Genomic DNA, 72,089 nt, shown 5'->3' with positions numbered 1-72,089 from the left:
TAAGAAATGACACTCTCATAGTCTTAATACCTTTGACTTGAGGTTATATAAATGCAACAAATAATTTCATCCCCACTTAAATCATTATATGGGAATGGGATTAAATAAGCCATATAGGCCTATAGCATCTTCAAATGGTTAAATCTTCTTATCATGGGATTGTTTTTTTGCTTTAATATTAAATATTTTATAGAGTAATTAGATGATTTTTTTCTATGGAATAATTAAATAATTACGAATTTACGATGTGCACAAGTTACAATGATAGAAATAGTGTACTCTCATGTCTTACTCTTGTTCCATCTAGGTAGAGCGTAGACCTATTAAGAGATATATCAAGCGACACATGTGAGTTCGCTATCAAATGAAAAGGATGCAGTAATTGAGAGATATACTTTCCCAACTAAAAAGTAAAAACATGTATGATAATTAAGTCTTAATCCCATCAAATAGAGAATGTATCTTCTGCACACACGTCTCAAGCGACACATGTGAGTTCGCTATCAAATGAAAAGGATGCAGTAATTGAGAGATATACTTTCCCAACTAAAAAGTAAAAACATATATGATAATTAAGTCTTAATCCCATCAAATAGAGAATGTATCTTCTGCACACACGTCTCAAGCGACACATGTGAGTTCGCTATCAAATGAAAAGGATGCAGTAATTGAGAGATATAGAGAGCCGGTTTGGTATGTGTGTTTAAACAACCGTTTTTAGTTTTTTTGAAAATACGTGTAGATAAAAAAGTGTATAAAAATATGTGTAATATTGTTTAAAAATTGAAAACATATATTTAAACACATATACCAAATGGACTCATACTTTCCCAACTAAAAAGTAAAAACCTGTATGAGAGGGGATTTGAATTTGTTATTGGAAAAGTTATTAATTCTCATATATTTCTTAATGTAAAACATGTACACAGTTTTTTTTTAGAAGAACATGTACACAGTTTTAAATTTATATACCGTGTGTAAAAATTATAGATATTATGCGTACAGAGTGTACAACCATGAACCATTATAACCATAACCATGAAGGGAGCAATGTAATTTCTATCTCTATCAAAAACCCAGTCAAACTCGACCTGCTCTTCAGAATGATTCCTAATCACATATCTAATATCTTCTACTGTTTGCCTTAATTCCCAGCTGGCCAGCTTACATTTTTGGTAGGATCCACTGGTTCTTCCATCACTTCTTCTACATCCCCTTCAATTATAACATGTGAGAATCTTTTTTTCAAGGCCATCTTCCATGCCATATAGGCTTAGAGCAAGGCTTCTTCAAGCAAAGTGCAGCCGAAGAAGATGAGTTATTCTTCACCCAAAAAGGCTGTAAAATTGTAGGGACAAAAAGTACAAATGATATAAAGTAAAGGGCCAACTTTTGTCACACAAAAGCTGGTTTCCATTCCCCCATTAATATTATTATTATTATTATTACTATTATTTCTGTTAGACGAGTATCATATTGTCAAAGAAAAAATAATAACATTTCTATTATTTCTCTTTCTTTAAAATGGGTCAAATTTGTGCATTGCAAGGAGTTTGCTTTCTTAATGTTAACAATGAAATAGCTTTTGTTTAATGGCATTTTTTTCAATGAATATGTTTCATGAAATGATTAAGTGTTCTACTACAATAAGTATTTGAAATGAGTAAGAAAATTACCTTTTTTTGGCGTAAAAAAGGATTTTTACATAAAAATACAAAGAATACATCACAAATAATAGAGTTCTACTCCTACCACTATCAGGGTACATTCGGAAATTCATAGCATTTACCAATGTTGTTCTATCATAGTACATTCCAAAAGCATCTAAAGCTGACAAAACAATACATTATTGGGGAAGTCTGCTTGTTTGTTGATGAGTCCCTCCCCATGCTAAGACGTTATCATAACAATTCGCTAAGTTTTGTTCTTTTTAAAATTATGATCGATTTAATTAATGTTTTGAGTCATGAATGTGTAATATTAAATTTGAATTCCTTTTTTCTTTTTGTCAATTTCAAGTTTCATAATGAATAGCGAATGTGGATTTCTTGAGTTTTTCTTGCTATTATCATGAATACTTTTGTTATTAAAGGAGTGATGGTGGTAGATTGTTAATATTGGCCATTGTAACTTACTAGACCAGTTCTAAAATCAAGCGAAGCAGATGCCATATGGCCTATATCCTTTCCTACTCCATAATTTAGCTAGCCTTCAAGCCTAAAGTAAGAGATGTACTGTAGATCAGTTGTAGACTAGGATTTACTTATAGTAATTCATTTTTATATTTCTTGTAATTGTTTTCTATATAAATTACACCAATCTTTTTTGAGAAACAAATTACACCAATCTCTGTGTTCATAAAAAATAAAAATAAAAAATTTACACCAAACTCTATTGATTGGTTCACAAAATGACACCTCCTCCCAAATATTTCAAGAAATGTCACCTTCAGAGTCTCAATACCCTTGAGTTGAGGTTTTATAAAGGCAACAAATATTTCATCCCCTCATAAATCATTACTCTCCTAACTTATGGAATATTCCATTAGATGAGAGTGTTGATGTGAGAGTTAAGATTGGCTATGTTGAGAATATAATAATATCTTGGGAAGACTCCAAGTGAATAGTTAACCTAATATAGGGACATTACTTAACTCAAAAGCTAAAGTCTACGAGTTTTAGTTAAATTATGTTTTTTTAACTACTCACTTTTCTCATTATAATTCAACATAGTACTTCACTCTCACTTGTATACCCAATAGGTTGTAGAGGGTGTAGGGGTGATCGGGAAATGAGAGGTTGAGATTGGGCTATAGGGGATAGTGGCGTAGCTATTAAAGGACTAAGCCCCCCGCCCCTCCCCACCCCACAAAATTTGATTTTTTTTTTTGGAAATATCTTAAATAATTTGAAATTTTTTTTAAATAATCTTATCATTTTAGCCCTCCATACCTAATAATAAACATTGTCTACCCTTCAAAAAAGATTTTTGATCACCCTAAGTTTTTTTTTATGCCCAATAAAATCAAATTTTGGTCCATAATTTGGTCATCTTAACAATATATTAGGGCCTTTCAAACAAAAAGAAAAAGCCCCCAAAAATTTGCACATTACTATTATACAAATAAAAATTTATATATGACCTCCCTAAAGATAAATTCCTGACTCCACCACTGATAGGAGATGTAGTGGATGACCAATTTACCATAGCAAAAAGGGAGAAGATGGAAAGGTTTGGTGACAAGGAAGATACTGAAAACTGCACGGAAAAAAAAAATGGAAGATAGTTTGGTGGTGATAGGTTGGAGCCTAGGCCATGTGGAGATCTTTAACTAGTAAGGTAAGGAAAAAGAATGTGATCCAAGCCAAAGCAACATTACGTCCATATATTTGGCTAAGAAAGGAAAGTAAATGTGCTCGAATTCTAGAAAACCAGAGCCAGAAGATCTAAAGCTATGAGCAAGAAAGATTTGGACAACCAAAGTGGATACAGTTTGGCCAGAGGTGCAGTGCTAGCCGATTATGCAACGCAACCAGCAGAGATGATTAGTGGTGACCAAACATAATGTTTCAACTTTCAATTGCACATGTACTATTCGTGTCTTTGTGTCTCTTATCTTTTTAGTAATGGAAGGATGTAAAACGTGGTTGTAAACGACCCTCTATGATTTATATTGATGAAAGACCTTATCTTTTAAAGGATTCTAACTACAAAAAAGAAAAAGAAAAAGAAAAAAAAAAAATATATATATATATATATATATTTACATACACATGATATGTAAAATTGTTCTTAAAAAAACCACATTTTAATTGTCCTTTTTTTCTTAAATATAATACCTAATAATTTATACTTGTCTTAATTGTGTTAATAGTTTGGTTGAGCCCGGATTGAGAGTCAATCTGTCATCCAGGCCGAACATAATCAACTTTGAAATTTAGCACTTATAGCCCGTTTGGATTGAGAAGAGGGGAGGGGGGATAGAGGAGTAGAGTAAAATTGGTTGAAAATTAGGTTAATTTTGGACAAACTCTACTCTACTCTCCCTCCTTCTCCCTTAATCCAAACGGATCATTAATATCGACTGATATATATCGGATTATCAACCAACAACCATTTTTTGAATTGTGATTGAACTAGTCGATTTTAAGGGGGAGGAGTGGCAAGTGATGACCAAAGAGTGGCAAGTGCATAGAGTGGCAAACGAGTGACAAATAGACGAGGCTCCAAATAATGATCATGAGCTATCAGTGATCCATTGTTGTTGATCTTTTGAACAATTTTTAAGAGGGAGAAAGAGAGAAAAGTTGACAACAATTTTTTAGAGTGAATTTCATTTTAAACACCATACTTTAGGGGTGGTTTTAAATTAAACCATATTGTTTCAAAAGTTTCAAATTAAATTCTACAGTTTTAAGGTTATTACAAATTATAATCAATAATTTTGTTAGTTTAAATTACATTGTAGACTTTAATCGTATCAATTTAACTATCTCAATGAACCACAGAAATCAAACCCCAAATCAATCCTAAAAAGTCCAAGGTTTTATGTCAATATGATTTAAAAGCTCAAAGCTTAATTAGAAAAGGAAGTCCTACGTTCACAACATTTTTATAACAAATCATAGGTGGTTAGTTATTATTGGTTATAATTTGAATTTATCAACATTTTCACAATTTTTCTTGAAACTAGTGAAACTATAAATTTTAATTTGTTGTTGTTTTAAATTTCAATGTTTAATTTAAAACTTTTTAAAATATAGGGTTTTATTTGAAATCAACCCTACTAATTTAGGGTCTATTTGGTAAAAGTATTTAAATATAGTTTTTTTGTTTTGCAATCCATAAAAGAGTGGGTCCCACATTTGAATTTATTGTTTGGCTAATATTCTCTAAATACAATTTTCAGAAAACTGTATCCTATTTTCCTTACATGATTTTGAAAACGGTTGAAAGGATGTTTTTAAGATGCAGAAAATGTTTTTAATAATATAGTTGTAAATAAATTAAAAACAGTAGACCCTATTGATTTGTCTAAATTCTTTTATCTCTTAAATTAAGGAGCTTATCATTATCACAAAAAAATTTAAAAACTTCAAATTTGAAACTTATCATTATTAAAAAGAAAGAAGATACATAAACTCTAATCTCTTATCATTATCCACACACAAAAGTAATTTTACACATTACTTTTTGTAATTTTTTTTTTTTAAATCTCAAAAGTAGAAATGGTCTCCCAAACTTTTTTTCTTTCAGTATTTTGAAAATTATTCTTAAAAGTGGGAGCTAAACATATATAGTGTGCGTTTGGACACCGCTTATTTTGCTAAAAACTGAAAATAATAAAAAAATATATTTTGGTTACTATTCACTGGCTTGATTGCACTGTTCCTGCCCCTTGAACAGTGCAACAGGCGCTGGACTTAAAAAAAAAATAAAAACACAACTACTCTAAACATAGACGCAAATGCTCACTACCCAAACGAAGCTATAATGTAAAAATTATTATTTGAAAACTAGTTTTAATTTCAATTTAAAAAAAAAATCATACTGTTTTGAAAAAAAAAAGCAAAAATCCTTTTACCAATCAGGCTCTTATAGAATTTAAAGTTTAGTTTACATTTTCTTTGAGAGTGTTTAATTTAAAACTTTTTAAAATATAGGGTTTTATTTGAAACTATCCCTACTAATTTATAGAATTAAAGTGTAGTTTACCATTTTCTTTGAGAGGGGGTAAGGATAAGAAAAAAGGGGAAGGAGAATCCCCTATGTTAATAATATTGTGCCACATTATTGAAATAAGAGGAAAAAAAATATGGATTCTCAAAATATTATTATATACATTAGTTAGGTTGAGTCTAGTTAGTTCAATTGGTTAAATCTCTGATGGTTAAATAAGATATACATATACATACATACATACATATATATATATATATATATATATATATATTCTTCTTTATAAGTTATTTTTCGTAACTTATAAAGTTTTAGTTTTAGGTATGTTTTGTTTAAACCTTAAACTTTCAAAATATTTCATTTAAACCTCAAAATTTCTAAATCAATTCATTAAACTTCTGGCATATTTTCTCTATTAACACCATTAAACACTCGTTCAAATGAAATTTCTTATCATTAAAAAAAAAAAAAGTGTGAAGGAAACTTATCCAAAATCCTAAGGTTTTAATAAAACAATATGAAACTATAAAGTTTAAATGAAACATTTTTAACATTTTTGAAGCACTAATGAAACATTTTGAAAATTTAAGGTTTACATGAAACATAACCAAATCTCTAAGATTTAAAAAGACATTTACCCAAAAAAAAAAAAAAAAAAAATCCTACTCCTTTGTGTGGATAAATAGGGAGCTGGCCCACCATCAATATAAATGGGCATGTAGCGTGGGTTTTGTTGGGTGCTTGTTGCCCTGTTACTATCATCCAAGCGACAAGCGTCTGTGAAGCTTTGGATGCTTGTATCTTTTTTTTTTTTTTTTTTTTTTTTAAGAGGAATCCACAACATTTTTGCTATAAATTTTAAGTGACAGGTTATTATTAATTGTTATTGGTGGGAAAAAAAAAATTCAGTTGTGAGTTCAAATTAAAACCAATAATAACTTACCACCTATAATTTGTTGTAAAAATATTATATAGATATCACTTTATTTTATTTTTATTTTTGTTATTATAAGACTTTTTTTTTTTTTTTCAAACCAAAAAGGTAGACATCACATCATGTTTAATTCCTGTATGGCACTCTTACAGTTCTTTGCTATTAAGCAACTCACCCACTTTTAGAAATTAATAAGGTTTGTTTGATATGTAAGTTTAAATATATATTTTCAGTTTTTAAACAATATTACATATATTTTTATATATTTTTTGACACATATCACAGCCCTATTTTCCTTTGAGATTTTGGAGAGTAGGTTGACCGGTTTATTGGACCCTACTTTGCAATAGTAATGCATCTATAAAATCTCCATTTTTATTTTTTGAACTGAATAGAAATTATTTCATTGTCGAGATATAATTTTAATAAATCTGTAGGTGTATATAAGTCATGTCAGTGTAATGGGAAGTTTGGAGGGAGAGGAGAATAGAAGGTAAAAAAGTTGGGGTGATATTAGTCTGGTCGGTTTTTAAGAATATCCTATAACCGAATTGATCTAGTCAGTTTGTTAAAACTTGGACCAAAACTGATCGAATAGGTTTCCAGCCTAGATGAAATTAGTCCGGTCAATTTCAATTTAGTCACTGGTTTGGGCTTACACTGTTAGGCTTCTAGTTTTGGGCTTTTGCCCAAAAAATTTAGGATTAAAAAAAAAAACAAAAATATTGACAAATTTTAACCAAATTCGGGCTTTAACATCAAGATAAAAAATTCTAAATATAAGTTCAGTTTTGGGTTTTTTTCCCAAGCAAAAAAATTAACCAATTTGAAACAAATGGTTAGATTTTGCATTTTGGGCTTTAAAATATAAGTCCAAATAGTCCAATACAAATATGCTTTAGTGCGATATCCACTGTGCAGTTTGCATTACATAACATGAAAATTCATTTATTAGATAAAATGCCTTTTCCTGTTGCTAATATTTACATAATCACCTACTGGAAAACCCATCTACTACTATCATAAAGTCCTATCATAATCATTACAAAAGTCCTGTCATAATCATATTAGTCCACATCTATGAATACATCAAAATTCATTCCTCTAATAATCAGTCCAATTTAATGCATAATACCGTAAAGTTCAAAATAAAATAACATGCATAATACCATAAAGTCCAACTAACAAAAAACACATAAAGAAAACGCATAGTTGTGATTTTGGACCAAATAAATACTTAAATAGTACCATAAAGTCTACAAAACATGACCAACAAATGTCTAAGCCAATTAGAAAGCGACACAGATTAATTATCATCTTCAAAGAACGTGCACAACTCTGTAGGATCAATTTAAACAACTTTTTAAAGAACGCGTATGGTTCTGGAGATTCGATATACACACTTTTTTCAAAGAATGTATAGAATTTTATATATTAGATGTATACATTTTTTTTTTTTTAGAACTTACATAATTTTGTATATTTATCCTACACAATTTTACAAATAATGTACATAATTTTTTTATTTTTGAACATTTTTAAAATAATGTACATGATTTTTCTAAGAAAGTACACTGTATATTAAATTTAAACAATTTTTTAAAGAATGTACACAATTTTGTACCTTCAACAAACACACTTTTTAAAAGAATATACAAAAATTTTCAAAGACTATACAATTCTATATATTCAGCATACACAATTTTTCAAAGAAGATACAAAAATTTTGTATATTCAACATACACAATTTTTTAAAGAATGTACACAATTATGTATATTTAATTTATACAATTCTTCAAAAAATATATATAGTTTTGTATGTTCAACATACACATTTTTTCACATAATGTACTCAATTTTGTACTTTTAATATATACTTTTTTCAAAAAATGTACACAATTTTGTATATTCAACATTGACAATTTTTTTTTTTTTTTTTTGTTGAAAATTTTCAAAGAATGTAATGTTTTTTTTTTAAATGTACCCTATTTTCTATATTCAATGTCCACAATTTTGTATATTTGACTTACAACATTTTTCAAATAATGTACACAATTCTGTCTATTCAAGGTACACATATTTTCAAATAGTGTACACAATTGTGTATATTTAATGTACATAATTTTTCAAAAAATGTACACAATTTATTAAGAAATATACACAAATTTTAAAGAATATACATAATTTTGTACATTTAACGTACACAATTCTTCAAAGAATGAAAAAAATAATCTATATTCGATGTCACAATTTTTTAAAGAATGTACACAATTTTGTACATTCAACGTACACATTTTTTCAAAGAATGTACATGATTCTGTATATTCAACATACATAATTTTTTTTCCCATAAAAAAGAAAAAAGAAAAACAACATACATAATTTTTTTTTATTTGTGGACATTTTTCAAAGAATGTACACAATTTTGTACATTCAATGTACATAATTTTTAAAAGAATGCAGACTATTTTCTATATTCAATGTACACAAATTGCAAAGAATGTACACATTTTTTTTTTTTTTAAAGTACAAAATTATGTATATTCAATATATGGAAATTTTCAAAAAATGTAAACAATTCTTAATATTTAATGTACACAATTTTATAAAGAGTGTACACAATTTTGTAGATTGAAGGAACAAATTTTTTCAAAGAATGTATACAACTTTGTACATTCAAGTTTCACTTTTTAAAGAATGTACATAATTCTGTATGCTCAATGTACACAATTTTTTCAAAGGATGTATACAATTTTGCATATTCAGCGTACACAAATTTTCAAAGAATGTACACAATTTTGTATATTGAAGGTACACAATTTTGTTTATTTAATGTATACAACTTTTCATAGAAAATACACAATTCTATATATTTAATATACACAATTTTTTTTAAAATGTACATAATTCTATGTATTCAATGTAGACAAATTTTCAAATATTGTACACAATTTTTCAACGAATATACACTATTTTCTATATTCAATGAACACATTTTTCAAAGATTGTATACAATTTTGTGTATTTAATATACACAATTTTTCAAAAAATGTATACAATTCTATAATTTCATCGTACACATTTAAAAAAAAAAAAATTAAACTTTGTCTCTCTATTATCATTATTTTTTACCTCCAAAGAAAGATCACTCATATATACACATATTTTTGCCAAATAGCATAATTTTAGGAAAAATTTAGGAAAAACACATCTGGCCAAACTTATTTAATCATGTAGCACTTTTTTGGAACTCAAGTTTGTCAAATTCGAGTTCCAAGTGAAACTTGAGTTCCAAATGATTGGATTGCTACGTGAGCCCATAATGCTTAGAACTTGAGTTTCACTTGGAACTAAAGTTTGACAAACTCAAAGTCCTAAAAAGTGTTATATAAATAAATAAGTTTGGCCAGATGCATTTCTCCTAAATTTTTTCTAAAATTATGTTATTTGGCAAAATTAGCCCTCACATATATGATATATTAAAACCTACTCTCGTATATGCCAATATATACTTCTACACCAATCGCAGCTAGCTTTACTGTGGGAAAGTTTGAACTCTATATCTAAACTCAAGTAAAAGCTATGTCTCAATTACTTTTTTGAATTTGTAGGTTCCAGTTAACTCAACTGGTAAAGTCTTTAATGGTTGAATAAGAGACCTGAGGTTTATTTTTCGCCTGCACCAAAAAACGATTGGTGTCTTGATCTGATGATAAAAAGTTATCATCAGGAACGGACGCCATAGGTTGAAACTCTCTAAAAAAAAAAAAAAAGAAGCTTTTTTGAATTTTTATAAGCTATATGAAGGAAGACTAGTTGTCAAAAGGAATTTCACGAATTAAGTCAAATGATAATGCTTAAAACATCCAAAGGGAAATGTAAGCTTTAAAAGGAGGTGCTATAATATTAGACTACAACCACAGACTACAAACTTATACCCTTCCAATTGAACCCAAGATTTTCATGAATGGGTGTACATGCACAATTTTCTGAAGCATTTAATTTATAGGATGCCCTCAGAGTATGCTAAACTTCTCAGCACAAAACACTCAGCTACCCTTGCTGATTATATGGCTTGACTCCGCATTTGTACTTCCCAGTAACTTTTTCATCTGTAATATAAGAAACAAAAAATTGATATTCATGTTAGCTTTACTAGATCTAAATGCCATCAGAGGAACACTATACTTTGGACGTTCTTCTGTGGCACTCCAGGCTGCTATGAGTAGAAACAACATAAATTATCTAAGGTTTCTTGGAGGGCACCTTAGTGAAAGAGTTGAACATAAAAATGTGCCATTTTGGAACCAATTGATCAAACTAAAATTAGTTCAACACAAATTTGTAAAAAATCTAAGAGTAAGGTATGTCTTTGATAGAGGAAATCCTAACAGGAGATAAATAAGCTAAAATTGCTGTCTTCTGCACTGATCTTAGAAAAGTAACTATATATTCTTAGGATATAATATGTGACATACATGTACAGATGTACTGCACATGTATTTATCTTCTGTTCGGATCTTACCTAGAAAAAGGTAAAAAAAATCACTAACTGTGCATCAAAGTGATACCAACCATATTCCGGCTCCTCCCCTTGTGCTTCCATAGATTTGATAGCTTGTCGGTGCATAAAGGCTTCATCAAATAGTCAGCCACGCCAAGATTTAAGTACTTGTAAATAAGAGAGATATGGTCTTGTCTAGACAATACTGAACAAAACAAGAACCCCTGGATATTAATTAAGTAGGATGATGAGTAAAGTCAAACTAAATTTGGGACTATGGCTTGTTCTTTGTTGTTGTAATTGTAAAGCGCTTAAATTTGTCTCTTTTATAAGATTTCATTTTAATGAATTTTATTTTCCAGTCACTTGTATATTTTAAGAAACAAAAATAAAAAATAAAGAAAATACTAACTGCAGATCAAACAACATGAAAGCTTACTGATGATCACTGGAATGTGTTGGAATTCTTCACTGATATACTTCAACATTTTCATGCCTTTGTCTATGTGAGGGTCAACTGAAACGAGTAAGATGTCAATATGGGGCCCCTCAGCATCCAATGTATCAACCACTTCTACAAATGAGCTCACTGAGATTACTGTGAAGCAATAAATTATGTTGTTATTAGTGATTTTTTTTTTTTTGATAGATGTTATTAGTGATTAAATGTTGCCTTTGTAGGTAAATAAGTTTTAGAAATATTAGGGAGTTTAAGCAGCACAACTTGAAACACAGATTACACTCATGTCAGATAAAGGACTCTCAGACTATTGTGAGATGCAAAGATATCAATAAACGCATAGGAAGATGCACAAGCATTGCGTGAGCCCAGTAAACTCTTTCTTATAAAAACGTAGACAGAATAATTCATATGGAATGACTCTGGCTAAATGAAGCAGAGGAAACTCCGAAAAAAAATATGAGGAAGCCATCCTCTTTAGCCTAGAAACCTGGACTTAATTTGCTACGGCCTTCTTGAAATGACCAGGATGAAAAACCAACAAAGGAAATCTGTCACAACTATAAAAATGTCTCATATATTATCAATCAAGAAGTGTAAAAAAATTTTGACCACAGACCTCATGTGCATGCAATTGTCAATTGTAATAGCTAAGCTGGATATTTACACGGACTTAGAGATAAAAGAAGAATAAACTTGCAAAACCTTGCCATAAGAAATAGAGAACACTATAAATAATGATAAAGTAAAATTAAATACATAGAGAGCAACAAACCCTGATAACTGCATTTGGTTAGAAGGGTGGAGATCTCATCACAACTCTCAGGATCACTGTCACACAGCAAAATTTTCAGTTTACTTTGATTATTAAAAGCATCACTAGTCATAGCACTGTTGTTGCAACCTCTACCAGCATGTCCACCGTTGTTATTGATCATAATCTTTTTGCCCTTGTCCATTGCAATCTAAAGAAACACAGGCTCAGAGAAGTTTTCCTGCAAAAGTAGCTCTATATTTTATAAGCATAATCGCATACTATCCAACAAAAAGTTTGGTTAGAACAAGCAGTTAGGTCTACTTTGGCCTGACAAGTTCTCTAGGAACTCTAATCCTTTCTAGTGTGTCTCTTTATAGTATTTTCAGAAACCATAAATCAATAAACTCTTTCTTATGTCATTGAACCATCCATTATTTGATTTCAGAACCAAAACATCAAAATGAAAAAATAATAATAATAATAATAATAATAATAATAATTTATCAAATGCTTAAAAGTCAGCCTTTTTTAAAATTAGGAGTAAAGCTATCTATCAAACCACCTCTATCAACTATCATACCCTGAAGAAAAGTGAGCCTTCTGTACGAGGTACGGCCTTTATCACATGTTTAGAAGACTATTTTTAGGACCCTCTTTAAATGCCACACCGTGGGCGTAGTTGCACCACTCCTTTACTTGCCTAAAGAGGCATGTTTAGAGCGTCTTGTCTGATGGATTACAGCCCTTTCCTAACAACCTTCATATTTTATTAACACCTCTAAACACATTCACAGATACTATTTGATCCCTTCTATCGTTTCTCATGAGATTAATGCCCAGTGAGCGTTGTTAAGTAGTCTTGGAAGCAACCAAAGTAAGCAGCTATTTAGAAGTTCTCATTTCCTTGTTATGTTTGTTCTGTGTATAGAAGCAAAGATTGCTAAGTCTGTGCTTTATCATAATATTCTTTCAGTTTCACAGTTTAATTTCAAACCTCTTTTTTTTTTTTTTTTTTTTGAGAAGGAAGTTTAATTTCAAACTGATAATATAGATTTGTCCTTTTTTGAGCTCAACAGGGTAATTTAAATTTCGAGTCTGTTTGAAATTCACTTATTTTGCTAAAACTGAAAAACTTTTATTGAAAATATAGTAAATAAAGGTAAAAGTTAATTGAAATAGTACAGTGAAACTCATAAATAGTATCAAAAAATGCAATGAGACTTATGAATAGTAGTAAAAATAAGTTGAATAGTAAAATAAGCTGGCAAAAAATAAGTTATCCAAACGAACACTTCATATCCATGTTTCAAAAGTAGATATAATTTATTCCTTGGAACTCAACAAGTGCAAATGTTGATAATTTAAAATTTAGAATAAACAAATAAATAAACAGAATCTGTCCAATATAGTTCCAAAATCAAAGGCTATATATAACATGTGTTACACTTAAAAAGTATCCATCAATATATAGTGAAATAAGAATTAAATGAACATATAACATATGTACCTGAACAGTCTTCAAGTGGGAAAGGATTTGTGTTTATTAGTTACACTTTCAATGAACTCTTAACGCTGCTTTGATTATTTGTTATTACTAGAGCCAAAAAAACAAATGATTTTCAGGTTCTAAAAGCAGTTTATATATGTATGTATAATTTAAGGAGCTCGGAGAACACCATAGAAGGCAAAAAAGAGTGATGGAGGTGCTAGAAAGATAGTCAGGCACAAGGTCAGGAATGAAAATAACCTAAAAATAAATGAAGCTGAGGTGAAAAGTTGTGAATTCTAAAGCTTCGAAAACTTACATGGAAAAATTTCATGAAGCCAACCAAAAATCAATCTTTTTTAATTTTATATATATTAAAATATATTTATTTTCTATTTTTATTCACACTCAAACACTAAAAAAATCTCATTCATTTTCATACCATTCATTTTTTATTTATGTAATTATTCATTTCTTTCTATGGAAGAGATCGAACTAAACCACTTAACCACAAGACTCCTACCAAATATAGTTTAAGTGTTTATTCGTTATCTATATCTCCCATAAGATTCTTACTTTGAGGGAATGAGTCCCACAAAACTAAACTACAAAATCATTTAATACTATCCACATGCCAATAGAAAGAAATAACATATAGGGTTTGGCTTGTGTCTAGTGTTTTGGAACATTATGTAGAGAATTAACCTGAATTCCCAACCTATGAGAAACAAAAATTAGAGAAAACACACGCAAAGAAAAATAATTACACTCACAAGACAATATTTATGTGGTTCGGCAATTTGCCTACGTCCACAGAGTTGCAGGAATTTCACTATTATTAGGGAAAAATATAGAGTGCGACAGTATAGTTTTTTTTCTCTCTCAAAAACTACAACAACCAAACCCTAATCACCAAAACACGTTTTCTACATCCTGCGCACAGGATTCACAATGGGCTACAAACGGCCCAAGCCTCCACTTCATAGACTAAGTCTCAGAAAATCTCCCATTAAAAACCACGCAATATTGTTCAGGTCGGGTCGTCAACTGGATCAAATATAAACTAGACTCCACAAAGCCCAACACATTAGACGGGACACAAACACAACATGTGTCTAAAAATAACAATGTGTCAAGATTGTGTCCAATCTTTTACTAAACGAAAGCCTTGTCCTAAGATATATTAATATCTTGGCTTGTACAATTGGTCATTTAGTCTCGAGCAAATGACTAAATTGTAGAAGGATAAAGGTACAACACAAATGAGCCATTCAAACTTAATGTCACATGGACCTAAGGATCAAGGTAGCATTTATAAAAAATACATATAATTATAATTATCATAAATATTAAATTTTATATTTAGACCCAAAATAAGAGATAATAATTTATATTCTGTTAAATTTTTCCATGCATTACAACAGGAGACTAGTTATAATGGTATTGTGATTGTTTATAACAATTTAGTTGAAGTTTTTATCCTTGTGTGTTGCGAAATTAATAAACCTAGGGCTTTTTTTTTCTTTTCTTCTTTCTGCTAATTAAATATTAAACAAACTGCAGTTTCAACCTAACCATTCACGTGTTAGTGAGACAGGTTGGTTAACCATATAAGTTAGCGTCACACCAATGGCCAAACTGCATACTATGATTGAGGTTGTTTGCATCCTTCTGTTCATAGCTTTAAAACTTTTGGTTTATTTGAATTCCATCACATTTCCTTTCCTTTATCACCCAAGAACGTCATGTGATGTGCTATATAAATTCAAAGGTAAATCTTTTGGAATAAGTTTTTCATCATATTTTATTTCCTTATTTGTCAAATAATCACATTTCATTTCCCTTATTAGCCAAAATTCTTCACGTGAATTGTTTTTGGTATTCCATCATATCATATAAACCCCATATAAACAATCTAGTAAAATCTTTTCATTTTAGAAGATAGGGACACGAATGTTGCAAAAAACATGGTACCCTATCCTAAACTCGTACATGTGCAATTCAATCATGGATAAAGTTTCTATACAAACTAGCTTGGAGGAAGTTCCTCCAAATAGCTAGGTGGCAATCTTAAACAATGACAGGTACCCTGGACATGTGCACCAATTTTAGAAAAGTAACGTTACTAAACTTCTCTCTCAATTAGTTGTCTCTCACCTAAATCACTCTTACTCTTTCTCTCTCTCCTTCGTTCCAGATCCAAATTAAAACCAAGAACATTAAATATTGGCAGAAATCACTAGTACTGGCACCAGCCAACCTCCTTCTTTTCTTTTTTTGAAAGATCAGAAATTTTATCAATGGAGAAACAAAGATTACAATGATCTTGCACAACAGTTGGCACTTGATTATAACTCACCACTAGGTTCACATCCCAAACCCAAAATCTAGATCTTAGTGAAAGACCCTAAACATACCCACATCAAAGAGATTATGAAATATAAGACAAGCGAATTAGCCCCAGCCTATTTTTTACAACAAGGATTCTTTTGGTAATTAACAAATTTTATTAACAAGGGAACAGAAACTACAAACTAGACAAATTATGTTGTTGTGAACAACAAAATCCTTGTCGGTGTTGTTCACAACAAGGATTTTGGGTAATTTCTCGTTAATATAAATTTTTTTTTTCTGGAGTTAGGCTAAAATTTGAGAGCAATGGAGGTTATTTTTGGTTTGGATTCAGTAGGGATTAGGCGAACTAGCAGAGAGAGCATGTGGTTGGGAACCGAGGAGGAGCAGGGGAGAGAGAGAGAGAGAGAGAGAAAGGAAAAAAAGGGTTTGAAGTCTGATTTCAATATGGAACGAAGGAGAGAGAAAGTGTTTTAGGTGAGAGAAACATCTGAGAGAGAAGTCAGTAACATTACTTAACAGCGTTACTTTTCAACTTTAAGCTAAAATTGGTCATCTGCAATGCACATGACCAGGACACTTGTCATTGTTTAAGATTGCCACCTTGCTATTTGGAGGAACTTTCTCCAAACCAATTTGTATAGAAACTTTATCCTTCAATCATTATGGTTCGTCACCATATGCTTTAGAGATTTAGAATTCAATCACATTTCTTTTCCTTTATTAGCCAAAAATATGCACATGAAGTGACTTTGCTATTGTCATGCTCCGTTTGTTTCGATGTAAAATATTTACAAAAATAAAATATTTTACATGTAAAATATTTTCAAGAAAATATTTTCATTTTACAGCGTTTGGCAGTATATATGAAAATGTTGTGTAAAATATTTTCCGGTGTTTGGCACAATGTAAAATGGAAAAAAAAAATGGGTAAAAATTTAAAATTATGTTAGAGACAACTTTTGGCACAACTTTGTGCCACAACTCGCCACATGACGAGTTGTGGTACAAAGTTGTGCCAAAAGTTATATCCTAGCATAATTCAAAAAAAAAAAAAAAAAGTGTCTTTGCAGATTTTATTTCTTTTAAATTCTGACATCCTTGCATATACATTCATTAATGTTTATGCTCTAAAAAAAAAAAAAAAGACGCTTGATGTCAAAATAGTTTGGGTTCCGAGGTCCTAGTCTAACACTATTCGGTAAAAGCACAACAAATCATTATTTTCTTATGAGCTTTTTAATATTTTTTGCTTGTTTCAATGAGCTACAAGTTTAAATGGGTCTCGTATTGCTCCAGAGGATTTTAAAATTTCAATCAGCTCTAGAAACATATTCTTGTTTTCCTCATTCAAAAACACAATTGCCGTACCCTCATCTCCCAATCTGGATGCCCTCCCAATCTGATGGATGTACTCTTTAATGGAATTGGGCATGTCAAACACTATTACCTGTCTCACACCCAAAAGATCAACACCCCGACCCAAAACTCCAGTGGTCTTGAATCTTTGTTGTTATCAATCATATGATGCTCCCAGGACCCAACCATTATATGGCAGAGGATGATGGAGGCATTCCTACAAGTTCATTCACACCTTTCCAGTTAAAATACCAGTAACTAGAACAATTACCCCATTGTTAAATGAAAGCTCAAAATCAGCAGTCAATATTTCAACCTGATAGTTCAGGTAATCCAAGGAGAGTATCTTGTCCTTAGCCTATTACAAAATGAAAGAACCTGCAGAATATTTCTCAACCAATACAGCAAAACCTGCAAAATATATCTGGACAAAATATAACGTTATCATAATACTAATGAATCCAAAATATAACATTATTCCATAATAACTCCAAAACATTTCAATCAGTGTTGCATAACCATCCATAAGCACACTTACAATAACAAAACCCAAAGACGATGACAATATAGCTAACATTAACACATAACATTCCAAAATATGGAATTTTTCCATAATTATTAATAACCTAAAGAATACTATGGTACCACTAACATGAATCCTTCACCTTACATATATTTACCAAGAAATGAATATAAAACCACAGTTGAGAGAAGTTTATGCCATTAAGAACAAATCAATTATAACCTACTCTTGTGGCCAATCATATACATCATATAGCAAAACCCAAAATCTCAAAATTGTTACAAAAGCCACTAGCTTTATATCTTATGGCAAACCCAAAATCAAGCAATCATCCAGTTTAACAACCGTACCCAGAACAATGCAAAACCAATAATATAACACACATCTAGTTGCTAACAAAACGTACAAACTCAAAGAATAAATGGAAGCAAATGTTTCTATTATAAATGCTTCAAAAAAAAAATCCCCATTTGCCTAAATCAGTTGTACTCTAACCCCACTGATCACCAATCCATTTTTACATTGAAAAATTCAAACAGGCACACACATAGTATTAACTAAAAATCAAAAACCAAAAACCCAGTAACAAGAAGCGAGCACAAAAGCCAAAATGAAACAAAACCATACGACACACACAGATATATAATAATAATAATAATAATAATAATAATAATAATAATAAAACAACAAATCGAACCTAAGAAAAACCAGAGACGGGTTAGAGATAAAGAAAAACGAAAAGAAAAGGAGAAATCTAATCTAAAAAGGTAGAAAAGTACCTGGTTTTGCCGACGATGGGCGACACCGACAGAAGCTGGAGCTGGCCGGTGGTGCTTTGGACCTTGGAGCTGGAGATTGGCGAGAGAGGAGACCAGAGGTGGCTGGGATTTTTGGAGAGAAATCTAAGAGGGTGGCTGGATTTTTTTTGAAGAGATATACAAGAGGGAGAGTTTTAGCGCGAAAGTGCGGGAGTAATAAGTATTGGAGCGTGAAGGATTGAGCAAATGTAAAATGTTTTTCCAAAATTTTAAGTGTAAAATATTTTACATAAATTTGCTTAGATTGATTTGGTTGTTGAAAATATTTTACTTTTGACCAAATATTTTACTGCAAAACAAACACTGTAAAATTGGAAAAAAAATTTCTAAAAATATTTTACATTAAAACAAACAGAGCGAATCACATTTTATTTCCTTCCTGAGTAAAGATCACTTTGCATGCCTATCTCTGCCTAACTATTTTATTATTGAGAGATAGTTTCATGCTTATCACTTTGCATGCCTTTTGTGAGTTCCAATTAACTAAGTCTAAGATGGTTGAATAAGAGATCTAAGGTTTAATTTCCGTTAACACCAAAAATTGATTGATATTTTGGTCTGATAATAAAGAGCTATTAAAGTAAATTTTAAGAATTTCCATCAGATGTCATAAGTTGAAATTCTCTCAAATTTTATTTTATTTTTTGTTATTGGCTTCCCTTGAACTTTTCCATAGTGGTTAAGAATTTCAATATCAAGAGTAGTGGGGGAACTAGGATTTCAAGGGGTAAAATTAACAAATAATATTAAAGCAAAATTAATTCAGAAAGGTTTAACTATTATAAGTAACAAAATAAATAAATAATTAAGAAATCAATTGTCGTGTGAAATAATTAATCTACATGCATACTGTAGTTATGATGAAAAAAATTCTTAAGCAAGGATTTGTGAGGAGATTTGAAAAGGATTTGGATGAAAGTATTTGAATTAAAAATTTTGGATTTCAATTGTAGTCCAAGCAATTTGAATAAAATATGAAAAGTACAAATTTATATTTAATAAAATTTATGGATATATTCAAATTTCATTAATATATGAACTTGAAAATTATTGGGTGTAAAATTTATTTTAAAGTCAGAACACAAATGTATTTGTCAGAACAAAAACCTAAAATGGTAAATCCATCATGTATAACTAAAATTAACATTACAATTTGGTATTAGTAATTATTTTTTAAATCCATTGATTTAATCCTTATAAGTTGTATCCAAATGTGACCTAAAGAAGTAAAATTGTATTTTTATATTTAATATAAAATGAAAGAATCACCTATGATTTAGAAAGTATTACTTTTCTGTAGAAGTTAACTCTATCACGCACTCATTTTTGAGTCCACCATAGCTTCTAAAGAAGTTTATTTTTAGTGCATTTGCGCACTAGATACGATATAACGTGAACATGTGTCCAAAAGTTGGACTCGTGCTTGCATTGTATGATGGCTAGTGCCGCGAATACACTAGACAGAAGCTGTATCTATTTCTGAAAGGCTATCATTTCTCTTTCTTTTCTTTTCCTCCTTTCACTTGAATCACTTCACCTCCAATCATTCCCTCCTCATCTTCTTTCATTGTTATTCGACCTTCTCTTCTCTCTCTTCTTCTTTTCCTTCTCCATCTTTCTATCTTTCAAATCTAAGCCATACTGAGTGGATTATAAGGATTAATGAATGAGGCAACTGGATTTTTGGGGTCGTGATTATACGTGGCTTGGATCCATATTGGTGCCTCATGACAGCGTGGGTTTTGGATTTGTGAGTTTGATTGGTGGTTGCTTGTGGTTTTTTGGTGGTTTGGGCCGAAAGAAGGGGAAGAAAAGTATATCTATCTTTCATTAAAATCTTTTATTAGTACGGAATCCAACAGAGTTAAGAAATGTGATTTCTTATATCTATGTTCCTTTGATTATTTCCAAAGATTCTACAGCACTTACTGAGGTATGTTCTGATAAGGATAAGCATTATTTAGATAATGATAACCAGTCTTTTGAAATTGATATGGAGTAATGGAGATAGTGCCCAGTAATCAAGATGATGTACGAAATCTTCTCCTAGAAATTGGAAACGTTTGATACGTAATATTTCTCTCAATAGCCGGTTAACAAATAAACGACCCCCTGAAGCTTCAGTTTCTATTTCAACATCACTTGAAAATTCCAAGAACAAGCAATCCTCATCTTTTCCCTCCAATGGGGTTGGTATCCAACCCCCTTCTCATCCATGAAAATTCTCAGTCTAAACTGCGGTGGGCTTGGGATCCCAGAGGCAGTTCAAGAACTCTGCTGGTCGGTGAGAGAAAGAGGTCCCTTAGTTTTGTTTCTCTGTGAAGCTCAACTTGATATTCATGGTTTTGTAAATTTGAAGAAGAAATTGGGTTTGACACAAGGCATTGAAGTCCCGCGTAAATGAGTCTAGTCTTTGATCCCTCCTGGACCGAATCATGTAATCACTTGTTATGAGAATGTTCTTAGCAAAAGCCGTTTGGCTCAAGTCTTCATTTTGGAACACATTCAGATCGACTATATTTGATTTATGGAAGTCATAGATTCTCCCCCTCAAGAATTATTGCTGAATTAGTGGATCTTTCAAACTCAAATAGGATTTGTTTCATTGTAAGTGGCTTGGATTCATGAGGAAAAAAACAGTAGGAATAGAGGTAGGTCACAGTTGTGTTGTTTAACAAAATTAACCTTAAGTAGATAAAATGATACTTTTCAAATCACATGTAATTAAATTTGATGTTTAAGATAATCTTATACTAACTTAATTAGTTACTAAATAATTATTAATGACCATCATGGATAACATTTTTATAATAATTTCTTTATGTGATTCATTTATTTGTGTAGCATTAAAAAAGGCAAAAACTAACAACCCCCCCCCCCCCCCCCCCCCAAAAAAAAAAGAGAGAAATTTCAACTGTCACAGAACTTCAATATACCCTTATAATAGCTATGCAGCCTATTTAGATAATATCATAATATAAACTCATTAATCCATTACTGCAAACAAAAATTATATACGCACATGTTCTTTGCAGGAAGAGAATAGAAATAGATTCTGTGTATTTGAAATTGAAATACAGATCCTTCACAAAAATCTAAACGGGTTGAGAAACAATTTATAGTTGCTGCCTGTAACTTGGAAAAGCAAATCTGTTTATATTAATTTGTTGGCCACATATGACATAAAAATTCGAACAAATTTTGCATTTATATCTTACAATAAATCATCAGTATTAATGGTCCTTTCCATCCTAACATTAAAAACATTTTCTTTCTTTATGTTAGTCTACTTGGTCCAACATGACAAATTTACAGAGCAACTGGTCCTATTGAACAAATTAGAGATTGTCTTCTTTCATCAATTGGAATGGATAATCAATTTTTTTGCCACCAAACGAATGCCTGCATTCTGCTGATAGTCATATGGATCTATTGAAAAGAATGCATCCACAAAGGTACCAGGAGTGAACAAGGGATCAAGTTCTGCAGGATCATATTTACTGAACACAAGCTTCTGCATGCTGCCTGAATCTTTTTGATACATCTCTGTTCCGTATGGGTTATCTCCAGATATGGTATTTGGTATGCTGTTGTTACAAAACAATTACATATCTCATCAGGTGACTTCAATTATGGAGAACTTGATGACATTTACATTAATGCTTAATGCGCTTGCAAAACAAAAAAAAAAAAAAAAAAAAAAAAAAAAAAAAAAAAAAAAACCAATATTTTATGACTATAATTATATAATTCAAGCAGCAGTTGCAAGTTGAAACTGCTAAATCCCAAAATATCTTCATGCCTCAATTTCAAAGTAACCAATTAAGTAAAACATCTATATAAATGAATATGATTCAAACTCAATGAGGGGTTAAAAATATTAATAATGGTTTCACTTTCATCCATGAAAGAGAAATTAAAACAAACTTAACTAAAATCCGATTTATTAACAAGAATGTAGGACTGAGCATGCAAGATTTTTTAGGCTGTGATGTATTAATCAAGAAATATTTTTATGAAGAAAAGCATATCAGGACTCTCCTATTCCTACTATGGTAAAATTCAATGTGCAGGAAAAAGTCAAAAAACATCTTTTGGGCTGCAATCTAAACTTTCTTTAATACAGCTTAAATTGAGGCATTTCTTTTTTCCACTAATCACAATAGACAGAGAGAGAGAGAGAGAGAGAGAGCAAAATAATAGGAGCAAACTTACTGCAGCCTCACTGTAGGGTAGTTGACAAAGCCATTTTTCCTAATCACAACAGGCCTCCATTCAGAGTTGCTACCTGAATCCAAGGACAACTTCTGTGCAATACCATCACATGCATCGAGAACCTTACATAAACTCTGTGGGGCATTAGCCACAAAGTTCAACCGAGGCCGACCAGCATGATCAAGAAATTTTGTACTTATTCCAAACCGCACTTTCAAACGACTACAACTAAGCCGCAAAATGAAACCTTCATGCAATAATTGTATTCTTTGACTGCCACGAAAAAATGTAACAAAAGATGCGCTGATAGAAGAAACATTAACTTCATCAGGCTCTAAAAACCCTGCAGAGTCACTGCTACCATCGGAGACAGCAGCTGTGGAAGACATCTCGGAAGACTCTGTGGAAGACGTCTCATATGACTCCATTTCATTGCTAAGCTGGCCCATGTCAAAAGGATCCCGTTGAGCTGTATTAGGTTCAACCTCCTCTGCTGTGATGCGTGTCAGAAGAGATAAAATTGGATGTTTTTCCTCTGGCTCTTGATTTGTAGGAGATAGCATTGGATCATCATTTAACTTCGAACTTGATGGGGGAGTATTTATTTTTAGACTCACCCCCTCTGGAGTTGATTTTACATTACTACGACTTCTTGTCGTAGCATTTGGGGAAACCCAACTGTTTGCAGTGAATATATCTGGAAGGCTTGATTCCTGCATGTTCACAGATTTTTGTCAATATCAAACCTTATAAAACATGCATTTTTCTACCAGCCACTCTGCTCAGCCTCTGTCAAAGTCACCAGGAAGGACATAATATATGTCCATCCAATCAATCAGGGATGGACTGTCTGAGCTAAAAGTAAATGTCTAAAAGAGAAAACCTACTAATTGAAAATTCAAATAAACATATATACTAAAGGATTAAAGTAAGGTTATCGAAGAGTGCAAGGAACTCCACTAATTCTTCCTAGAGAGGCCTACTCATTTCAGGATTTATGTAGTCAAAATGTGTTCATAAGAGGGGCATGGATGGTTCAGAAGTTTAAAGAGCCAAAAGCAAGCTCGGAGAGAGAGAGAGAGAGAGAGAGAGAGAGGATATTTTGTAGCAATTTAGAACAAAATGGGAACCAAATTAACTCAACCAACAAATAAAGAATGGTCTGAGTTAACAATTGCAGTAAAGCACTGGCTGAAAACAGAATTAGCCATGAAGTGAAATAAATTAATAATGTACTCCTGCTGGACGCCATGTAGGATTGTTTACTGTCACCAAACTTGAGGAAAGCATGTCTAACTTCTAATGGCATGCAGTATTCAGATGAATAGTGTTCTCATAGTACAAGCAAATTTCCCAAGACATTTAAAATAGTGTCAAATCTTTATAGACAAACCAAACAAGTACTTTATTTATATAATTCATGAGAGATCTATTAAAAATTAAAATATTGATAGTAGTGGCATATCACTCATAGATAAGTACATTTTATAGCTTTCAGAATTATAAAATTACCAAGAACAAAACAGTTGCACAATACTTGACAACTTCAAGATTCATCCGAACATCATCCAAGCTCCTGAAGAATACATCACCGAAGAGATTAGCTTTGAAGAAAAAAATATTACCAGGCTAATATAGAGCGTCTCCTCTTAGGTTTGCACAATTACCTACTTATCAAAAAAAAAGGTTTGCACAATTACCTGTGTGTCTGCTGCCCAAGCCCAAAATAAGTTGCAAGAGTGGCCATCTAAAGTGAAAAATATGAGCATATCAATATTTCAAATTTTCCAATCAGTCAAAACCTATAGTACAACAACTACCCTCAAGCTTTCACATGACTTGAAAATCCATCTGATCGTGTATAAACAACAGTAATAAATGAACTAAGGAAACTCATATTAAGATGTTGATAAAGCTAAGGAAGCTGAGAGAAATGTTGGTATACACCACCCCAGGTGCACCAACTCCAAAGATATGAAATTGTCATCATATAAAGTCTCTGTCACACAAGAAATTAAATAAGGATAGCCTTAGATGCCTCTAATAATATAGTAACTGACAAGTTTTAAGGCTTTAATCCCAAATTTTTTGGGTTAGCTTTGAATCCTCAATAACAACAGATTTTTAAGGCCAACATGATAAAAAAATAATTACTGGGTCTTAAAACTGCATATTATAAGATGAAAAAGATTGGTGAGAATAATTATTTTCTTTTGTAAATAAAGGTTATTATCCTTAAGCCAATCAACAAGTTGATATCCAAATTTAAGCATCTTCCAAAACAACATAAAACCATAAAGAGGGGATAAATTATCAAATTTGGTAATCACCCCTTTGATGAAACATCATATAGCTCAAGACTATACAGATATATCATAAAGCTGAAAAACACACATCCAAAAATGCTTTCTAATTTTTAATTAAAAGAATTCCTTTTGCCACTAACCAATTTTGTCCTAATTGCTACACCTACTCTGTAGTTCTTTAATTCTTTAGATACTATAATAATTCCAAGAATTATATCCAAAATCTTTTTTTTTTTTTGCTTGTTTCTTGTGCTTAGAAAAATCTTTCAAGATTGAGAACTAATGCTAATATTTATAAGATGTTGCTTTTTCATCAATTTCATCAAGAAAAGAGAGATTGATACCTTCATGTCACCAGCTCTCCTTCCAAATTTCTGTGTCAACAATTGCAATGAATCAATAGCACCCTTAGGCTCAGGTGCGGGCTTACCAATCTCCGCAAATGCCTCTCTTATCCTTGCACAATCGAACCTTAGTATATTATGACCCGCCCAAATCCGTCCTATTCAAACAAACAAAAAATCATATTTAAAAAAATTAAAATAAAATATGCAACAAACAAAGAAAATTAAGAAGGCTAAAAGCACCATGTTTTTCTTCTTTTTCTAAAAAAGCAAACATATTTCAATCCGAAACTAACATTTTCACAACCCACAACCACATTAAAAATTAATTTTTTTTTTTTAAAATCATCCAAGTAAGCCTAATAAACTTCATGAGCATACTTGAGGCTAATTTAAAAACAAAACCAAAAACCAAAAAACAAAAAGAAAACGAGAGAAATCTTTTCTCCCTCTGTTTGGTTGATGAGAAAATGAGGGAAAGGAAAATAATTATATATATATAATATATACCCTAATTGAACTACTTTGAACTAGTTAAGTTATCGAAAGGACCCGATCCAACAAAAATCCTTTATAAATTTCTACAGTTTCCTCACATTTCTCATCAACCAAACAGAAACTTAGCTCCACCTCAGTCATTAAAACAAAATTAAAAGTAAAATTAGAGCACAAAATTTTCTGAGCAACCAAACAGAGAGCAACAGAGGAAGATAGAGACCGTGGAGGAGGTCGTAAACGTGATCGGAGATTTGGAGGAAGGTAGGGGCGGAAACGACGGCGTCGGGAGTGATACCATTGCAGCGTACGGACAAGGTGGAGATGAGAGAGAGATCGGCTGGTTTGACCAAGGTGGAGTAGCTCTGGAGCTCGACGAGCTTTCTAGGGCAAACCAGGATGGCTCCGAATTCCAACAAGGCGAACCGTTGGCCGGATCGGGTCGGCACCGTGGTCTCCACGTCGAAGAATGCGATTTCGGATCTTTCTTCTCCGCTACTCGAACTCATTGCTTTTTGTGTGTTTTGAATTTGTACTGATTTTCACAATTGTGTCTGTATGTATGTATGTATAGGATTCGATTTCAAGGAAGAGAGAAAGAGAGGGTTTTGTAAGTTTGTGAATGTTGAGAAAGAGTGTTGAGGAATCAAAAGAAATAGGCGCCAAGTCTTCTGTTCTTGAATCTTGTTGTATAAGAATTCTGTGGATTGGGTTGCTTCTTGTAGTGGTTTTCTTCTGATACCCCTTTAATTTTGGGCACTCTGGGCTTTTGCTTCTTCTTTTTTTAATAAATTTGTAAATAGTTTATAAAAAAAAAAAAAAAAAAAAAAAAAAAAAAAACTGACTTTTTATAAGTGCATTCCTAAATGGGACTTAAGTGTGCATTTGGCAACTAATTATAAATTTAACCATTTATTTTTTAAATTATCAAGTATTTGTGAGTTTCACATTATTTTTAACTTTTTAACTTACATAATGCAAATAAACTATTGAAAATAAATAATTTCCAAATGAATATTTTGGTAGTTTTTTTTTTTTTTTGAGAAAGAGATAGAAAGAAAGAGTCTCAACTTATTTGGCTTTCTGTGTTTTTTTATTTTTATAGAAAATTATTTTAAATTTATTCGCACTTTAAAAAATTGAGGTTTAAAAAAATTATATATTAATAAAATAAGCTAAAAGTAAAATGAAAAAGACATGTGTGGTGATGATGTTTGTCTACTCGTTTAAAATGATATATACAATTTCATGGAATTTGCATCTTGGAGGTAAAAGAGTGAGATACAATTATTCGTACTTTAAAAAATTGAGGTTTAAAAAAATTATATATTAATAAAATAAGCTAAAAGTTAAATGAAAAGACACGTGTGGTGATGATGTTTGTCTACTCATTTAAAATGATATATACAATTTCATGGAATTTGCATCTTGGAGGTAAAAGAGTGAGATACAATTCCAAATTAAACCATTCTTTTCTAATTTGAGAATAATTTTGGATATCCACGGTGGTACTATTCTTTTCTTCTTCCTCTTCTTCTTCTTCTTCATTTTCTTATTGAAAGGCCAAGCAAGCTTCAATAGATTAATACAATAATACAATAGATATGGATACTTCGAATTGTATTTCTTCTTCTTCTTTCCTTTCTTTTTTTATTTTTTTAAGAAAATAAGTAGGCATTTAATGAATTATATAGCTCAATACCACACTTAACATTTTTTTTTTTTTTTGAGAAGACACACTTAACATGTTGAGTGAGAGTCATCACCATTGTTTTGCTTTGCTAGAAGAGCCATATACTTTTGTTTAGAGTAATTGCATTAGGTTTTTCATTCCTATAACCATTAGGGCTTGTTTGCTTAGAGTTGACCAGATAAGTTTATTTTTGACTAATTTAACTCTATTCCCCCTCCCTCCCCTAGTATTAATTCTCTACTCATTTAAGACAGGTTTGGCGTCTCATTCCTATGGATAAGAGGAGGGGTTGTATCCAATTTTACAAACTCTATTTAAAAAATAATAATTGTTAATAAGAGTACATCTAAAAAGAAAAAAAGGGGGCTATATCTTTTAAGCTTTTAACTAGACCGGGCCTCAACATACCGCAAAGATACCGTGTACAATTCGAAAAACCAAGCCAATAAGTTAAATAAATTCGAGATGTACACTAGGTATCTCATTCATTCCTTGCCGTTATGTACAACCAAAGCCTCAATTACCAAATTTACAAGCAATACCTAATCTGCTAAACATGAATTAATTTAAGGGCCTTGCCTTGTCCTATTATCCACGTCTCCTCTTTTGATTCAATCCAAATATTTATTTATTTATTTAGTCTCTAATTAGATTCCAGCATTGAATTGTGAATGATTTTTTTTTTTTTTTAAATAAGCGATTTCTGAATAAGTTTAAACATATTTCTCTTCCAAATTAATGACTTTTTGGATGAATACCAACTAACTTCTTTAGGAACATTTACCAATGATAGGATTAAATTGAAGTAGTTTTCTGAGTTCTACACAACACTTCAAAAATTTGCTTTGTTTGGGAGGAGAGAATTGAGTGAAAAAGGATATTTTTTTACATTCCTTCATTCAAGGGTTTAGTATGAGAGAATGGAAATGTCATTTCCTTATAACCCGTTTGAATTGAGGGGAAAAGAGGGGGAGTAGAGTAGATTCAGTAGAATAGAGTAGATTTGACTTAAAATTAGTTTATTTTCAGTAAACTCTACTATACTCCCATCCACTTCCCCTCCTACCTCCCTCAATCCAAACAAGCCTTTATTTGGGAATTATTGTGTAGATTTTTAAGTAATTAAAGCATTTAACTATTTCTTGGGCATGTACAGTCCCTCGATCTTAAAAATAAGGTAATTACAATCTGAAATGACCTCAAACTATTGATTAGTTAGAAAACTTGATTCAGATCTCACTGACTTAGAAAATGAAATCTATCAGACCAATGATGAATAATAAATCAAGAGCAAGTGTACGATTTCATTTAAGAGTGACACACATTGACGACCACAATCTTTTTCAGGACCTTATTTTGACAGAGGACCAATGTTGTTGGTTTATAGTGCAATAGTACGTGATGAGTAACATATAGTAATGAATGACAATGCATGCAATCAACCAAAAAAAACGAAAATTAGATTAACAAATAAGGTTTGACTGAGCTTCCTATTCGTCTTCCTTTTCCTCATTTTTCTTTGAAATGCCGTATTTGGTGCTTCATCATTATGGTATTATATACGTACGGTCAAAATATCCTAGGGTATTGTCTGGGAATTTTGGAACCTAGAGCTAGAAGTTGATATGGTCTATGCTCCAACACTGCCTTATCTGATATTCCACGCGCAGTCAATGTTGTAGTTATAGGTTGTGTACACGGCAGCTATGGCTTCCTTTTTGTATGCTAAAGGCATTTTTATTTGGAACTCTGATCATATAACCCGCCCCACTGGTTGTATATAGACTATAGAGTGCTCAGCCCGCCACCGCGTATGAAGGAGAGGAAGGAAAATGGAAAGAAGAACAACCATATTTGACTTTGGTTCTTGATGAGGTGACGGACTTAGTTAGGTTACATGTTGTGTTGTGTGCACGGCTTCTTTTGTGTTTTCAACTTGGTCATGTCTAAGGACCAAGACTAACCTCCTTCTAATGAATTAGATGAAGTACACACATTACCAGAGACATCATAAAAGATAGAATAATAAAGGAATATTATGCTTGATTCTAGTTGAGAGCTGATTTTTTTTTTTTCTGGCCCAATTTCTTGTACTGCCCAAATGTACTGGATCCTGGCTCTCTTTTGCGCCATAGATGGATGGATGAGATAAGGGCCTATTTAGGTTGAATGCGTAGATTTTTGATACCTGATCGGTGGATGTATATTCCAATAATATTATATATGAATACATCCAATTTCATAACATGTTAATGTGATCAACAAAAAGTGATAGGTCTATATGTAAACGGGAGTGAGCAAAAAGTGTCCATCACTCACAGTCAACCACTTCAGCATGTTGTGAAATTTGGTTTGTCCCTAAAAGAACTATTGTACATATTCAACAAGTCTGTACTTTGAGTTGGCTCTTGGATGGCTTTTGGAAGGTGGAGCACCTCCTACAAAAGAAAAAAACCTTCACTATCAATTACAATGGTTAGAAACAAATTTTTAATGGCCACAAGCCTTACAAGGTACTATGGGAGTGATCAATTGGACTCTAGGAAGATGAATTTTCAAATTACAAATGTAAACTGTGACAATGAGTTCAGTTCCAGTTCAGAAACTGAGATTAGCCCTTTGCATCACAAGTTTGACATTGAATTGCATATTAGAATGTTTTTGAAAAATTGATCCAGCTACAGCTAGTTCACTTAGAACTTAGAATATAGCAAAATAAATGTCATTAATTATAAATGTTCAAGGGTTTGTTCTTCATTTTGCATTTACTATTTACTGAAACTTATAAGTATATTTGTACCATTAAACAGAATCACATGCACTAAACTTCTCATACATACCACATTTCATGGTTGAACATTGTTTGGAATCTTTGTTTTGGAAGCAGTTCCCGTGAAAGAAGTTGACCTGGATGGAAGAAGATGTCAAGTAAAAGAAGATTTACAAAGCAAAGGGAAGCGAGTATGAGAAAGGCTCAGTGAAAGGAATCTTGGAAGAAACTTTAAACACTTAGGAATGCTTCCAACAAAGAAGTTTTATGAGGAATTTGCAACTTTTAATTGAGATGAGGACAGAAACCAGTTAAGTTCGCGCTTTTGAGGATTACCTGAAGCAGAAGTGAAGAGATGCACTTAATAAAGTCATAACCTTGGGTCCTTGAGCAGGTTTAACATCAGATTTTCCATTTTAGCAAGCCACCCAATATCTTCAAATAACTATCATTATTTATACAGGAAATTTTAATGAAGCCCCAGACCATTTACCCGCACTGACTTGTCTCCACATAATGATATAAGAGCATTAAAATATTACATCAATTTCCATATTCACATTCATAAGACAGATAAACAGTTTGCCATATCCATTGCCAAAGATGAAATTAATTATACAAAAATGATAAGAAAAATAATTTTTTTGAAATGCTTGATAGACCTGTGCAAATAATTGCTACACATTATTCCACGTCAAAAATAGGCCATCTCACTATTCCTTTAGCCATGTATATAAGAAAATTGATGGAACTAAATAGGACCAATAGAGCTTATTTTTTAAACTTTATAGACTAAAATAGCTCATTTATAATATTAGGGACTAAAAGCTCTCAACAAGTAAATTTTAAGGACTAACAGTGTATTTTGGCTTTCTTTTTTAAGACTATTTGCTTAGCATTATAGTCTTGAAACTTTTAGGACACTTTATTCATCTCAATTGTCACTACTCACAAACACCTTAATAGCGATTTGTGAGCAGAAATTTTCTTTTGGTACATAATGTGAAAATAATAATGAACGACAAACATATGAAGCACGTAGTTTTATTCAAATGCATGAGTGCGTGAGTATGAGAGACTTCTTTTAAACCAAACAGAAGAGTATAAAGAGATCTTTTGTTTTTGGGGCCATCAAAGATATTAGTTTCGTTAGTAAGGTAACATGGACCAGTAATAATTCATTAATAAGAATCACATGAAGCACATTGCCCAGCAACATAAAAACATAAAAGTCTCAATCCAATAGCTATGTAGCCTATTTAGATAATATCATAATATAAACTCATTAATCCATTACTGCAAACATAAATTATATACGCACGCGTTCTTTGCAGGAAGAGAATAGAAATAGGTTCTGTGTATTTGAAATTGAAATACAGATCCTTTACAAAAATCTAAACGGGTTGAGCATCAGTTTATAGTTGCTGCCTGTAATTTCAAAACGCAAATCTGTTTATATTAATTTGTTGGCCACATATAACATAAAAATTCAAACTGATCTTGCAGTTATATCTTACAATCAATCATCAGTATTAATGGTCCTTGTTAGTGTATAGCTTGTACTAGCTTAGCCCATTGGGCTTAGCCCAGTTTACTGTACTTGTACTTTACTTCTTTTACTTGTACTGCACACATATCTAGCCTATATAAGGCTCTCTATTGTACATTGTTGTATACACATTAATATACAGACTTTTCAGTCTTCCTCATATTTTATATTCTTAACATGGTATCAGAGCCATTCCTCTGACTTTCTGGTTCCTGTAGACATCTCCGGCGTCCTTCCGCTGCCCTCGCCTTCATCCAGCAACCACTGCCAGAAGCGAGTCACCGCCGTCACGACCACAGTCCCAGCAACTCTCGGATCTCGTCGTTCTGCTCATCCAACTGCAAAAGCAAAGGCATTGAGTGACAGAACAGACAATCCCGAGCAAAACCCAACCAAGAACGGCCAGAAAACAGCTCACACGCGCCGCCTGAATTTTCTGCCTCACGAACACGCGCCGCCACGCGCCGTCCCTCTTACTCACGCGCCACACGCGCCAGGTAGCAGGCCTCCACGCGCCCTCACAGGCCTTCACGCGCCCACGCGCCAGCCTTGCTTCACGGACTGCCACGTCAGCCCTAGTGTGACGTCATCCGTTGACCAGACCGTTGACCGTTGACCGTTGACTTTGACTTTGACCGTTGACCAAGTCAAAATTTTTTAACAGGACCTGTCTTGCTCAGTTTTTCACGTAGATTCTGATTTTGGGCTCCGTTTCTGCATTTGAGGTCTCTAAATTTCACTTTTTTTGTCATTTTCTTTATTATGGCTCAACAAAGTGAACGAGATATCATACGTCCTATCACCATCATGTTGGATGGTCCTACTAGCTATCATGCATGGTCTCAGAATATGACTGTCTTTCTCAAGGGTCGTAAACGGTGGCGATATGTGATTGGTTCAATTCCTAAGCCAGTACCAAACCCTAAGTCCACAGTCACAGATGCTGAAGAGTCTTCCAAGACTGCTGCTACGACAGATGATTATGAAGAACGTCTAGAGGAATGGGAGAGTATTCAGAGTAAGATCTTGTCTTGGTTTATCAATACCTCTATTCCCTCCATTCATAATCTTCTTCCTCGTCTTGAAACTGCTGAGGCTGCTTGGAAATTTTTGGCCGATCGCTATAACTGTACTAATGATTCAAGCTTGGAGTTTCACATTGAATCAAAACTTTATCAAATGCGCCAAGAGACAGGTCAGTCTATTTCTGATTTTTATTCTCAGACTTCTACTATGTGGGAACAACTCTCTGCTGCAGATCCTCCACTGGTGTGTTATAAGGATATTGAGCTCTTTGTCAAATATCGAGATCGCCGTAGATTTATGCACTTCATGATGGGTTTACGTTAGGACTTTGAGCCTACTAGAGCTTCTCTGCTTAGCCGGTCCCCTACTCCTTCTCTTGATGCTGCAGTCAAGGAGCTCATTTCTGAGGAGAATCGTCGGCCTACTTATCACATGACATCATCTGATCATGTATTGGCTACACCCTCACCACAGCCTCCCATTGCTGCATTCACTGCTCCTCCGCGAATAAACTCTGGGCGACCCACCTCTCAGTCTTCCAAAGGTGCTCACTGCAAGTTTTGCCGTGCCAAAGGCCATGACATTTCTGTTTGTCGTAAGCTACAGAAATTTATGCAAGATCAAAATAAAGCCTCTCTTCCTCAGGCAGCTGCTGTGTGTCCTTCAGATCCATCAGTTCCTACAGGTCCATCTTTGACTTCCTCACTTACTACGGCTGATATTAAGGCAGTTGTTCAACAGGTTTTATCCCGCACTTCCACTGCTCTTTCTGTCACCTCAGGTAAACAACCTTGGTTTTTTGATACTGCATGTTGTAACCATATGACTCCAGATGAATCCCAATTTTCTGATAAGGCACCCTTAGAACATCCAATCACCATTTACACTGCTGATGGAACTCCTATGCCTGTTAGTCATAAAGGAACAATCTCTTCTTCTTGTTTATCCTTTAGTGACACTTTTCATATTCCAAAGTTATCCTTAAATCTACTTTCTGTTGGTCAACTTTGCGAATTAGGCGTAGATCTTCTATTTACTAATCATGGTGTGGATGTGCAGGATCCCCGGACGGGTCAAGTACTTGGGACAGGCCGTAAGGTTGGTCGCATGTTTGAGGTTCATGACTTGAAGATTCCTTCACAAGTTGTTTCTGCAGCTGCTACCACTGCCACCTCCTCACCTGATCTATGGCATGCTCGTCTTGGTCATCCATCCTTATCTCGTCTTCAGTTATTGGCTTCTCAAGGTCATTTAGGTTCAGTTCAGTTTCAAAAATTTGATTGTACTTCCTGTCATTTTGGTAAACAAACAAAATTGCCCTTTAATAAAAGTGACTCCTTTTCTTCTGCCCCTTTTGATCTTATACATTCTGATATTTGGGGTCCTGCACCTGTTCCCACTGAGGGGGGATCTAAATATTTTGTCATATTTGTGGATGATTTTTCTCGATATACTTGGATTTATCTGCTTCATCATAGGTCTGAACTTGTGTCTATTTACCAAACATTTCATAAAATGATTGAAACACAGTTCAATCGCACCGTTAAAGTCTTTCGATCAGATAATACTCAAGAATATAATGATAAATCTTTCCTATCCTTTTTAGACAAACATGGTACTCTTCCTCAGCGGTTTTGCCCTTACACCTCTCAACAAAATGGTCGTGCAGAACGAAAACATCGTCACATTCTTGATGTTGTCCGCACCCTTCTTATTTCAGCCTCTCTTCCTGAACGCTTTTGGGGTGAGGCAGCACTCACTGCTGTGCACACCATTAATCGTATTCCTTCACCAACTACACACAACAAATCACCATTCGAGCTTCTCTATGGTCAAACTCCTGACTACTCCTCTCTTCGGGTTTTTGGTTGTGCTTGCTTTGTCTCTCTTCCTCCTCATGAACGTACAAAGCTCCAACCTCGTACTCGTCTCTGTTGTTTCCTTGGTTATGGTGTGTCCCAGAAAGGTTTTCGCTGCTATGATCCCATTTCTCGTCGCCTTCGTGTCTCCCGTCATGTTGAGTTTTGGGAACATCGTCCTTTCACGAGTCTTCAGCAGTTTCCTGCATCTTCTTCCTCAGAGTCTCCCATTTTTACTGATCTTTTCCTCCCTCTCTATCCTGAACTTGTGGAGGATTCTTCAACATCGACTGCCTCTCCAGACGACTCATCCCTGGTTCTGTCTCCGGCATATGACCCGCCTGTCTTGGATCCTGTGGCACCACCCTCTCCTGAGTCTCCTATTGGTCCTGAACTTCGTCGTTCCACTCGGGTAAGCATTCCTCCTCCTTATCTCACTGATTATCATTGCTCTTTTGCTCTTGCCACTCTCTATGAACCTCACACCTATCGTGAGGCTCATACTGACCCTCTTTGGCAGCAAGCTATGAATGAAGAACTAGATGCCCTTCATAAAAATCACACTTGGGATATGGTTGATTTGCCTCCTGGTCAGTCTGTAGTAGGTTGTAGGTGGGTTTACAAGATCAAGACCAAGGCCGATGGATCTGTTGAAAGATACAAAGCTCGCCTAGTTGCCAAGGGCTTTACTCAGGAGTATGGTATTGACTATGAGGAAACATTTGCTCCTGTTGCTCGTCTTGCATCTGTTAGATGTCTCATTGCTGTGGCTGCTGTTCGCCGTTGGCCTCTTTATCAAATGGATGTGAAGAATGCTTTCCTCAATGGAGACCTTCATGAAGAAATGTACATGCAACCACCCCCTGGCTATCCACACTCAGGCAATCAAGTTTGCCGCCTTCGCCGTGCTCTTTATGGCCTCAAGCAGGCTCCTCGAGCTTGGTTTGAAAAGTTTAGCTCAGTTGTTGCTCAGCAGGGTTTCACTTCGAGTCCTCATGACACTGCTCTCTTTGTTCGAAGATCCTCTGCTGGTATCACTCTTATTCTTCTTTATGTTGATGACATGATTATTACTGGAGATGATTCTGCAGGTATCCGCTCTCTTCAGCATTTCCTTAGTCAGCATTTTGGGATGAAAGATCTGGGCACTCTCAGCTATTTTCTTGGGCTAGAAGTTACCTCATCCTCTGATGGCTACTATCTTTCCCAGGCTAAATATGCTTCTGATCTTCTCTCCAAAGCCGGTGTCACCGATAATAAGACTATTTCCACTCCTTTGGAATACAATGCAAAGCTTACACCCTTGGATGGTGAACCTCTATCCGATGCTACTCGTTATCGTCAGTTGGTTGGCAGTTTGATCTATCTCACTGTTACTCGTCCGGATATTTCACATGCCGTGGGTATGGTTAGTAAGTTCATGGATGCACCTCGTTCTGTCCACTATGCTGCTGTTCTTCGGATTCTCCGCTATGTCAAAGGCACACTTTATCATGGTCTGCATTACTCCTCTCGATCGTCTCTCGAGCTTCATGCTTATTCAGATGCTGACTGGGCAGGTGATCCGACTGATCGATGCTCTATCACAGGTTTCTGTTTCTTGTTAGGTACTTCTCTGGTCTCGTGGCGCAGCAAGAAGCAGGATGTGGTTTCCTGTTCCAGTACTGAGGCTGAGTATCGTGCCCTTGCCGACACCACTTGTGAGCTTGTTTGGCTTCGCTGGCTCTTGGCTGACATGGATGCTCCACAACCCACTGCCACTCCTCTTTATTGTGACAATCGTAGTGCTATCTACATTGCTCATAATGATGTCTTCCATGAACGCACCAAGCATATTGAGATCGACTGCCACATCACTCGCCAGCATCTCAAGAAAGGAAATCTCAAGTTATTCTCCATCTCCTCTGCTGACCAGCCTGCTGATATCTTTACCAAGACTCACCCGCCTGGTCGTCTTCGAGATCTTATATCCAAACTCCAGTTGGCTTCTTCCTTGCCACCTCGAGTTTGAGGGGGGATGTTAGTGTATAGCTTGTACTAGCTTAGCCCATTGGGCTTAGCCCAGTTTACTGTACTTGTACTTTACTTCTTTTACTTGTACTGCACACATATCTAGCCTATATAAGGCTCTCTATTGTACATTGTTGTATACACATTAATATACAGACTTTTCAGTCTTCCTTATATTTTATATTCTTAACAGTCCTTTCCATCCTAACATTAAAAAAATTTTCTTTCTTTATGTTACTCTATTCGGACCAACATTACAAATTTACAGAGCAAACTGGTCCTATTGAGCAAATTAGAGATCGTCTTCTCTCATCAAGAATGGATAATCAATTTTTTTGCCACCAAACGAATGCCTGCACTCTGCTGATAGTCATATGGATCTATAGAAAAGAATGCATCCACAAAGGTACCGGGAGTGAACAAGGAATCAAGCTCTGCTGCATCATATTTACTGAACACGAGCTTTTGCATGCCGCCTGAATCTTTTTGATACATCTCTGTTTGGTATGGATTATCTCCAGATATGGTATATGGAATGCTGTTGTTACAAAACAATTACATATCTCATCAGGTAACTTCAATTATGGAGAACTTTACGACATTTACATTAATGCTTTCTGTTCTTGCATATTATACAAACAGGAGAAACAGATCTCCAATATTTTATGACTATAATTATATAATTCAAGCAGTTGCAAGTTGCAACTGTTAAATCCCAAAATATCTTCATGCCTCAGTTTCAAAGTAGCCTAAGTAAAATATCTATAAAAATGAACGGTCCAGTTAGGGCACACATTAAGCTATCCATTTGTAAAATAATTTCCTAGGAAATTGAAAAAACTGTCCATACTTTTTCAATTCTCGAAAATTTTTTTTCCAAAAATGAAAATTATTGTGTGCCCTTAGGGCACACATTAGCAAAATCTAAAAATGAATATGCTTCAAACTCAAATGAGGGGTAAAATATTAATAATGGTTTCACTTTCATCCATGAAAGAGAAATTAAAACAAATTTAACTAAAATCCGACATATTAACAAGAATGTAGGACTGAGCATGCAAGATATTTTAGGCTGTGATGTACTGATCAAGAAATATTTTTTATGGAGAAAAGCATATCAGGACTATCCTATTCCTACTATAGTAGAGTTCAACGTCAAGGAAAAAACATCTTTCGGGCTGCAATCTCAACTTTCGTTAATACTGCTAAAATTGAGGCATTTTTTTCCACCAATCACAATATATATATATATATATATATAAATAGAGAGAGAGAGAGAGCAAAATAATAAGAGCAAACTTACTGCAGCCTCACTGTAGGGTTGTTGACAAAGCCATCTTTCCTAATCACAACAGGCCACCATTCAGAGCTGCTAACCAAATCCGAGGACAACTTCCGTGCAATACGATCACATGCATCGAGAACCTTACATAAACTCTCTGGGGCGTTAACCACAAAGTTCAACCGAGGCCGGCCAGCATGATCAAGAAAGTTTTTACTTATTCCAAACCGCACTTCCAAATGACTACAACAAAGCCGCAAAATGAAACCTTCATGAAATAATTGTATTCTTTGACTAAATGTAACAAAAGATGCGCAGATAGAAGGAATAAGAACTTCGTTAGGCTCTAAAAACCCTGCTAAGTCACTGCGACCATCAGAGACAGCAACTGCAGAAGACTCTACAGAATACATCTCGGAAGACTCTGTGGAAGACAGCTCATACGACTCCTCCATTTCATTGCTAAGCTGGCCCATGTCAAAAGGATTTCGTTGAGCTGTATTAGGCTCAACCTCCTCTGCTGTGATGCAAAGGCTTGACTCCTGCATGTTCGCAGATTTTTGTCAATATCAAACCTTATAAAGCATGCATTTTTCTACCAGACATTATACTCAGCCTCTGTCAAAGACACCAGGAAGGACATAATATATGTCCATCCAAATTCCAATCAATCAGGGATGGACTGTCTGAGCTAAAAGTAAATGTCTAGAAGAGAAAACCTCTACTACTTGAAAATTCAAATAAACATATATACTAAAGAATTAAAGTAAGGTTACATCAGAGAGTGCATGGCACTCCACTAATTCTTCCTAGTGAGGCCTACTTATTTCAGGATTTATGTAGTCAAAATGTGTTCATAAGAGAGGCATGGATGGTTCAGAAGTTTAAAGAGCCAAAAGCATGCTCAGAGAGAGAGAGAGAGAGAGTGAGTATATATTTTGTAGCAATTTAGAACAAAATGGGAACCAAATTAACTCAACTAACAAATAAAAAAAAATTATCCGAGTTAACAATTGCAGTAAAACACCTGCTGAAAACAGAATTAGGCATGAAGTGGAATAAATTAATAATGTACTCCAACCGGACATCATGTAGGATTGTTTACTGTCACCAAACCTGAGGAAAGCATGTCTAACTTCTAATGGCATGCAGTATTCAAATGACTAGTGCTCTCATGGTACAAGCATATTACCCGAGACATTTAAAATAGTACGTGTCAAATCTTTAAAGACAAACCAAACGGGTGCTTTATTTACATAATTCATGAGAAATCTATTAAAAATAGAAATGTTGATAGTAGTGGCATATCACTCAAAGATAAGTACATTTTATAGCTTTCAAAATTATTAAATTACCAAGAACAAAACAGTTGCACAATACTTGAGAACTTCAAGATTCATCCGAACATCATCCAAGCTCCTGAAGAATAATACATCACCGAAAAGATTAGCTTTGACCAAAAAAAATATTACCAGGCTAATCTAGAGCAAGTGTCTCCTCTTAGGTTTGCACAATTACCTGTGTGTCTGTTCTCCAAGCCCAAAATAAGTTGCAAGAGTGGCCATCTAAAGTGAAAAATGTGACCAAATCAATATTTCAAATTTTCCAATCAGTCAAAACCTATAATACAACAACTACCCTCAAGCTTTCACATGACTTGAAAATCCATCTGATCGTGTATAAACAACAGTAACAAATGAACTACGGAAACTCATATTAAGATGTTGATAAAGCTAAGAAAGCTGAGAGAAATGTTGGTATACACCTCCCCATGTGCACCAACTCCAAAGATATGAAATTGTCATCATATAAAGTCTCTGTCACACAAGCAATTAAATAAGGATAGCCTAAGATGTCTCTAATAATATCGTAACTGACAAGTTTTAAGGCTTTAATCCCAAAATTTTTGGGGTCAGTATCCACAACAACAGGTTTTAAGGTCTACATGATAAAAATTGTTAAGAATATAAAGTGTGAGAAAGATTGAATAGTCTGTATATTGATGTGTATATAATAATGTACAATAGAGAGCCTTATATAGGCTAGGTATGTGTGCAGTACAAGTAAAAGGAGTAAACTACAAGTACAGTATACTGGGCTAAGCCCAATGGGCTAAACTAGTTTAAACTATACACTAACATCCCCCCTCAAACTCGAGGTGGCAAGGAGGAAGCCAACTGGAGTTTGGATATAAGATCTTAAAGACGACCAGGCGGGTGAGTCTTGGTAAAGATATCAGCAGGCTGATCAGTAGAGGAGATGGAGAATAACTTGAGATTTCCTTTCTTGAGATGTTGGCGAGTGATGTGGCAGTCGATCTCAATATGCTTGGTGCGTTCGTGGAAGACATCATTATGAGCAATGTAGATAGCACTACGATTATCACAATAAAGAGGAGTGGCAGTGGGCTGTGGAGCATCCATGTCAGCCAAGAGCCAGCGAAGCCAAACAAGCTCACAAGTGGTGTCGGCAAGGGCACGATACTTAGCCTCAGTACTGGAACGGGAAACCACATCCTGCTTCTTGCTGCGCCACGAGACCAGAGAAGTACCTAACAGAAAACAGAAAACTGTGATAGAGCATCGATCAGTCGGATCACCTACCCAGTCAGCATCTGAATAAGCATGAAGCTCGAGAGAAGATCGAGAGGAGTAATGCAGACCATGATAAAGTGTGCCTTTGACATATCGGAGAATCCGAAGAACAGCAACATAGTGGACAGAACGAGGTGCATCCATGAACTTACTAACCATACCCACGGCATGTGAAATATCCGGACGAGTAACAGTTAGATAGATCAAACTGCCAACCAACTGACGATAGTGAGTAGCATCGGATATAGGTTCACCGTCTAAGGGTGTGAGCTTTGCATTGTATTCCAAAGGAGTGGAAACAGTCTTGTTATCGGTGACACCAGCTTTGGAGAGAAGATCAGAAGCATATTTAGCCTGGGAAAGATAGTATCCATCAGAGGATGAGGTAACCTTAAGCCCAAGAAAATAGCTGAGAGTGCCCAGATTTTTCATCTCAAAATGCTGACTAAGGAAGTGCTGAAGAGAGTGAATACCTGCAGAATCATCTCCAGTAATAATCATATCATCAACATAAAGAAGAATAAGAGTGATACCAGCAGAGGATCTTCGAACAAAGAGAGTAGTGTCGTGAGGACTCGAAATGAAACCTTGCTGAGCAACAACTGAGCTAAACTTTTCAAACCAAGCTCAAGGAGCCTGCTTGAGGCCATAAAGAGCACGGCGAAGGCGGCAAACTTGATTGCCTGAGTGTGGATAGTCAGGGGGTGGTTGCATGTACACTTCTTCATGGAGGTCTCCATTGAGGAAAGCATTCTTCACATCCATTTGATAAAGAGGCCAACGGCGAACAGCAGCCACAGCAATGAGACATCTAACAAATGTAAGGCAGGCAATAAGAGCAAATATTTCCTCATAGTCAATACCATACTCCTAAGTAAAGCCCTTGGCAACTAGGCGAGCCTTGTATCGTTCAACAGATCCATCAGCCTTAGTCTTGATCTTGTAAACCCACCTAAAACCTACTACAGACTGACCAAGAGGCATATCAATCATATTCCAAGTGTGATTCTTATGAAGGGCATCTAGTTCTTCATTCAAAGCTTGCTGCCAAAGAGGGTCAGTATGGGCCTCACGATAGGTGTGAGGTTCACAGAGGGTGGCAAGAGTAAAAGAGTAATAATAATCAGTGAGATAAGGGGGAGGAATGCTTACCCGAGTGGAACGACGAAGTTCAGGACCAACAGGAGACTCAGGAGAGGGTGGTGCCATAGGATCCAAGACAAGCGGGTCATATGCCGGAGACAGAACCGGAGATGAGTTGTCTGGAGAGGCAGCCGATGTTGAAGAATCCTCCACAAGTTCAGGATAGAGAGGGAGGAAAAGATCAATAAAAATGGGAGACTCTGAGGAAGAAGATGCAGGAAACTGCTGAAGACTCGTGAAAGGATGATGTTCCCAAAACTCAACATGACGGGCAGTGGCGACTCCAGGAAATTTTTTTAGGGTGTTCCTCAATAAGTATAAATTACACAATCTAATAAAAAGAAAATTTTATATATTGATAACAACAACAACAATCAAAAAATACACAAATACATAAAATTTACAATTGCCTTCTACGAGTTTTCATATTTTGAAATCGTTGCATAATAGTCTCATTATCAATGCTACAAACTACATCTTTTTCAATATACACAACCAAGTAATCATTCATCCATTGATCTCCCATTCGATTGTGCAGTTCATTCTTTACATATTTCATTGCTGAAAAACTTCTTTCTACTGTTGCAGTAGCAACTGGAAGGGTCAAAGCTAGCTTCACTAGCAAATAGACTAATGGATAAGTCTCGTGTTTTCTTGTGCGCACTAACTTTTCAGCAAGTTCACTAACTCCTTGAAGCTCTAAAAAGAAGTCATTGTTGCGTATATCAAAAATATAATTCTGCAGTTGAGAGTCAAGTGCCAAAATATCTGTCCCAAGAAAATCAGAGGGATAGAACTTAGCTAGACGTATCAACTTTTCCTTATCGAAAATCACAAATGAATTACTTGGATTCAAGTAAGCCATACAAAGTAGTAAATCGGTATTCGCCTCAGAAAAACGGTTGTTAAGCTCTTGAAGTTGCATATCTATGACTGTGTAGAATAGCTCAACACGATAATGATGTAAATTTGTATTTTGTTGGGTGTTGCGTCACGGCCTCCCACTAACTACAAATATCGCTTCCATGTCCAAGATAGGAATATCATGTGAGGTACAAAATAAAGATACTTCAGCCAATAAAGATGCCCATCCATCATCTCTCATCACTTGCAACCGTTGCTTAGACACTTTAACAAGATCCATAGCATTTACTATATCTTGATTTTTTTTTTGTAATGCTATTGACAACTCATTTGTGATCCCTAAAATATTTTTCATCAAGTGTAGAGCAAAGACAAATTCAAAAGAAAGAATTGACCTTATAATAGATCGAGCTTCAACTTTTTGGTCGGAGAGGCCATCTTCTTCAATAATTTCTAGTACATCAACAACAGCAGAGAATATCAAAATCAAACTGAGAATGATCCCATAATATGATCCCCAACGTGTATCACCAGGACGTTTAAGATTTGTCTCTTGATTCAAACCTTGTCCACTTCTACGTACACCATTCTCTAAATCTTCTTTAATTTTGGCAAATTGTGTATCTCGAAGAGCATCTCGTCTCTTACAAGACCCTCTAACAACAGTTACTAAATTACTAACCACATAAAAAATTTCAGCAATGTTAATGTGATTTTTAGAAACAGCAACAAGTGTCAATTGAAGTTGATGAGCAAAACAATGGATATAAAATACTGACTTGTTCTCTTTCAAAATTAAAGTTTTGAGACCTTTAATATCACCTTGCATATTACTAGCCCCGTCATAACCTTACCCACGTAGGTTCGATAAACTCAAATTATGTTCACAAAGTAAACATTCAATAGCATGCTTGAGTGACAAAACGGTAGTACTTGCTACATGTACAATACCAAGGAATCGCTCTATAATAATTCCTTCTTTGTTCACATAACGAAGAACGAGGGCCATTTGTTCTTTCACTGAGATATCACGTAACTCATCAACTAATATTGAAAAGAACCCATTGTCAAGATCCTTGATGATGGCTTTGGATGTTTCACGTGCAATTGCATTCACAATGTCTTTTTGAATGTTAGGGTGGGTAAGCTTGCAATTTTTCGGAGCTTTTTGCAACACTTCATTGATAAATTCATTGTGATCCCCCAAAAATTATACAAGCTCAAGGAAATTTCCTTTATCACTTGAACCTTGAGATTCATCGTGACCACGAAAAGCTAATCCCCGGCATAAAAGGAATCTTACGTAATCAACTATTGCATTTAATTGAATCCGATAGTCAATTTTATCTTGATTTGATTGCTTAATAAAAACACTTTAAATGTGTTGCTTTTCCTTCAACAGATCATTACTCTTTTGGACAGCTTGGTAATGAGCATTATTAACTCCTCCAACATGGGAATTTAACTTATCTTTCTAATTCCAAAGTTTGAATCCCTTCGTTACAAAAGTGTCACCTCCTCCTTGCTTACCAACATCTTGCTCAAATAGGTAGCAATAAAAACAGAATACTGCATCTTTGTCTATACTATATTCCAACCAGTATCTATCTTTATACCATTTGGATATAAATCGATGGGGTTTTCCAGAAAAATAAGATATAGGGTAATCATCACTGTGTAAAACAGGTTGACAACGGCCTTTTGTTAAATAATATCTTTTTATTTCATCATGATGATTAGGATGATAAGATGATATTTTTTCTCGTAGCCCAGGCTCTGAAGGAAGATTCTCTAAGTTAAAGTCAACACGAATTCGCTTAGAAGATAAAGATGAATCTTGTGCAGGAGTTGAATCTTGGGTACGTGGTTTTCTTATCAAATATTTGTCCATAATTCTAGCAAAAGAATAAACAAAAAACTATAAGTTTATTTGAAATATTAATAAAATTATTAATTATTGTTGTTTAGTTGTTTTATTAATTTGTTTGTCTTTTATAAACTATAATTTGTTACATTATTGTTTCATTAATTATAAAATTATTAATTATTATTTAGCCTAACATAATTTAATTTATTTGTCTTTTATAATATATTGGTTAATTATACTGTTTTAATTAGTGTTGTTTAGCGTAACAATAAACTATATTACTTTAATTTATTTGTTATTAATTATATTGCTTTAATTTGTTATATTGTTTAGTTCCTTGTGCACATTACACTAAAAGAGCTAAACATTATACATCTCATATGCAGCATAATAAAAGTAGTGTAATGTGCAACACATTACACTGCTTTAATTATTATTTACTACCCGGCCCCATGTGCCCACTGCCCATCAGCCCATCTATCCCTACCCCACTCAATAGACAAGCACAAACCATCCCCCAATCACAACCTGCCAATTAGAAAATTTCACAATCACAATACATATTACTAATCAATATCTCAACAACACCCACACCAACACACACTGAGTTACTGCCCAACAAACAAAAGCAACGAATAAGATAAAGCTATAAGATAAAGCCAAAAAAAAAAACAGACAAAAAGCAAAATAAAGTTAAAAGTAAAGATTGGTTCCCAAAAAAAAAAAAAGAGAGTAAAGATTCGGCAGCCCAGCCAATCAGAGTATTACAGTTCAAAAGAGAGAGAGAGAGAGAGAGAGAGAGAGTTACTGAGTTAAAGACTAGAATAAAGAAAGAGAGAAAGGCATCAGACATTTTCATTTCAGTGAGAGAGAGAGAGAGAGAGAGTCAGAGAGAAAAAGGGAGAGAAATACCTTGAGGCCGACTGGCCGAGCACCGGAGCAGCTAAGACGATGAGACCGATCTGATCTGCGACGACGGGCAAGCGACGACTGGCAAGCGACGAGCGACGACGGCGGGCGACGAGCGACGACGACGATGACGGGCGAACGAGGGACGACGACTAGACGAGGAGCGGCGGAGGTTACGAAGCGAGCTGCGCCTGCGAGCAGTGGCGGCGCCACCGTGGGTTTGGTTTGCTCTGGGTTTGGGGTTTCTTTTTTGCTCTGTATTTGGTTTCTTTCTTTTTTTGATAAACGCCTCTGTATTGCAGTGTTGGGTAATGGGGTTTGGTTTGCTTTTGCTTTGTATAGAGTATAGACTGTCTTGATCTCTGCCAACGACGTGACCGTGGTTTGATTTCTGATTTGCTCTGTATTTTTTTTTTTTTTTGGGGTGAGAATCCATGGGTTTGCTACTCCATATTATGTTGGGCTTTCCGGGTTTGCCGTGGGCTTGGCTTGCCGTGGGCAGTGGGCTTGGCTCTGTTAACAAATTTTTTTTTTTTTTTTTCAGATTTTAGTTCAAATTTTTTTTGGGTTTTTTTTTTTTTTTTTTTTTTTTTTGGCTTGAAAGTAGAACAGATAAATTTTTTTATTATTATTATTTAATTTGAGGGTATTCCTAATTTTGTGATTGAGGGTGTTCCTAATTTTGGGATGAGGGTGTTCCTAGCATAGATTAAATATAATTTTTTTTTTAATTTTTTTCAGGTCAGGGTGTTCCTGGGAACACCCTAACCTGTACATGGCGCCGCCACTGATGAGGGGAGACACGAAGGCGATGAGAAATGGGATCATAGCAGCGAAACCCTTTTTAAGACACACCATAACCAAGGAAACAACAGAGACGAGTACGAGGTTGGAGCTTTGTTCGTTCATAAGGAGGAAAAGAGACAAAGCAAGCATAACCAAAAACCCAAAGAGAGGAGTAGTCGGGAGTTTGACCATAGAGAAGCTCAAATGGTGATTTGTTAATGGTGTGCACAGCAGTGAGTGCGGCCTCACCCCAAAAGCGCTCAGGAAGAGAAGCAGAAATGAGAAGGGTGCGGACAACATCAAGAATATGACGATGTTTTCGTTCTGCACGACCATTTTGTTGAAAGGTGTAAGGACAAGATCGCTGAGGAAGAGTACCATGACTGTCTAAAAAGGATAGGAAAGATTTATCATTATATTCTTGGGCATTATCTGATCGAAAGACTTTAACGGTGCGATTGAACTGTGTTTCAATCATTTTATGAAATGTTTGGTAAATAGACACAAGTTCAGACCTATGGTGAAGCAGATAAATCCAAGTATATCGAGAAAAATCATCCACAAATATGACAAAATATTTAGATCCCCCCTCAGTGGGAACAGGTGCAGGACCTCAAATATCAGAATGTATAAGATCAAAAGGGGCAGAAGAAAATGAGTCACTTTTATTAAAGGGCAATTTTGTTTGTTTGCCAAAATGACAGAAAGTACAATCAAATTTTTGAAACTGAACTAAACCTAAATGACCTTGAAAAACTAACAACTGAAGACGAGATAAGGATGGATGACCAAGATGGGCATGCTATAGATCAGGTGAGGAGGTGGCAGTGATAGCAGCTGCAGAAACAACTTGTGAAGGAATCTTCAAGTCATGAACCTCAAATATGCGACCAACCTTATGGCCTGTCCCAAGCACTTGACCCGTCTGGGAATCCTGCACATCCACACCATGATTAGTAAATAGAAGATCTAGGCCTAATTCGCAAAGTTGACCAACAGAAAGCAAATTGAGGGATAACTTTGGAATATGAAAAGTGTCACTAAGGGATAAACAAGGAGAAGAGATTGTTCCTTTATGACTAACAGGCATAGAAGTTCCATCAGCAGTGTAAATGGTAATTGGATGTTCTAAGGGTGCCTTATCAGAAAATTGGGATTCATCAGGAGTCATATGGTTACAACATGCAGTATCAAAAAACCAAGGTTGTTTACCTGAGGTGACAGAAAGGCCAGTAGAAGTGCGGGATAAAACCTATTGAACAACTGTCTCAATATCAGCCGTAGTAAGTGAGGAAGCCAAAGATGGACCTGTAGGAACTGATGGATCTGAAGGACATACATCAGTTGCCTGAGGAAGAGAAGCTTTATTCTGTTCTTGCACAAATTTCTGTAGCTTGCGACAAACAGAGATGTCATGACCTTTAGCACGACAAAACTTGCAGTGAGTACTTTTGAAAGACTGAGAGGTGGGACTCCCGGAGTTTATTTGCAGAGGAGCAGTGAATGCAACAATGGAAGGCTGTGGTGAAGGTGTAGCCAATACATGATTAGATGATGTCACGTGATAAGTAGGCCGACAATTCTCCTCAGAAATGAGCTCCTTTACTGCAGCATCAAGAGAAGGAGTAGGAGATCGGCTAAGCAGAGAAGCCCTAGTAGGCTCAAAATCCTCACGTAAACCCATCATGAAGTGCATAAATTTACGGCGATCCCGATATTTGATAAAGAGCTCAATGTCCTTAGAACACACCAGTGGAGGATCTGCAGCAGAGAGTTGTTCCCACATAGTAGAAGTCTGAGAATAAAAATCAAAAATAGACTGACCTGTCTCTTGGCACATTTGATAAAGTTTTGATTCAATGTGAAACTCCAAACTTGAATCATTAGTGCAGTTATAGCGATCGGCCAAAAATTTCCAAGCAGCCTCAGCAGTTTCAAGACGAGGAAGAAGATTATGAATGGAGGGAATAGAGGTATTGATAAACCAAGACAAGATCTTACTCTGAATTCTCTCCCATTCCTCTAGACGTTCTTCATAATCATCTGTTGTAACAGCAGTCTTGGAAGACTCTTCAGCAACTGTGGCTTTGGACTTATGGTTTGGTATTGGCTTAGGAATTGAAACAGTCACATATCTCCACAGTTTACGACCCTTGAGAAAGACAGTCATATTCTGAGACCATGCATGATAGCTAGTAAGACCATCCAACATGATGGTAATAGGACGTATGATATCTCGTTCGCTTTGTTAAGCCATAATGAAAAAAATGACCAAAAAGTGAGATTTAGAGACCTCAAATGCAGAAATGGGGCCCAAAATCAGAATCTACTCGAAAAACTGAGCAAGACAGGTCCTGTTAAAAAATTTGACTTGGTCAATGGTCAAAGTCAACAGTCAACGGTCAATGGTCAAGTCAACGGTCAACGGTCTGGTCTGGTCAAGTCAACGGTCAACGGATGACGTGTGCTGACATGGCAGCGTGACGTCACCCTAAGGCTGACGTGGCAGTTCATGAAACGGAGCAGGCGTGTGTGAGCGCGTGTGGGCGCGTGGAGTCCGTGTGATCTGGCGCGTGTGGCGCATGAGGGAGAGTGACGGTGCGTGGCGGATCGTGGAGCACGTGCTCGTGAGGAAGAAACTTCAGATGGCGCGTGGAGGCGTGTGTGAGGTGTTTTCTGGCCGTTCTTGGTTAGGTTTTGCTTAGGATTGTCTGTTCAGTCACTCAATGCCTTTGCTTTGACAGTTGGATGAGTAGAACAATGAGATCCGAGAGTTGCTGGGACTGTGAGCGTGACGGCGGTGACTCGCTTCTGACAGTGGCTACTGAATGAAGGCGAGGGCAGCGGAAAAACGCCGGAGATGTCCACAGGAACCAGAAAGTCAGAGGAATGGCTCTGATACCATGTTAAGAATATAAAGTGTGAGAAAGACTGAATAGTCTTTATATTGATGTGTATATAATAATGTACAATAAAGAGCCTTATATAGGTTAGGTATATATGCAGTACAAGTAAAAGGAGTAAATTACAAGTACAGTATACTGGGCTAAGCCCAATGGGCTAAACTAGTCTAAGCTATACACTAACAAAAATAATAATTACTGGGTCTTAAAACTGCATATAATAAGATGAAAAAGATTGATGAAAATAATTATTTTCTTTTGTAAATAAAGGTTATCATCCTAAAGCCAATCAACAAGTTGATATCCAAATTTAAGCATCTTCCAAAACAGCATAAAACCATTTAAAAAAAAAAAGGGAAAAATTATCAAATTTGGTGATCACCCCTTTATGGAAACATCATATAGCTCAAGACTCTATAGATACATCATAAAGCTGAAAAACACACATCCAAAAATTCTTTCTAATTTTTAATTAAAAAGAATTCCTTTTGCCACTAACCAATTTTGTCCTAATTGCTAAACCTACCCTACAGTTCTTTAATTCTTTCGATAATATAATAATTCCAAGAATTAAATCCAATTTTTTTTTTTTTTTGCTTGTTTCCTATGCTTAGAAAAATCTTTTAAGAATGAGAACTGTAGGAGTGATAGGCCCAGTAGTATGTATCTTTATATATATTTGGTCAGGGGGCCAATCCGAGGACATTATGTAGTCCGAGGACAGGTAAAACACTGTAATGGGAGTCCGTGTTAGTGAACAAAGAGGTGAGTTTTGGTCATAAAAGTCCAAGAAGGTGGTCCGAGGATGAATGCATCCTCGGTTGAGCAAAGCCGAGGTTCAAAGGTGTGGTTTGCCATCCAGGGCACCATTCCAGGAGACTTCAAGAAGGTGCTGATAGGGCAAAGATCAACACCAGCAATCTAATTTACATGTGGAGGGTAGAGATGAAAGAAGGAGGATAGTATAAAACAAAAAGAAGACCCTAAGAGAAGGGGATCAGAAAATTAAGAGAAAAACACTATAGCAACAAGAACTGTACTTGTAATCAAATTCAAGAAATATATACAAGAACGGATCTCCTCAGATTGTGCCGATGACGATTTTCTTTAGATAAAACCAGTCTATCTTTACTTTGTTGTGATCTGGATCCATTATAGTTGTTACCCAACTCATTAGAACCTAATTTTCTAACTCACTCTCTACAAATTCATTGTATTGGACTCTTTGGGCCTATATCCTTTTACCGTTTGGGCTTAGGAACCAAATTGTAACCTTATAAGAACTAATGCTAATATTTATAAGATGTTGCTTTTTCATCAATTTCATCAAGAATAGAGAGATTGATACCTTCATGTCACCAGCTCTCCTTCCAAATTTCTGTGTCAACAATTGCAATGAATCAATAGCACCCTTAGGCTCAGGTGCGGGCTTACCAATCTCCACAAATGCTTCTCTTATCTTTGCACAATCGAATCTTAGTATATTATGACCTGCCCAAATCCGTCCTATACACACACAAAAAATCATATTTAAAAAAAATTAAAATAAATATATGCAACAAACAAAGCAAATTAAGAAGACTAAAAGAATGTTGTGTATTCAAGAGTTAGATATTTTTGGATATACACGACTGTAAATTTCTTTAAAAAATCTTCTCCCCTCTCCCCGTGTGTGTGTGTTAAAAATACTTAGTATTCTCAAAAAGAAGACTAAAAGAACCATTTTTTCTTCTTTTCCTATAAAAGCAAACATATTTCAATATTGAAACTAACATTTTCACAATCCACAACCACATTAAAATATATGATTTAAAAAAAAAATCATTCAAGTAAGCCTAATAAACTTCCTAAGCATACTTGAGGCTAGTTTAAAAACAAAAACAAAACAAAAGAAATCTTTTCTCCTTCTGTTTGGTTGATGAGAAAAAGTAGGAAAGGATAATAATTATATATATATACACACACTAGTTAGGGCAGCACCAGCAAGGCATGTATCATGGAATAAGAGTAGTAATTAAGGTTAATTCTAGATTTTATTTATATCACAAAACAAAGATATAAATCATTTGATTTTTAAACTACATAGAGATTTACATTAGTCAAAAAAGACATTAATTTTAAGAATTTTGATAATTATGTCATCAAATGTTAATCTCATTCATATAAGAATTTTGATCACACACAAAGTTAGAGTAGCTATTTAACATATAAATATATGTTTTACTATAATATTTTTTTAGTACCTATTTGCTAAAGGTAATACATCCACTCAATAAAAACTTTGCGGAAATCACATTTTCTTCCCTACATTTTCAAACAATTCCCACTTTGGTCCCTAAATTTTATTTTTATCGCTTTTAGTCCCTAAAATCAAAAGGCGATCTCGTTTTTGTCTCTATCGTCATCTCACTAATGGAAATAGTCTACGTGACAAACGGAGTGCATTGCTGACACATTAAATGCTGACGTCAACATTAAAATAATAATATAATATTTTATTTAGCATTTTAAAAATGCCACTTCATCTTTTAAAAACAAAAAATTAATTTATGAATTTTAACTAAATGAAAAATAAAAGGGAAAAACAGACATAAAAACCAAAAATAATATAAATTGACATCTGGCTTTATTTTGAGTAAGAACCAACAAGGACACAAACCCAAAAAATTCAAAACTCAAAAACATCTATCAGTTATCCACATCAACACAAAATTAAACACAAATAAGTCCAAAATAAAACCCCTCACATTACACCAAAACATCAAAGCTAATAAAATTTTTTTTTTTCTAATTTCAAGCCACATTGTCTTGAGTAGTGTGGTAAAGTTATGTACACAGACTTTACCGAAAGACAAAGAAACTCTCATTGTCTTCTCTCTCCCTTGGTTTCCATGCATTAGATGAGATGAAACCGCGCGCGTACAATGTACCAAACTACCTTTGGCATGGGAGCTCAGAAAGTCATACTATAATGGAGTTTTTTAAGGTAGAAACCAAGGGAGAGAGAAGACAATGAGAGTTTCTCATCACACTTTCAGCTCAAACTTTATCTCTCTCTAGTCTTGAGATCTTGGTTTGATGGGTTTGATATGAGTTAGAAAGAGAGAGGCTGAGATCGGTTTGATCTGGGTTAGAAGGAGATGTTGAGACCAGTTGCTGTCACGGCATGGCTAGCGGCGGCATGTGGGTTCAAGCTCAACCAAATGGGGAGTGATTTAAGAGTTGTGGTGGTCGGGTTCTGGGTTTCAAAGTGGTTTTGGTGGTCCAAACAGGCCTGGCAAACGGGTACAATCCCGTTGTCCTTCGCCACTCAAGTGTATGGCATCTGCCGTGCTTAGATTGAAAAGGTGTGGGTTTGGTGATGTGAGTTTTGATGTATTGGGAGTGGTGGTTTTTGTTCCGCCAATCTTATTGTTGTGGCCAATGTTTAGTGTTAATTTTATGGGTTTGTTTTAATTGCTTTAATTTTCTGGGTTTGTATTCTTTGGGTTTTGAAAATTTTGGGTGCTCAGAGTTTAGCTAGAGGGATGGAGAGTAGGAAGAATAATGTTGTTTCGGTTGCAAAGTTTGTTGTTCAGAAGTGGGTTTGTTCAAAATACTGATCTGGTTTTTATTTTTCTACTTGATCTGGGTTTTTTCTCTCATCTCACATTAGATTTTTAAAAATCTTTTTTTTTAACCAATCTATGTTATTTCTGGGTTTTGGCTAATCATGTGTGTTTGTGTTTCATATTGCAAGTTGTCTCTTATGCGTGTTTGAATCTGTGTGTTTTAGAATTTAGGTACCCTTTTTTTTTTGTTCTTCTTTTCTTACTTTTTGTGTTCTTCAATCAGATTAACAAATAATTGATTAAGATCAAACGATTCTAAAGTCCACCAAGATGTTTTTGGGTTTTGAATTTTCTGGGTTTTTGTTCATGTCTGTTCTTCCTCAAGATAAAGCTAGATCTCAATTTATATGATTTTTGGTTTTTATTTTTGTTTTTTCCTTTTTTTTATTTAGTTAAAATTCATAAATTAATTTTTTTGTTTTTAAAAGATGATGTGGCATTTTTAAAATGCTAAATAAAATATTTTATTATTATTTTAATGCTGACATCAGCATTTAATGTGCCAACAGTGCATTCTGTCGATTGCTACGTAGATTATTTCCGTTGATGAGATAACAGTATGTACAAAAACGAGATTTTTTTTTTTTTTTTTTTAGGGACTCAAAGCGGTAAAAATAAAATCTAAAGACTAAAATGGAAATCACCTGAAAATGTAAGGACGAAAATATGAATTTCACCTAAAAACTTATAAGAATGATAACAAATATCATCCTCTTCCAACAATATGCAACTAAATTTTGCTAAGAAAAAAAAAAGATAACAAAAGGCATTTGTCATGGAATTTTCCTTTAGATAAATTATAAGTTTTGAAAATTTAAATCTAGAAAAATCAATGTTCTTTAGATAACAAATAAAATACCTTATATTATCATTCCAACTTTCCAAGCATTACTACCATCTAAAACTCAAAATAAATGAAGAAAAATTTTGAAATGTTAAAATTTAGTGGAAGTATTTTAGACATTACACAATAAAATATTTTAAAAATCATAAGTTTTCATTAAGGTTTAACTGAGAGAATCACAATATGACATTTGTTTTTTGAGAATCACAATATAACATATTTGCTATTTTCCAAAATATTAAGGAAAAAATTGCTTAATTTTAAAGTTAAAGGAGAAATTGTAAACTAACCCAAACATAAAGGATGAAAAGTGTTTTTATCCTAAGTTTTTGTTCATGTTCTTGTTTTTTTTTTTTTTTTTTTTTTTTTTTTTTTTTTTGTATGTATGTGTTAGACGGTGTTTTTTACATAAAATGGTGCGTAAAGAAAAAAAAAATACAAAAAGTCCACCTAAGAAAATTGTACATGAAACAGTAAATTTTGGTTTAACAACGTTGACTAAACCAATAAAAAATTTTTAGAAACACAACAAAATGACATATCATTTTTATAATACCTTTATAATTTTGTTATATTTTATTTTGACTGGTAAAAAATTGATAGCTCAACAGTTTTTAAAATATAGTAACGACAACAAGATGTTTTAATATTTTCACAAAAGAAATGTTATGTCCATGATATTTTCATATTAAATTATAAGTAGTAGGTTGTTACGAGTTGTTATTGGTGGGCAAAAAAGTATTTTTATTGGCAAGTTTAAATTAGAACCAATAACAATTTATTACCTATGACTTGTTATAAAAGTGTTATGAAAAATATTATAAATGTTGCACTTTAACTTTATTTTTAGATATAGTTGGTTCCAATACGATATTTTATTATTTTATTTTGACCTATAAAAAATTAACATCTCAACAATTGTAAAGATATTGTGTCAAATTTTTTTTTAGAATGATATTGTGTCAATTTGTTGTGTTAATATTTTATTATTTTGTGAAACATTGCAAATTGAACCGACCAAAAATAATGTAGCAAAACTACTGTAGATTTATGCATTCAAATTAAAAAAAAAAAAAAAAAAAAAAAAAAAAGTGGCATTCGCTCTTTCCATATATAGAGAATATAATATGAAACGAAAACAAATAGGCTTGAGAAGAAAAAAAAAATCTATCACACCAATTTGACCAAATGCCTTTAATAAATATAAAAAGTTTTTTTTAGTAGTATTAGAATGAGTACAAAAACGGCACTCTATTAGCTTTTTTTTTTTTTTTTTAGTTAATAGATAATAGAAAATAGAAAATTATATATATATATATATATATTATCTCGTCAACCAAACAGAAACTTAGCTCCACCTCAGTCGTTAAAACAAGATTCAAAAGTAAAATCAGAACTCAAAATTTTCTGAACAAAGACTATAAGAGAGAGAGAGAGAGAGAGAGAGACCGTGGAGAAGGTCGTAAACGCGATCGGAGATTTGGAGGAAGGTAGGGGCGGAAACGACGGCGTCGGGAGTGATACCATTGCTGCGTGGATACATAGTGGAGATGAAAGAGAGATCAGCTGGTCTGACCAAGGTGGCGAAGCTGTCGAGCTCGACGAGCTTTCTAGGGCAAACCAGGATGGCCCCGAATTCCAACAAGGCGGACCTTTGGCCGCGTCGGATGGTCTCCACGTCGAAGAATACGATTTCGGACCTTTCTTCTCCGCTACTTGAACCCATTGTTGTATTCTCAATGTGTGTGTACGTATGAATGTGTAGGATTCGATTTCTGAGTTGAGGGAGAGAAAGAGAGAGAGGGTTTTATTTTAAGTTTGTGAATGTAGAGAAAGAGTGCTGAAGAATCAAAAGATATAGGCGCCAAGTCTACTGTTCTTGCTGTATAAGAATTCTGTGGATTGGGTTGCTTCATATGGTGGTTTTTCTTTTTCTCTTTCTCTTTTTCTTTTTCTTTTTGAGATTCTCTTTCTTTTTCTCTCTTCTTCTTCTCTTTATTTCTTTTTCTTTTTGAGATTCTCTTTCTTTTTCTCTCTTCTTCTTCTACACGCTGTCTTCTTCTTCTTTCTTTTTTTATTTTTTATTTTTTCTTTTTTTGTAAATATCGTAGTTGATGGGTTTCTCTTGTTTTTCTTTGTTTTTTCTGGGTTTGGATGACCAGTGAAGCATTTGGCTTCTTTCATTGTATTCTCATGCTATTTTCTCTCGGCCCCTCTCTTTTTTTCTTTTGCTTCTTTCTTGTCTGGAGATCAATGGGCTTGTTGTATAATACTTATTCTTTGGATTCACTAATAAAATTTTTGTCTCAACTAAAAAAATAGCAATTTGGCTTTGATTCAGTTGGGTTTGCATTGAATTTAGGATCTTAGAAAAAGAAATCTATCAGACCAATGATGAATAATATATCAAGAGCAAGTGTACAGTTTCCGTTAAAACTTAAAAGTGACACACTACATTGAACGCCACAATCTTTTTTAGGACCTTATTTTGACAGGACCAATGTCTGTTTATGATGGGATAGTGATGAGTTACATGAGTAATGAATGACAATGCAATCGACCAAAAAAAATTTCAGACTAACAAATAAGGTTCGACTGAGCTTCCTATTTGTATATAGAGTCAGAGAGTGCTTGGCCCGCCACGGCGTATGAAGGAAAGGAGAGAAAGTGGAAAGAAGAACAACCATTTGACTTTGGCTCTTTGAAGTGACGGACTTGGTTAGGTAACATGTTGTGCTGCGTGCACGGCTTCTGTTTAGTGTTTTCAACTTGGTCATGTCCAAGAGGACCAAGACTAATGCATGAAGAACACATATTACCAGAGATTACCGATTAGGTAGAATAATAAAGGAAATTTGAACTTTGATCCTTGTTCATGGCTTATTTTTCTGACCCAATTCCTTTGGGACTTAAGGTACTGTCCAAACGGACTGGATGGTGGCCTTCTTTTGGGCCAAAAAAGGATGGGTGAGACAAGAGGGTCTATTTGGGCCAGAAGTGTTAGGAATATTAAAAAAAAATTGTTGTAATCCTTTAATTAAGTAATTAGTTAGTTGGTTGAGATTAGGATTAAGATGAGTTAGTTAGGATTTAAGCACATATAGCTCATTTAACACATGACTTAATTCATAGAGCACATATTGAATTATAACTAGCCAATTATCTTAAGCCATGTGGGCCAGTGACATTAGAGCTAGTCTCCTATAAATACATGATTATAATTCAATATTAAATATCAATAAAAGAATAAACCAATTTCTTAGTGCATTAGTGCATCTCTCTCTCTCTCTCTCTATGGAGGGTGACTACCTCAAATTAAGTCAATTTTCCTACAATTCCCATCAATTCCCCTATAATTCATATTCATCCCCATTAGGAACCACCGGGTTCCTAACAAGAAGCAAGGTAAGTTTTGATACTTTCGTTCTACTGCCATACTACAGATACACTCAATTTCAAAACATACTAATTTAATTAGATCAACTGTGAATGGTCAACAAAAGTGGTGGGTCCATATAAACATGAGTATGTAGAAAGTATCTACCACTCACCATATCAGCATGTTGTGAAATATAGTATAGGAATTATTGTATATATTCAGCTAGTCTGAGCTTTAAGTTGGCTCTTGGTTGGCTTTTGGAACGTACAAAAGAAAAACTGTCACTACCAACTACAATAGATAGAAATAATCAAATAAAGTTTAAACAAAGGGAAGCGAGTATGAGAAAGGCTCAGTGAAAGGAATCTTGAAAGAAACTTTAAACACTTAGGAATGCTTCCAACAAAGAAGTTGTACGAGGAATTTGCAACTTTTATCTGAGATGAGGACAGAAACCAGTTAAGTTTGCACTTGAGGAAATGAAGAGATGCACTTAATAAAATCAAAACCTTGAGCAAGTTTAACATCAGATTTTCCATTTTAGTAAGCCACCCAATATCTTCAAATAAATGAATAATATCATTAATTATACAAGAAATTTGAATGAAGCTCCAGATCGCCATTTACCCGCACTGACTTGTCTACACATAAAGATATAGAGCATTAAAATATTACATCAATTTCCATATTCACATTCATAAGACAGAAACAGTTTGCCATATCCATTGCCAAAGATGAAATTAATTATACAAAAATGATAAGAAAAATAATCCTTTTGAAATGCTTGATCATCTCTTTGCAAATAATGGCTACACATTATTCTATGTCAAAAATAGGTCACCTCACTATTCCTTTATCCCACGTCACTATTCCTTTATCCCTGTACATAAAAAAATTGTCAGAACGAGATAGAAGCACCAGTAGAGCTCATTTTTTTAACTTCAAGGACTAAAATAACTCATTTGAAATATTACGGACTAAAAGTGTTCAACGAGTAAACTTTAGGGACTAACAATGTATTTTGACTTTCTTTTTTAAGACTGCTTGCTTAGAATTATAGTCTGGTAACTTTTGGGACACTTACAATTATCACTACTCACAAACACCTTAATTGTGATAGGATTCAACGTGAGCAGAAATTTTCTTTTGGTAAATAATGTGAAAATAATAATGAACGACAATCATATGAAGCACTAAGTTTTATTCAAAAGCATGAGCGGGTGAGAGACTTCTTTTAAACCGCACAGAAGTATAAAGAGATCTTTTGTTTCTGGGGCCATCACAGATATTAGTTTCGTTACTGAGGTAAAATGTGGTGACTAGTAATAATTCGTTAATAAGAATCACATGAAGCACATTGCCCAGCAATATAAAAACATAAAAAGTCTCAATCCAATGCCCACCTTTTACTTTTTCATGATGCATTGTGTAAATTGACAAGTCTATGAAGACAACTTTTCTATTTTTTCAATAATTTCTTATTCACATTTTTAGACACCGATTTATATTTGTATCATGATTGTGAGCAGGGCACTCAGGCAACAAAATTGAAATAATAAATAAATTTGTCGTGCAAAGAGAGTTGGCACTTTAAGAAGCAGATAAGTAGTAACAGCAGAATAACTATCTATACAAGATGCATGATCAAATAAGTCAAATCCAATGATGAAAGAATGATTGATCTATTAATTATAATGACAATTCTAGTTTACATGTTACAATAATTTAAAGACAACCATGGTTATCTTTTAATTGGACCTAGCTTTCAAGCGCTTGAAATGGTTTGTGATGTCCATGAGAAGAGAGATCAGTAGCAAAAGCATCAAGCCATTTCCCCACAGTGATGGGTTCTCCAATTAGGATGCTTGAATGAGTTTGAGTCTATGTTACTAAACTGAGAGCAACTTTTCCAAAAGTCAAAACCAAATTCCTCTCATTTCCTTCCTTATTCCTCAGCATCCAAAAATGCCTCTACTACATCCAGTTTGTAGTCTTTCTGCTGGGCTTGTCTGGTAATCACACCAAGCATCTCATAAATTAAAGGTGCATGCTTATGAGCAGCATCACCTGCCACAAAATCATGAACAGCTCCATTAATTTGGACCCAACTTCGGCCTGGAGGCTTTCTTACACCCATCTCAACCATTTTCTGTCTCACAGTAATAACATTTTGCCACCTTTTAGCTATTGCATAAACATGTGACAAGAGCACCAGATACCTTGCAGCGTGATCAGGGTCAAGCTCAAATACCAATTTTTGTGCAACGTGGGAGGCAAGCTCAGCATTCTTGTAAATTCTGCAACCACCAAGGAGAGCACCCCAAACAACATCATTTGGCTTAATGGGCATTGTTTTAACAAGCCTATGTGCTTCATCTAGGAAACCTGCACGGCTCAAGAGATCGACCATGCATCCATAGTGCTCAATCTTTGGGCTAATTCCCCAAGTTTGATTCATGCTCTCAAAGAGACGGCAACCCTCATCAACAAATCCGGCATGGCTACAGGCACACAGAACACCAATGAAGGTTATTTCATCAGGTCTTACTTGATTCACTCCCGAGCATAGCATGGACCGAAAGACACTAAGAGCTTCCTCCCCACGTCCCTGCTTGGCAAAACCCGTGATGATGCTTGTCCAAGAAACAGTGCTTTTCCATGGCATCTTGTTAAATACTTTATAAGCTTCATCAATTACACCACAGCTAGCATACATGTGTATGAGTGCATTGTTCAAAGACACCAACAATGGCTGGTTCCCAACATTCATTCTCTCATCAATATACCTGTGAATCCACCTTCCCAAACTTAAATCTCCTAATTCAGCACAGGCTGATAACACTGCAACCAGCGCAACCTGATCCAATTCCACATGGGCCCTCCTCATCTCACCAAACCAATACAAAGCTTGCTTACACCTCCCATTCTGAGCACACCATGCAATCATGGTCGTCCACGACACAACATTCCTCTCCGGCATCTCATCAAAAATTCTCATCGCCCCATCAACATCCCCACACCGAATATACCCTGCAAGCAAAGAATTCCAACTCACAACACTTCTCTCACCCATTTCATCGAACACTTGCCGTGCATACCAGACACCATTGCTCCCTCCCCACATTGCATACAAATTAACCAAATTCGTCTGAACAAACACATTCGAGCAATACCCATTTGCCAAAACCCTTCCATGTACCTGTTCCCCTTCTCTCAACAACCCCGACCTCGCGCAAGCGCTTAAAAGAAACGAAAACGTAAACCCATCAGGCTCAGCCTCTGCCTCCACCATCCTACTATACAATTCAACTGATTTTCTGGGGTTTTCACTCTTAGCATACCCTCTAATGATCTGGTTCCGAACGGTGACACTTGGGTTTTCGATACTTTCGAAAACTCTGATGGCATGTGTGAGATTTCCCGAAGTTACATAGAATGACAACAGCTTCACAAGAATGAAATTCTTCTGGGTGAACCCGTTGGTGACTATTTGGGAATGGATTTGGGAGAGCTTTTTGAGGGAATTGCAGCTCTGTAGTAGAGAGAATAGGTGCTGTTGAATGGCTCTGGAGCATGTTGTTGGATTGGCGGGAAGTGGTTCTTCAACTAACATTTAAAACAGATTAGGGTCAACCAAAACTAATGTAAACGCAATCTTCCAGGCAATTGCAATACATGTATGGTCCATATCTTTTTGAGCCATCTTCCACTTCCGAATAAGTTTTTTTTTTGTTGTTTTTTTTTGTTTTTGTTTTTATAAATTCAACTAGTCGTAAACCCACACAACGTATGGGAATAAATAATTATATTTTAGTTATGGTATAATATATAATTGTCCTCTAAATTATGTTTCATTTATCTATCTCAAAAAATATAATCATTTTATTATTTGGTTTTATTTGATTGATATTATTCATTTTTTAGGCGGTCCATATTTTGATAAATTATGTTATCGTGTGTTATATTTTCCTTTTTTTCTTTTCCTATACAACTAAACTATTTGAGTTTCAAATATATTGTTCAAAATTTTCATTCTCTTAAAAGGAGATTATTATATTTATAATTTTTTTTATCATATGAGTAGTTTCAAACTATTGATTGAGTTTTGTTTACTAATATAGATACATGAGAATGGAATTGCATATTTCTTAGACATTCCTAAGAGATTATACCATATTATAAATTTAATATTCAGAATAATATGTAGGAAAAAAATAGATTTTATGTCTAAAATTGAACACTTCACCTATCAAAATGAAAGAAATTAATATGTATAACAACATAAAGAGAACATGATCTAACATTTTTTTTTACTACACACACTTTTATTTATTAAGATTTAATTTTTTGTAACTGGATCTTCATATCGCATTTTTGTTACTATACTCCTGTTGAGTCTTCTCATCCATCATATCATTGGCCACATCATTATTCTTTTTATTATTTATTTTTTACTTTCATTTTTTTTGACAATATTAAATATATAAATATATTGGCTTTACAAATTCATCTTAGGCTGTTTAACTTTACATATTCATTTACTTTAATTTTGATGTTATAATTAAATAATAAATCAATGAAAAATAAAAATAAAAATATTGTCTATACATATTCATCTTGGGCAGTTTAATTCTAATAGTTGATAGACACATTCAAATACATAGCCAACATTGTATTTTGATATAAATTCAAAATCTCACTTCCAAAATACTAAGTATAATGTCCCAAAAAAAAAAAATCAAACAAAAGCTACAAGAGGGAGAGAGAAGACTTGTGATGAAAAACTTAAAAAATCAAACACACTACCAAATCGTATTAACCCAAAATAATATTATATAAAAAATACAATGATTCATCAACCTAAAGTAAAGTAGCAAAATAGAATAATAATAATAATATATATATATAGAGAGAGAGAGAGAGAGAAAGAGAGAGAGAGAGAGAGAGAGTAATCACCTTTTTCGGGAGAGAAATAGAAAACAAAATGAGAAAAAAGAAGATCAAAATAAAAAATATAGTCATAAGCCAAATACCAAATTATCCAAGTGATGATATATAATAGAATAAAATTATATTCTTGTAAACTATATTTATATGTAATAGAATAACACTTAATAATCATAGAAAAAAAAAGATAAAAACTTAAAAACACAAAACCAAATTGCAACCCAAAGTAGAATTATAAAGAACACATAAATACATCTATCTAAAGTAGAGATACAAAAAAATAAAAAATTCACACAAAAATAAAACATGAGAGAGAGAGAGAGAGAGAGAGAGAGAGAGAGAGAGAGAGAGTAATAACCTTTTTATGTGAGAAAATATATATATAATGGGAGAGAGTGTCATATTTATGGTAATAGAATGGGGATAGGAAGAGTCAAAATAAATGGAAGAGGAAGAGATAAATGAAGAGTGACATTAAGGTTGAGAGTAATGAAGAGATGAAAAGGTAAAAGGGAAGTTATGGTTGAAAGTAGTGGAGAGAAATGGGAAATAAGTAGATGATGTAGTTGCTAATATGGCTCAATAAGAGCGTAGCAACAATAAGTGTTACGTTTCAGCTTTTAGATATTATAGAATATAGATGATATAAGAGATATCAGTGGAGCTACATGCTTGGCTATTTAGGCTATTTTAGGCCACTTCAACATCAAAGTATCAAACGAATTGTTGATTTCAATTTGGCATAACATACCGCCCATCGTGATATTTGGTTGGTGTGCTTACTAAATTTTTGAGTAAAATATAGTAAACATAGTTGAAGTTTAGATTAATACCAATTAGGTCAAAAACTTTTCAAAACTTATCCATAAACTCAATTTGGACCCTAAATTATTACTCATTTTCTCTCTTTTCTCATTGTGATTAGAGATCAAGTTGGTTAATTTTGAAAAAAAATTGAATCTGATTGGGATTAACCCAAATCTCAAGAGTGTTAACTACATTATCCTTTTTCTTTTTCTTTTTTTCCTTTCTTAGGTGACGGCTTATTAATTATTTAATCTAGACTCTAGAGGGTGACTTAAATGTATAGGGTTCAATCTATCAGAGTCACGCTATTAATCTATGGGGTTTTCGAGGTGTCTCAAGGGTGGATTAATCTAACTAAAGATTAAGACACTACTTTCTTAGATTAATCCACCACTTTCATATATACTCCCTCCGTCTCAATTTGTTTGTCATGTTTAAAAAGTCAAACTTTTTAATAGAACATCATTTATTATCTTATCTGTCTTATAAAAATATATAAGTTTACAAAATTACCCTTAAATAAATTTATCAGTTTTTTTTTTTTTTAAAAAAAGAGTTATTCTTAATGATGCAACTAAAAAGGTGCCACAATTAGATTGATTTTTTAAATATTTGTTAGTTTTCTTTTCAAATAGTTTTGAAAATAAAGTAGGGGTATAATAGGAACATTAGTAAACTAATAACTTTTATTTTTAGAAATAGGACAATATTTTAGTACATCCCAAAATAAAATAGAGGACAAACAAACTGGGATGGAGGGAGTATATATATATATATATATATTTTTTTTTTTTTTTTTAAAAAGACAAATCTTAATGTTAGGCTTTCCAATTTAAATTGAAGAATTGCAAACAAAATATAACTAATTGAAGAACCTAACTACAGAATATTAAGAGTTGAAAAAAAAAAAAAAAACAAAAATTAAACCTTAAGGGACAAAATCAAAATGTCATTAACCCTAAGGGTGTAATTTGAAATCTAATCTAAATTCAATTTCATTATTACATTTACCAATACATCACAAATAGTGTCATATTAGGGTTTTTCTTTTTATATATATTAAAATAAAAAGTTGATTGGTACGTACAATAGGGGAAGGAAAGGGATTTGAGCTTGGTACATTTCCATTACACTAGTGAGTAGCCTGCGTCTTCGTTTGCCCGTGAGCGTGGGAGGCGTGACAATAGACTTGCTTGCCCATTGCGCCACGAAACATTTGATTAGTGTTATCTTGTGAAGCTTCATTGGATTTGCACGAAATTAGTGTTTTCTAGTGTTTGTGTGCATTATGAATGGTTTATCAATTACATCATCCATTGAAAACATGTTGCTCCGGGAACAAAGGTGTCTTTTCAACCAACACTTATTGCATACTCTTCTAGAAATTGTGCATTAAATGCTAGATTTATGCATATATTAACTCATAATCTCATGCATATACATGTATATACTTAAAAAATATACATTAAAATGTACAGTATAATTCTTACATATATAATTAAAATATTATTGATAATCATTCTTATATATTTTTTTAACTCTTTAAAAAGTCTTGTAAGAATATTATTAGGTGTAAAATGTAAATTGTCTATTTTTAATTTTAAAAAAATTATTTTATACTCATTAATTTTAGACTCTTTGATTTTTATATGCAATAACCCACTCAGATGAATATTTATGATATAGTCCCACATTTGACTCCAAAATTAAGAAATAAAACTCCTTCTAAAAATAAATAATTTAGGACAAATGACACAAAATTGGGGAAAATTTGTCTTTATTCATTGAATATAATAACAAACTAGCTTATAACCTCATGCATATACATGGATACAGTTAAAGATATACAGTAAGATACATAACATAATTCCTATATATATAATTTAAATACTATTGATAATCATTTTTATATTTTGTTAACTCTTTAAAAAAAATTTGTAAGGATATTATTAGGTATAAAATGTAAATTGTCCATTTTTTAAATTTTTTTTTAATAATTGTAAAGCACTTTTTTTTTTAACGATTCATTTATTCTAGACTCTTTGGTTTTTGTACTTAATAATAACTCATTTGGATGAATATTTATAATGTGGTCACACATTTGATTCTAAAATTAAGAAATAAAACTCTTTAAGAATAAGTAATTTAGGATACATAGCGCAAAATTGGAACTCTAATTTGAAATTCTAATTTAAGTTTCTTTCAGCTTCACTTATTATTATATATATAGATGAGTTAAGCATATGGATGAGTTAAGCTCAAACTTAAGTTTATACTTAGCGATTAAATTAGCCAAGATCAAATATAATAATATGTTTATGAAGAAACATATTAAACTAGCTATTCATTTGTATTTTTTTTCATAAATTTTTTGAATTGAAAATTTCTCTTCAATTATTTCTTACCTAACAGGCAAATCATATTTTACTTTACCCTTTTCTCCATTTTAATTAATCAAACTTAATGCTTTAAATATTTTATTTTAACATATACAAACACTTGCAGATTTAATTGGAAAAGTGACCATAGTTGGACCTATTGAACAAGTTCAAATTGACAATGGCTACACAAATATAAGAAATCTTCAAGTTCTCCTACATGAGTGAGAAACATTCATTTACTGCCGGTAATTACAAATACTATACGCATCAAATTAACCTTTTTAATATTTATTGAATGCTTATAACATATCTTCAAGGACAGAGAAATAAAACTTTCATTGTGGGATGGAGTTGCTGTAACAATTATTGAAAATGACTTCAAACAAGATGAAGATCCCTATATAATTAGTGTTACTTCAACGATTGTTAAAGCATTCCAAGGTCACGAAAGATAAATGGTATATGTATATGTAATTTTAAAAAATAAAACATAAATAGTTGTGTATAACAAACCCTTCAATATGTTATATGGTTTTTTTAGGCAAACTGAATCTTAGCACCACGTACAAGCAAAGTTTATGTCAATTTGGATATTATAGATGTTTATGAGCTTATTGACATGTTCATAGACATTTACTTTAATAATTCTCTATGATGGATTACCAATGGATTTTTTGTTTAATTCATCTCTTATTATGTACAAATATAGAGCTATTGAGGATGAAGGAGATAATGTTGTTTGACATATTCCAACACATGACAAAAAACCAAAATCTAAATCAGAACTGTTAATGCAAACTACGATATCATGGACAAAAATTTAAGCTTTGGACTGGGAAGAAGGAGTAAAGGTTTTCTTTATATTGAACTATTTCAAATCTAAATCTTTATTATCCAAACTAAAACTAACCACAATAAATGATTGCAAGAAAAGTTTTTTACTTGCTATGCTGATATTGTAAACATAGAAGCGGAATTTGAGTAGAATTATATCTCATGTCAACTTTGCAAACAAATAGTAAAGTTGCAAAATAATATGTTTTGCAAATCTGAATCTCAGTTCCCTATGCCTAGGTGACCAAATTGTTCTTTACTTATATTATATAAATATGATTTGCAAATAGTAAAGTTGCAAACTAATATGTTTTGCAAATCTAAATCTCAGTTCCCTATGCCTAGGTGACCAAATTGTTCCTTACTTATATTATATAAATATGATAATGATTGCATAGGAAAGCAAAATGATAATTGCTTTAATTAAGACGTAAAAATAAGCTTATTACATTTTCTAATTTCTTTCATTATTATATTCAATTACTAAGTACAAATCCAAGTGAAAGATAACAACTTCTTTTGTTCTTTTTGATAACGAAGTAGAAAAAATAATTTAAAATTTTGCTTTGGAACTTTCTTCAAAAGTATCTAATCTAAATTCTTAACCATTTCCAATTTTTGTTAATTATTCAAATTTCTTAATATTCTTCATTTGATGGTCATATATATTGAAGCAAAGTGCAAGAAACATACAATACAACAAGCTCTTACTATGAAACAAAGACCAAAGCCAAAATATCAAATTTGGTCAATAATCAATCATAGAAACATTATGACAAACATATACAGAGCAATTCCAACAATCACTATTAATATGAACCGTTCCACAATCTAATTCAATTCCAAAAAAGCAAAATATGTTTAAGTAGTTCTAAAATGATAAAATCTTGAACATATCCATGTCATAATTAAATTACATTAACTAATATTCTATATGTTTAATAACCCATAATACTACTATAATTGACAATTTTCGTGCTTAACCACAAGTTACATACTAGTAACATTAATAAAGTCAGGCACTCCTATTTGATTATTCGGCCAGCACGTGAGCACACCATATAGATTTACAGGACAGTTTGAGATTTTTTTTTAAAATTTTTTGATAGAAGACAGTTTGAGATATTGTACACACCTGTATACAGTATCTCGGTGATGTATACAATATCTCAACTACTAAACCCATCGTCCCATATGGTATACTTTTTCCAGGTTCCAAAGGTTGCTTAAGCCCTTTTTTTTTTGTAGAACTTTTGGATGTTTCGTGTGCAAGTGTGTTATAACTCCTCTTCATCGAAAAAGAGATATTGTATACATCACTTAGGACTACGAGTAGAATGTATAGAAGTGTAGATGCCAAAATGATGGGGGGCAAAAAGAATAAAAAAATTCAAAGAAAAATAGAACTTAAACCTTTTATACACTAAGTTGAGAGAGAAAATGACATAAAATAAGAGAGATTTTCATATCTCAATTAATTTTTTTAAAGATAAAATAGGAGAGGATATATTAATAAACAAAATACAGATCTTTTAATAATTTTTTTTTTTTTTGAAAAAACAAAAGTGCACGAGAGGGGAGGGTTAGAATGTTTACACACGCAGAACAACATGGAGAAAGATGAGAATCAATACACTCACTAGTATAGATCAGGGATCCTTGAAATGCCCAATCTTGGCTATTTATACACTAACTTGTTGGTTATGCTATTTCATGATGACATTGTCCATACTCCTTAAAACAACTCTTTAAGAAAATATTGATTCTAAAAAAAAAAAAAAAAAAAAAATTTAAGAAAATATTGATGCCACGTGTAAAAAATAATTAATCAAATGTGTCATAAGTCATATTAAATTAAATGTAAGTCTAGCACATGTTTATAGCAATTAATCACGTGTTAAAAAGTAGTCATAATTAATGACATGTATCATTAGTTTATATATATATATATATATATATATATGATATTATACTGAACTAAATATTTGTTTTACATATTATTGGCCATATAATCAAAAGGCACCTTTCCTCCGAGTTTTCTTTTGTGTTTAGAGTCTTATAAGCTATATTTGAATCTAGTCTAATTCTTTGTATCAATCTTTCTGCCCCATCTATTGTGAGGGGAAAAATGTATTTTCATTTCCATTTCTTTTAATTCTTTAATTTAAGAATTCATAACATAAACATCAAATCAATCTTTAAGAAAGCATATAAAAAATATTAATTGTTGTAATTCTGGTCTTAAGAAAGCATATGTGTCATCATTTTTTGCTTGGAAAAAGTGACACGTGGTATCATTGTGTGTATCCAAGAGTTTTAAGGATTCAACTTTTATAAAATATTATAAATACTCATGGGAAAACTTTAAGATCTTTAGCAATCTAGACATTGGTGGAGTGAAATAGGAGTGGATACATCACACTAGGATAGTGTTGTCCACCACCCACCCACCCACACTCAAAGTAGAAAGTATATCATATTTCGATAATACCAACTCAATATCTGTTTTAGTATTTCCTACTCAATAAATGAATGACACATTTTTCAAAAAACCACATCAGACTACTTCAATAAATGATTAATTTATCTTTCCAATAGTATAGAAGATTGCGATTAATTTATTGAAGTAGTCTGATGTGGTTTTTTGAAACAGGTGTCACTTATTTATTAGGTAGGAAATACAAAAACAGATGCTAAGTTGGTATTACCAAAACATGGTATACTTTCTCGACCTAAAGACCCGAAACTGGCTGATACACACCTGAAATTGATACAACCCAATCCGACTGATTTGAAACTCCATTCAGTCAATTGTGAGTTAAAATTTCCCTTACCCAATGCTGTCGAGTTGAGTTCGGGTTGGGCACAACCCGTGGACAGCACTACGCTAGCCAATGCTTCAAAGTAGCAACTGAAAACAAAGGAAAAGATAAATAAATGATAGCCCCAAAAACTAGAGGAAAAGATTATCCAAATATGTATTGACAATATTTTTCTTGACAGTACGATTAGCTGGAAAAAATTCTGGTGATCATAAGTTCATTATCCAAAAATTCTCGTCTCAATGGTCAATTTTTAAGAAAAAAGTGAGGTTAAACATTGCACGAGGTAGCACTGAAAAAAAAAGAATGAAGTTCAAACTAATCAACATCAACAATCACATGTGGAAGGTATCTTCTCTCTAGGTCTCTCATGAAGCCTAGAGATGAAAAAAGCTCTGCCTAGTGCAAACTTTCTCTCCGGTACGGTAGAAACGTTGAGTAGATATGGATGAGATCACGAACAGGTACGCTGGGCTAAGACTTTCGGCGAAGGAAAGTGCTGAAGTTGAGATACAAACTCTAGAAATTGAGTATAGACCGATTCTAGTCGAAAAGTTCTATACTAAAAGATGGGTAAATTTGGAGTCGGTGGCAAGGGTGTTGAAACTAGCATGGAAAACAAAAGAAAGCTTTGAGGTGAGTGATTTGGGGGAGAATAGAGCCCTGTTTCTTTTCAAAACGATGGATGATCTTGATAAAGTATTGATACAAGGTCCTTGGTCGTATGACAAGTACCTTCTCATCCTCCACAAGCTCCAAGCCGGGGAATCTACTCGGAAGGTGCGTCTGGATCGGGTGTCATTCTGGATTCAAATCCATGGACTACCCACGATGAGCCAGACCAAGGAAATAGGAATGAGAATAGGGGAGACATTGGGGTTGGTGGAAAAAATGGATGTGGATGACAAAGGATTCTGTATGGGTGGTTGTCTGCGCATCCGGGTATTGGTGAAAACTACTGAACCATTATGCCAGGGCCGTAAGATTCGGTTGGGAAATACAGAACCGATATGGGTAGAACTTAAATATGAACGACTACCCATATTTTGCTACTGGTGCAGATTGATGGATCATGATGAAAAGGAATGTCTACAGTGGATAAGAAGCAAGGAGCCCCTGAGACTGGAGGAAAAACAATTCGGTGTGTGGATGAGGGCCGCGCTGGAAAGGACTTAAAAGCCACAACTGGTTGACGGGATAAGAAACGGAAGCCATAGAGAGGATGGTGATGTTGACAAGACAGTTGACAGGATGGTGAATATCCCAAGGAAGCCTACGCAGGGGTGGCAGGAGGTTAGTGGTCTGCAGGTAGGTACTTCAGAACCTACCAACCTCGACTGGGACGACGCGGAGAATACGAGGAAACTAGAGAACTGTGCTGAGCAGAGAAAGCTGGATTTGGTGCTGGAAAAAGACTTTGAAAAGCAACTTGCAGAGATTGATGCAGGAATCCATGATGAAGAAGCCGGATTGATGAAAGAAGTGGGAAATGAACCTAAAGGGATGGAAAACAGCCTCTGCTAGGATCCAATATTAAAGTACACTCACGTGAATGGGTTCGGTAATGGGCCATATAGTGGGCCAACTCAGCATGCCTGTGTGGGCTCAACTGATGCAAATGGGACCAATAAGCTAGTGAATAAGGAAGGGGTTCCGGAACAAGCCCAACCCGGACACAACATTATTTTTACCTCAGTTAGCCTAGTGACTTGTAAGGAAGCCAACTCAATGAAAAAGTAGGGAAGGGGCCCAAAGAAAACAAAGACTGCTTCCGTAGCAACAAGAAAAGAGAACATGGCGGGGCTGTGTTCAAACTCTTGCATGGAAGCCATGAATGTTCGGGGCATGGTTATGGATGTTGATAGAGAAGAGGTAGGTAATAAAAGAAGGTGACGCACACCTCTGATGGAAATTGAAGGAGGAAATGGGAATAGAAAGAGAGTGAAAGTGGAAGGTGAGGTAAAGGAGCTTGGAATAGCTCTGAAACAGTATCATGGATCGGTGGAGGCTGCGGAGCAGCCCCGCCGAGCACAATGAGTGCCCTAGCTTGGAACTATAGGGGGCTTGGGAACCCCCTGACAGTTAAAACACTCCAAAAAATTGTCAAGGAGGAAGATCCCATTCTAGTCTTTTCAATGGAGACTAAGTTTAAGATAACAGAGATGGAAGAAATTAAAAGAAAAGTTGAGAGACAACATGGCCTGGTGGTGCCAAGCCAAAATCATGGAGGCGGTTTAGCTCTAATTTGGGAGAATACTTTACAGGTGGAACCTTTGACTTACTCACAGAGGCATATTGACGTGATAGTGAATGAGGAGAGTGGTAATAAGAGATGGAGGTTTACTGGTTTTTACGGCAACCCGGAGACGAGCAAATGGGAGGAATCGTGGTCCTTGATTAGGAATCTCAGTAATAGTTATGATCTCCCTTGGGTGATTATTGGCGATTTCAATGAGCTGCTTCATGTAAATGAAAAAGAGGGAGGTAACACACGACTTGAGGGTCAAATGAAGTTGTTTCGGGACACCATTAATAGTTGTGAACTACAGGACATGGGCTATTGTGGGTCAGCCTTTACATGGAGCCAAAAAATGGGCACAAAAAGGTGGGTTTGTGAACGGTTGGATAGGGCCTTTGTTTCCACGGACTGGTCAGGAATGTTTCCTATAGCCAAAATTTACCATGTTGCCAATTCAATGTCTGATCACAGCATGCTGATTCTCAAGAATGCAAATCCAACCAGACGGCGGAACCAGACGGCGGAAAAAGGGGCAGAAGCAGTTTAGATTTGAGTTGATGTGGCTGAAGGATGATCGGTGCTCAGGGGTGGTTAATGTTGCTTGGGAAAGAGGTAGAATTATAGGGAATGATTGGCCGCTGCTTCAGTGTCTGGAGGAATGTCGTGCCTCATTGACCGAATGGAACAAGCACTCTTTTGGCCACGTAGGTAAACAGATCACTGAGTTACAAAGGCAGC

At 34.1% G+C, this 72,089-nt stretch overlaps 5 protein-coding genes across 6 annotated transcripts; all 5 read right to left on the bottom strand.

The window, feature by feature from the left end:
- Positions 1 to 10,517: 10,517 nt before the first annotated feature.
- LOC115962764 (two-component response regulator-like APRR1) lies at positions 10,518 to 12,750 on the bottom strand. Of its 2 annotated transcripts, XM_031081636.1 has the most exons (4): positions 12,353 to 12,750; positions 11,557 to 11,715; positions 11,189 to 11,322; positions 10,518 to 10,725 (listed from the first exon to the last, which is right to left on the bottom strand). In XM_031081636.1, the coding sequence occupies exons 1-4, from the start codon at positions 12,534 to 12,536 to the stop codon at positions 10,663 to 10,665; spliced, it is 540 nt and encodes a 179-aa protein (XP_030937496.1). In that variant the 5' UTR covers positions 12,537 to 12,750; the 3' UTR covers positions 10,518 to 10,662. The 2 variants fall into 2 exon arrangements, with proteins under 2 accessions (XP_030937496.1, XP_030937497.1); XM_031081637.1 differs by lacking the exon at positions 11,189 to 11,322.
- A 9,224-nt stretch (positions 12,751 to 21,974) lies between these two features.
- Positions 21,975 to 26,972, bottom strand: LOC115964234 (protein NEN1-like). Its single transcript, XM_031083591.1, has 6 exons — positions 26,456 to 26,972; positions 25,738 to 25,895; positions 24,788 to 24,834; positions 24,600 to 24,663; positions 23,088 to 23,800; positions 21,975 to 22,459 (listed from the first exon to the last, which is right to left on the bottom strand). The coding sequence occupies exons 1-6, from the start codon at positions 26,739 to 26,741 to the stop codon at positions 22,231 to 22,233; spliced, it is 1,497 nt and encodes a 498-aa protein (XP_030939451.1). The 5' UTR covers positions 26,742 to 26,972; the 3' UTR covers positions 21,975 to 22,230.
- Positions 26,973 to 37,337: 10,365 nt separating this feature from the next.
- Positions 37,338 to 55,834, bottom strand: LOC115964138 (protein NEN1-like). Its single transcript, XM_031083477.1, has 6 exons — positions 55,392 to 55,834; positions 50,836 to 50,993; positions 39,940 to 39,986; positions 39,777 to 39,840; positions 38,443 to 38,963; positions 37,338 to 37,677 (listed from the first exon to the last, which is right to left on the bottom strand). Exons 1-6 carry the CDS (start codon positions 55,666 to 55,668, stop codon positions 37,452 to 37,454), a joined length of 1,293 nt encoding a protein of 430 aa, XP_030939337.1. The 5' UTR covers positions 55,669 to 55,834; the 3' UTR covers positions 37,338 to 37,451.
- Positions 46,538 to 48,972, bottom strand: LOC115964139. The gene is made up of 2 exons (XM_031083478.1): positions 47,797 to 48,972; positions 46,538 to 47,518 (listed from the first exon to the last, which is right to left on the bottom strand). The coding sequence occupies exon 1, from the start codon at positions 48,794 to 48,796 to the stop codon at positions 47,837 to 47,839; it is 960 nt and encodes a 319-aa protein (XP_030939338.1). The 5' UTR covers positions 48,797 to 48,972; the 3' UTR covers positions 46,538 to 47,518; positions 47,797 to 47,836.
- Positions 55,835 to 58,984: 3,150 nt separating the features above from the next.
- LOC115964091 (pentatricopeptide repeat-containing protein At5g66520-like) lies at positions 58,985 to 60,993 on the bottom strand. The gene has a single exon (XM_031083407.1). It carries the CDS (start codon positions 60,932 to 60,934, stop codon positions 59,267 to 59,269), a length of 1,668 nt encoding a protein of 555 aa, XP_030939267.1. The 5' UTR covers positions 60,935 to 60,993; the 3' UTR covers positions 58,985 to 59,266.
- Between the last annotated feature and the right edge of the window lie 11,096 nt (positions 60,994 to 72,089).

The sequence above is a fragment of the Quercus lobata genome, chromosome 10 (genome assembly GCF_001633185.2).
Source record: "Quercus lobata isolate SW786 chromosome 10, ValleyOak3.0 Primary Assembly, whole genome shotgun sequence".
NCBI lineage: Eukaryota > Viridiplantae > Streptophyta > Magnoliopsida > Fagales > Fagaceae > Quercus > Quercus lobata.
The sequence above is the reverse complement of the archived record's forward strand: the minus strand, read 5'-3'. Positions and strand labels throughout refer to the sequence as shown.

Excerpts from the sequence above, each read along its gene's own strand:
- LOC115964139 (XM_031083478.1), bottom strand. The coding sequence starts at position 48,796 with ATGTTGGATGGTCTTACTAGCTATCATGCATGGTCTCAGAATATGACT.
- LOC115964138 (XM_031083477.1), bottom strand. The coding sequence starts at position 55,668 with ATGGGTTCAAGTAGCGGAGAAGAAAGGTCCGAAATCGTATTCTTCGAC. Across the intron at positions 50,994-55,391 it reads CGTTTACGACCTTCTCCACG|GACGGATTTGGGCAGGTCAT; the intron begins GTCTCTCTCTCT and ends GTGTGTGTATAG. Across the intron at positions 39,987-50,835 it reads GGAGAGCTGGTGACATGAAG|ATGGCCACTCTTGCAACTTA; the intron begins GTATCAATCTCT and ends TTTTCACTTTAG.
- LOC115962764 (XM_031081636.1), bottom strand. The coding sequence starts at position 12,536 with ATGGACAAGGGCAAAAAGATTATGATCAATAACAACGGTGGACATGCT. Across the intron at positions 11,716-12,352 it reads AACCAAATGCAGTTATCAGG|TAATCTCAGTGAGCTCATTT; the intron begins GTTTGTTGCTCT and ends ATTGCTTCACAG. Across the intron at positions 11,323-11,556 it reads ACACATTCCAGTGATCATCA|TATTGTCTAGACAAGACCAT; the intron begins GTAAGCTTTCAT and ends TGTTTTGTTCAG.
- LOC115964234 (XM_031083591.1), bottom strand. The coding sequence starts at position 26,741 with ATGAGTTCGAGTAGCGGAGAAGAAAGATCCGAAATCGCATTCTTCGAC. Across the intron at positions 24,835-25,737 it reads GGAGAGCTGGTGACATGAAG|ATGGCCACTCTTGCAACTTA; the intron begins GTATCAATCTCT and ends TTTTCACTTTAG. Across the intron at positions 24,664-24,787 it reads CTTGGGCAGCAGACACACAG|GAGCTTGGATGATGTTCGGA; the intron begins GTAATTGTGCAA and ends TGTATTCTTCAG.
- LOC115964091 (XM_031083407.1), bottom strand. The coding sequence starts at position 60,934 with ATGTTAGTTGAAGAACCACTTCCCGCCAATCCAACAACATGCTCCAGA.